The sequence below is a fragment of the Pleurodeles waltl genome, chromosome 3_1 (genome assembly GCF_031143425.1).
Source record: "Pleurodeles waltl isolate 20211129_DDA chromosome 3_1, aPleWal1.hap1.20221129, whole genome shotgun sequence".
Taxonomy (NCBI): domain Eukaryota; kingdom Metazoa; phylum Chordata; class Amphibia; order Caudata; family Salamandridae; genus Pleurodeles; species Pleurodeles waltl.
This window is the reverse complement of record NC_090440.1, coordinates 146,323,012-146,395,100: the sequence shown is the minus strand read 5'-3', so window position 1 is coordinate 146,395,100 and position 72,089 is coordinate 146,323,012.

Here is a 72,089-nt window from a genome sequence, read left to right as displayed (position 1 = left end):
TTCCCCATAATTCATTGTATAATCATATACATCATCACTTTCAAAAGCGGAATAGTCCTTCATTTCAGTTAGCATGGAATCAACTGCTTGGACATCCCAATCATCAGAAACAACATCAGGTGTAATTACATCAGTCATTGAAATGTTGAACACATATGGTATTTGAATAATTTCTGAAGGCCCGTATATATCGAATGGAACTTTGTCCCACACAATCCAATCAGTAATCGGTAACTCTGTAATATTTACAGGGGACAAATCTCTGCGGACCTTATGTGAAGAATGATGTGGTGTTAAAACTTCATCAACAGGCTCCACTGAGGAGTGATCAGGAATATAGTGACCATTTATAAGCAAAAAGAAAACAGTCACAAAACCAACCCATAAAAATAATGCAAAAAATGTCAAACAGAACCACAAGTAGTTCCATGGGTATTTCAAATAGCTCTTTTTAAGCCATTGATACAGCCTACTACTCTTTGAAACATTGTCAATCACAGTAGTGGATGAATCTGAAGAAAAATCATCAATGTCAATGAAATAGCCAGAGGTAGTCTCTGCAAACACAGGAGTCGGTATACTCTGAACCACTGCACGCGGAGGCTCTTGGTAGCCAACGTCGTCTGTCGTTAAAGTGTTCGTGTAAAATACAGCTAAATCTTGAAGCGGGGTGGTCGCTGAAGATGTGACTGGAACCAACAAGAGTTCATTTTCCGCCCTCCCCATGGTCGAGGAGGTGTCTGGAATAGCAGTTGACATTGTTGCATAGTCTGTAGTAGTGATGTTCATCCTATTATGTAGATGGATGTCCTGTTGTGTAGTGAGAGGGGATCGGGAACCACCCAAGGGACCTCCTGGTCTACTGTGAAGGATCGGCCACATGTTGTAATTTGATGTCATCAATGGAGATGAATCTGTTCGTCTTAGAACCAGACAGCGGTGGTAAGATGACAGTCCTGGTGCCTCGTATTCCCAAGACTGGTACAGGTGCTCTGTATGATGGACCGAACTCCTTCTTCACAACGATCTTTTCACAAACCAGAATCCAGCCAGTTGAAGTTTTCGTCACATCCCTTATTCCTAAGGTGGCAGCACTTGCAGATGATTTATCATCAAAAAATTGTTGAAGCTTCTGTAAAACAGTGAGACGTTCTTTTATGTCAAATGGTGTTTCTGCTGCCACCATACCAGGGGCATCAAGATCTGGGACATACATAGGTATCCCAAAGAGAACCTCATATGGAGAGCGTCCTCCCAAGGACCGTCTTGGCAGATTATTCAGTGCTCTCTGGCCCCCATATAGGTGGTGTAACCAACTGTGGCCTGAACCTAATACTCAAGCTGTTAAGGACTGCTTTAGATCACGATTCCGCCTCTACACGACCGAATTTCCCTCGGGATGGTATGGTGAGGAGTAATGGAGTTCAACACCCATCGTCCCCATGGTGTCCCAGAACGCCTTAGAGGCAAATGCAGGGCCCTGGTCCGAATGGAATGCTGCAACCGCATATGTACCGATAAAGATCAGCAAGTCTTTTATAACAGTCCAGGCATCAGCTGACCCCTGTGGCCATACCCACAGGAATCTAGAACAAGAATCTACAGCGACTAAAATGTATTTGTATGCACCATCAGGCTGTAAGGGACCACAATGGTCCAGGTACACACACTGTAGCGGCCTGTTGGACACTAAGAGGGATGTCTGCGGTGGGCGTTTGATATTAGAGCCCTTGATCTGCTGGCAAATGTCACAGCAAAGGACATACTGATTTGTTTGTCTGCATAGACCAGGCCACCAGAAGTGTTGCTGTAGGAGTGTTATCATGGCCTGTATACCAGCATGTGCAGAAGCAACACCCTCATGTGCTGCTTTAATTAGATCTAACCTCTGATCTTCATTGGGGATCACTCAATCTCCAACCCCAGGAATCATTGTGTAAGCAACATTCTGTGCACTGATATGGTAAGTATAGTTTGTAGGATACCCATTATCGGAAGGGGCTTGCCTGCAGCCGAAGCTTTAATGGCAATCAGTATTTCATTATCCAATCTCGTCCGAGAACGAGTCACTGCAGCCACAGAAGCCGTAGCTACTGATGCTTTGGCCGCTTCATCAGCCAATGTATTACCGGTAACGTGTACTCCTACACGTTGGTGTCCCAATGTATGGACTACATGGACACACGGTAGCTTATCCTTAAGATCAGCCACCCTCCCCCACAATGTCTTGTGTTTAATGGTGTTCCCTTTAGAATCTCTAAACCCGTTCAGTTTCCAATGATTGAGATATTCATTGTATGACTGGACGCAGTAATAAGAGTCACAGACTATCAAAGTCTGGCTTCCTGTCTCAGTATGTTCGAGCGCTAGAATAAGAGCTTTAAGCTCAGCCAACTGTGCCGTGCAGTCCCCTAAGGTCTGTGTGTAGGTATTGTGAGGGTGGAAAACTCCATCTTCCATCACTCTGCTCACGGCTGCGCAAGCTGCTGAGTATTGATGTTTGGTACCTACAGCCGGTTGTGCCGAACCATCAGTGTATATGACAGTATGATAGCTGTCAAGTGGCAAGATATTCAGAGGAGCGGGGTAGTCTTGTTCATACTGAAGAAATTCTTGTGTCTGAAGTTTGGGATCGAATATATAATCAACATCAGAGACGTTGCCCATTGAATCCAACGTGGATGTAATGATTTTGCGTTAGGAACGCTTGCTTTGGAGACAGCCTCTAAGGCCGGCACCGGGGAGACAACAATTATACTTTTCCCCCAGGCAAGTGGCCTCTCCTTTATGACGGCCATCTGAACTGCCGTTAGAATCTTTTCTGTAGTGCAAAACGTTGTTCAGCATTTGAGTATAAATGTGATTTATATGCTATGGGTACCGTGTCATCCTTAAAGGTGACATAAGTAAATCCAAGGGCACCAGCAATTATTCTGATGACCAAGTTTGTTTTATTGTCACGTGTGTGTAAGTGTTTAGCTTCAAGCATGTCCCGTTGCATGTCCCTAAGGATGTGCGTGTGTTCAATTGTACAGCGTCTGCTAGAAAAATTGGGCTGAACTAACTCATAAAGTGGCTTGATGCGTTCTGCATAATCTGGAATGTATGTTCTGCCAAAATTGAAGAAACCCAGTAATGACTGTAATTTCTTAAGTGTGTTTGGAGGCTGTAGTTGAGCACATTTCTCCAGAAAGTGCGGGGCCAGGCTCTTCCCCTCGTTTGATAGTTCATATCCCAGGAATAATACGCTAAAAAAGGCTATCTTGCTTTTCTTAAAATGTAATTTATAACCGAGGTCTCCAAACCCCAAAATTATCCGATCGACCCTCGCAAGATGAATGTCGAGAACGTCGTCTGTGAGATATATGTCATCCACATAGGACAATGCCTCGGAATCAATATCATGTAATATTGATGTTACACGGGCTGAAAACAGGCCTGGGCTATTTTTTTATAGCCTTGAGGTAAACGACAAAAGCGTTTCTGAGAGCCAAACGAAAATGCACTTAGGTCCCGACTTTCATGTGTTAAATTCTGGTAGAAGAATCCATTAGATATGTCTAATGTTGTTTTATATTTTTTACGCACTATATTGTTTATCAGTGCTGTGCTGTGTGAATTTTGTATAGCATATGTGCGTGTATGACTATTTAAGTGTCTATAATCAACCACTATTCTATATGAATGGTCTGGCTTTGCAACGGGGAATAACGGATTATTCATTGCAGATGTACAGGGCTCAATTACCCCCAGGTACTCAAGTTGTGATAGGATCTCCTTCACCGGAGCTTTCGCTTCATGTTTAACAGGGTATTGCGGCTGCGGTTGGGGTGTAGGCCTAACGTGAATAATATGAAAAGGAGACTCCTTGTCCCAACCTACATGATTGCGATATAGTGCAGGTGCCTGCGCTAAAGCCCATTCAGAAGCATAGGCTTCTTTATCTGCGTCTGGAACAAGATCGGAGAAAGAAGGCAAGATGACATCTTCCCCATGTGGGAGCTTGTGGACGTGTTCAGGTGGCCAATCTCTTTCGGCAAATAGGATATCACTAGTAAGTTCATCCCAAAATATCACGCTAATAGTGCGCTCCACGTCTCCCTCTATCTGAATTTTTAAATCATAAACCCTATCAGGGGGGAGAACGCGGCCATCCGCTGTTTCAACTGCGATGTAATCACTAGTTGCTGTCGTATCCAGATGATCTTTCAGACTCAGGTGACATATCGTGACTTCTGCCGCACTGTCTAACAGAGTCACTGCCCATGTCTTGTTCCTCAACAGCGTTCTCAATTTTACTGGCATTTTTAACTGTCAGAGCTGCCACCTTCCTTTTTTTAAACTGTGGCTTTTGCTGAGGAGTCTTTTCTTCTTTTTTAATGGCAGACTGTTGTGAGTCTTTCTTCTCTTTCACGTATTCCGGACGTCGATCTTGACAGCCCTCTCTCTCGCTACGTCTATCCGGTGCGTCCTGAAAGGAACGAGAGGGACGTGAATCAGTATATCTGTCTGGAGTTTTAATGTTCTCCCTATTTCTGAGATTATATCTCCTTTCGGAGTTCTCCGGGTGTGGAGAATCAGCTCTCTTATTCCTTCGTTCTTTGAAACCTTTTTGTTTGTCCCAGCGCTTCTTTGAGCCCTCTTGTGCCTGCTTTGTACCCTCCTTGTGGGCGGTACCTTGTATTTCCAATTTTTTATGTTTGGCTCCCAAACTATCCCGTCCAATACTAGTATAGATATCGGAAGTTATTTTCGGTAGCTGTCTCTTTTGTTCCTGGTGTGGAGTTTCCCGGAGATGCTGGCTAATTGCCAGTGCTACCGCTTCCCCTTAATATTACTGAGTATTATTGAGGATACGGCGTCAAAGTTACACATTAATTTCATCCCCAAATCCAGGGCTGGTGCAGCCCCATGCTCATTTTGTATTTGTTTTAACACTTCCGGCAAGTTGGCAAGTGTTGGGGTACCATGTGTGGTAGTATATATGGCAGCGAAGACCGTACCCCATGTGGCACAGTCATCTACCGAGGGAACCATCCCAAAAGGAAAGCACATAGTGAGCAATCTATGTTTTTCCTGTGGTCCCGTAGGGGGGAACACAGCTTCCAGCTGATTCGTTTTCTGGGCAATCCAGAATGGTATTTTTTCCCATTCCGTGGGCACTTTACCCATAATAGTAGGCACTGTTTGTGAATTAATCCCAGTAGCCAATTGATAACCACCAGCTACTGGCGGTGCTGGACGCGCTGGTGCTGTGTTTAATGTTCGCAGTACGAACTGGACTAATCGTCTATATAATGCCACTAATTCATTATATAAAACCCGTAAATCTGCTATCGGCATATTTTGTAAGTCTGGGTGAGGTGTGTATGTGGCAAACATAGGCCACGTAGGTCCATCATTACTTAAGGGACCTAACCTCACTCTTTGGAGTACATGTGGTAGGGCGCCTTCGAACCAGTTCTGATGCTCCTGGTATGTGAGCGATATTTCATGATACTGGTATGCTTGGTAGCGTAAAGGTAAGTTTGCAACTTCATATGTGTGAAATGTGTGCGTTCTTTGGTTAACCTCAGGAAAGGTGACCCAACAGTAAAATGTTTCTGTTTGGTATGCTTTATTAGCTTCTATTATCAGAGTAACATCCCCGCCCTCATCTGTAAGGCCATGCGTTAATAAATGTTGTGTTAGTGCATGTCTAGCATTTTCAGGAATGGCTATGGCATCAGGCATATTTGTTTAGAGAAATGGAACACCAGATAGGGGAAGTATTGTCCTTTTATGAGTTCGAGCTCGAAGAACCTACAGCTTAATCAGGTGTTACCTTTTCAGCTGAGGAGGATTCTCCCAAAGACCACGGACGTCTCCGTATAATGGTACTCAGGGTACCTGTTGTCTGTGAGACAGTGATAGTCAGGGTATCCGTAAATTAGTGCCTCAACACCATCGTTGGTGGCGCCATGTCGTAGTTTGGACTCTTGCTCTGAGGAAGACTGCTGGTTTAGGGATGACTGTACTTTTGTTTATAAGCGACTACGTCTTTCCTACAACAAGTCGCAACTGTTGTCCCAACCTTACCGGCTCACTAGCAGCACCTCACCAGAAACACAATAGTAAAAGGTGATTTATGGCAGCCGTTACACATGGACTCGAGAATAAGATATCTCAGGGAGTGTCGTGGTTAAACGGAGATTACCCTTTTCTCACAGATATATCATGTCTCATACAAACACAGGCAATGACACAGATGCAGTAGAGTTACAATAGTTTTTATTTAACATAACTGCAATTTGCGATAAGTTGCATGGGCTGAAATTATTAGGATAATGAATAATGCAAGAAACAGAATTGTGAAGACGAGAGTCATTATTACAAAGACCCTACCATCCTGCAATACGTAGAAAAGATATATGAGAAGTAATATGCCCTAATACCCTAATGTGAAAGGCCTAACCTCCTACCTAAAGGAGAGCTGGGTTTGTTAAACCTAATCTGCCAATGCCATGTCAATGAGAGGAGCCCCCAACCCTCGTTACGTCGGAATGAGGTCTCTAACTCAGACTCCGCAGGGATACGAAGACTGGGTCAGCGTCAAGAAGACTGCAGCATCGGTATCAGCGATGGTGGCGATGCCCTCTGGTCGGAATCCCTCTGATTATCTGTCTAAAGTGTGATGTATTTATACAGATCTACAAGGTCCCCTGACGTAGGTGTGTTCCTAAACAATAGATAACAGACATGCTTGGGACGGCAATTAATATCAACAATCCCTCGAAAGTATAGAGAGGGAAAATCCCTAAGTGTGAACACCTACTGTTTGTTTGTCTTTGGTGCTTGAGCTTGACGCCTTGGCACGGTGACACTGATAATGTTACCCATAACAAGTGGCCTAACTATAAACAAGGCAGCCATCTTAGAAGAAATAAATAATTAAATGGGCTAAAACAGAGCAAGCTAAGTAGGTTAAAAGTCACTAGGTGACGGGGGCACAAGTCTTCAAGCCAGAGGCTAAGCTAACTCCTGTTATCCCATTAAAACGAACTAGGATTCACTACACTGTAGAAGGTGGCAAAATTAGTGCTGAAAGCCCACTAGTAGCATTCAATTTACAGACCCTAGTCCTGGACCTTTGATATACCTCTGTTAAGTAATTGTTGTCCAGAGATTTTTATTTTTGATTTTAGTTTTTGGATTATTAGAGAAGTAGACTTTGCTAATCCAGACCAATTTTTTCTGGACAACATTTAAAAAAATGTTGAATGTGTTGCAGTGATGATGTAATATTTCAGGAACCATGAGACCTATATACCTCTTTTTGGTGTCCAAACATAGGTTTTAGGAGTCAAGTAGTCTTAAATAGACAGAATATAACTTCTCAGAACAACCCTACTGTCATTTTCTAGATTGGCTGCTCTATAATGATGTGTTTTAGCCATGGTAGTGGTAATTATTTTAATATTGTTTTTGTTTCAGGTTTTCTGTTGATTCAAATTCATTAGCATGAGCAAAGCAGGTGGTAGCAGAGGATCTGTACCTTTAGACACAGAGTTGCAAACTACAAAATCTGAGGTCACTCTCAACAAAGAAAAAAGTGTCATATGTCAAACTAACCTGAAAGAAAAGCTAACATCAACTGAGGCTGAACAGAAGAGAGTTCAAGATGCTGCAGAAATATGGCAAGACGATGTTCACAAAAGATTGAAACTGATGGGTGAAGAGGAACAAATATTTTATCATTGTAACAACAAATCCTACAAGTCGAATAGAATGGAAAAAAGCCTGGAGAAACAAGTGAATCACAAGAAGAATCAGAGTCATCTGAGAGACCAACAACAACCAAACCAATGCCCATCCACTTATAACATCGACTACCTCCAAGAACTGATCAGAAAGCAGAGGATCTTCAATGTGTTAGCTGTGGCTTAGCTAGAACAAGGGCCAAAGGGGTTGATGAACAAACAAAGTACAGAATATGTGAGTCTCAAAGGGCAAACGTTTTCATCTGCAGCTAGTTTCTTCCAAGATGAAGTTTTCAGCTGAGTAGCTGAACTAAAACAGCAAGGTGAATGTATTAACAGAAGATTTGTATGCTCACCCGAACTGCATTCATGCATACATTTGAAAATGTGAATGTAAAATGAGCTCCAAGCAGCAAAGTAACCACCATCCTTCAGTTAAGTTTGCACACTTTGAACAAGCAAATTAAGTTTTAAAGCCACTTGTGTGTTGGCAAAGGGTTCACACTCAGTGAGATCAGTGAAATAATGGTCAACATTGTTGAAACCGTATTGATCCATAACAATCAAATTAAGATTTTTCTGGTGAGAATGTACAATGACAGAATTCACTTTTGTCAGTCTAACAAAATTGTTCTCAGTTGATTTGACTCTTGAAGTTCTTGCTGCCAAAATAGGATCACTGGATGCAGTACAATCACCAGAAACCATTTTGAGAAACATCCGTAAATATTTAGATTTTAGACTGGATTACAACTTTTTTGATGCCCCTGAGCTCCACAAATCATGGGCATCAACAAGAATGCCTAATGTTGTCATATCATTGTTTAATATCATCAAAGCAAAATTATCACAACCTAAGCTTCTTGAATTTAGAACAGAAGCAGACAACATTGATGATGGTTTTAAAAATATAAGCGAAAAAGTGGAAGACAATCCCATGAACCGACAGGCTTCTATGCTGTGCAAATGTATTGTCTTTTCCATGGGACCCCCATGTAATCCCTGTTAAATTCGTACCTCCAGATTTACAAGTACCGTTAGTTTCCGTAACTCTCGGAGAAGAGTTACCAAGTACAACTCTGATGTATTCTGAATGGTATCTGTAGGGTAGACATGATAATTTCCGTAATCATAAACCGGTGATGTGAGAACTGTCCCGACTGCTTTGCTTTCAGCGCTATTTTACAGACGCTATTTGAGGAAATCCCTCTGGTTTATACTAACACCTATTCATCTGCAACACTATTTTATTATTTCCATGCGTTGAAGATAATGTTTTTATGAATTACATCATGGAAAAAATATGAAAACTCGCTACACATGATGACTGCCCACAAAATCTATGGCAAGTGCAAAGGTAGATAGCTAATCACTTCAATGAATAGTATTGGTGTATCAACAAGTTATTATGACATAATACAGATAATTAACTTGTTAGCAGCTCATGCTGTAAAATCTTGTGAATCTGGCAGCACACCATTTCCAAGTCACTTTATCAGGAAAGGATTTACAATTGCTGCTCTTGATGATTTTGATTTTGAAGACAGTTCTTCTTTGTCTGGAACACCCAGCACACATGATAAGGCAATGTGCCTTTTCAAGATTGTACCAATGAAGTAGCTGCGGTCAGCTGTAGGCATAAACAAAGGAAGCTGCAAAATTATAATCTAACTGTTTTGCGAATGTGTGCAAAATCACTACAAGCCATCAACATGCCCCAGTCTATGAGAAAGTTTCAAAATGGCTGAGGACATGGATATTCTTCTACCTGATGCTGTGGTCTGCAAAGGTGATTTAACTGAATTTATCATATTGCTCATTCAGTATACACAGCTCCAAACAATTTCCAAAATGTGCATGCTCAGCTTGAATACCAGCCTATCCTGCCAATTTTCTGTGATGAAGGTGTTTTCCATATTGTAGCTGACATTTAGATGAGCAATCCAGTAAAATTTGATGATCTTTATCCAATGATGGGCGTTTGCCACATAACAAAAGTTGTGTTGTGGTGTGCAGGAAGTTATCTCAGTAGATGTGGTACAGACGATGCACTCATTGAGGCTGAAATCTTTCAAAGCCAAAATGTCCTGTCAGTACTGAGTGAAACTCATCATGTTTTCTCATTACAAGGTATGCTCATCATATCTGAGGCTATAGAAAAATTGCGTTGGAATGCTCTCTGAAACAAGAATGATAAATTAGGTATAGTACACCTTACCTCATATGTGAACTTGGCACAGGGTGCACTTCATTCAAAAGACAATGCAAAGCCAAGAAACGTTCTGTAAACTCAGATCAAAATCAGAAAACCTTAAACCCAGGTTTGTAGAGTTTGTCAAAGAGTGTTAAGTAAAATCAGAACTTTGCAAGTACTGAGGAAATGTTTTACACATGATATCTCTAGTGAAAAACTTGGTACACACTGATCGGGAAGGTGATTGGGAGCTGCACATGAAGACAATGGAGTCACTGATTATTTTGCCTGAGATATGGGTCCTGGTACTTGAAATGAGTGAAGAAGCTGAAGGTGGAAAAAATATTCTTCTACAGAAATTCTTCTACAGAATATTCTTCATCCAAAAACATTTTGTGGTGAAGTCTCAATGCTGTTGATCCAGGTATGAAACTGGAACAGACCATCCAGAGATCACAGAAACGCTTCAAGGGAATTGTTGGTAAGACACGTAAAAGTGAATAAGTTGCTCAGTGACAGCTAGTTTACCTTGAAGTCCTTTCTATTCGTAATGTTTTCAGAGAGATGACAAATTCAAAATTAAGTGACCACTGTGAAACTGTTCCTCACCACGAACTTGTGCGAAAGAGACGGGAAAATTTTAATAACCATATTGACAGACTTCTTCATTTCATGCAGAACCAAGGAAACCCCTATGAAATGACTGAGCCTGTGCGACTACACAACTTTGTGACCAAACAATATGTAGATAAAGATATGAAGACATATCTAGTAGATGTCCTGGAACGTGGATCAAAACTATATGCTGAACTGAAGAAGGAGAGATTTGTATAGATAAAGAAAAAGCTGTTTGACATCATAATCACTAAAGCTAAACTTCCACGCTTTAATTGGCATAGTAAGAGTTTTGTCCAAACAGCCAATTCAAAATAGGTAAAAACAATAAAAAAACGTTCGCATACACATACAGAGATGGATGTAGCAGAAGAAAAGGGTGAATTTATGCGGGACATTCTGTTGCATGTTCTTCTAGCAACAAAATTGGTATTTGATGGAGATGCTGCAACCAAACCAGTGAAGTACAAACTTGTACAAGAGCTCAAAAAAACTTTCACTGGAAGAACCTCAATTCAATTTAAAAAAGTGTCCTCATAAAAAACTGCTGTTGTTGTTAACTGTATGTCACAGTTGCAAATGGTCAAGATTTCATCCATGCAAAACTTCAGAGAGGTCATTCAGACTGTTCTACTGATATCAAAGTCAGTTAGCACCTTTCAAGAACTGCACATTGTCTTTGACAGTTATCTTGAACTATCTGTTAAAGAATGTGAGAGAATCAGATGAATGTCTACAAGTGGAACAATTGACCTTGCCTACATCAAAACTTCGACACCTACACCTGTGCAACTTGATAAATTCTGGTGATCAACATCAAACAAGATGAACTTGGAGATGTTAACTGGCCAAAACATTGCTGATGCTTCAATTAACACTGAATTTCCAATTACTGCAAGTGGAATGATTGTCAATGAGGAGTTGGTGCCTGCAGAGATATATTGATAAGGCACAGGCTATATTGCTCAAGAACTTAACAACAAATTAGAGGAAACTAACCTTCGTGTCGTGCCACATGTTGAGTGGGCTGTTTGAAATGGTTCCAATCAAGTCATTGTACTGTCAAATGACCCAGATGTTATTAATGTGCTACTTAGGTTTGTTACTATGTTCATAAGTCAAGGATTGTCAGAGTTATGGATACATTATCTAACAGATGAGAAAAGACACTTAATCCCGCTTCTTATTCTGTACAAGATACTTGACCCAGAGATGCCCAGTGTTCTTATCAAGGCACATATTCTTACTGGTGATGACACTATGAGGAAAATTGGAACAAAGCTTGGAGCTTTATCTGCTGAGACAGAAGAAGAATGTGACTTTAAAGACACAGAAAAATACCTTGGGCATGTGTGGAAAATGAGTTCTGACTGTCACACATTTGACGATCTTCGGTACAGTGAGTTCAAGAGATCAATACTGCTAAGTGACCTTCCACTGATGTCATATTCTGTGTGTGGACACATTAAAAGAGTATTTGACTTGATCAGAAGATGTGTGAATGTTTTAGATCATGCGTATGTAGAGAAAGATCAGTGTGAATTCAGTTGGGAAGATATTGTTGGGGTGCTAAAACCTACAAAATTTCTAAAGCCTCTACCCACAGAACTTACACATACATTTACTTATAAATCCTGTGCTACTAAAAGATGTCCCTGTCAATATGGTCTTCTCAAATGTTCAACATTCTGCAAATGTACCACAAGCGATTGCTGAAACAAATAAATAAAGTGAAGTATGAAAATGTGTCTAATACAGGAGTGATAAACGTTTTTTTTCATATTCAGATCATAAATATTGTTTGGTGTATACATAAAAGGATTAAAAAACATTATTATTTGTTTACTTTTTGTATATGTCTTGTCTTCCTTTATTATAGTGGCCATTTTGGAACATGGTGGAAGGGTTGCTCTGAGGAGTTATTTTCTGTTTCAATAAGAGTACTTGACCCTTAAAACCTGTGTTTTGGCACCAAAATGGAGTATATAGGTCTCATGGTTCCTGAAATATTATATCATCACTGCAACACATCTGCCATTTTTAAAAGCGTCATCCAGAAAACTTTGGCCCGGATCAGCAATGTCTACCCAAGCTAAGTTACTTCTCTAATGATCCAAAAACATAAATAAACAAGCATTTTCAATGCAACGGGTCTCGCATTTGTTCGAGTTAGAGGTATTAGCGTTGTAAAGCAAAAAGAAATGCAGCACGATCGCGCTATGTAAAATGCAGCGCAATCACGCTGCATGTAAAATAAACAGATAAAGTAGTCCGGACTCCAGGCTGAAAACATTGAGCCTCGTATGTTTTTGGTACTTTAGCGGTGCTGTGTAGGTGGGCTAAACATCGGAAAAGGCATGACGTATGCATGCCTTTCACAAATTAAGGCAAGCGGATTTTAAAAGGCAAGCCCACAAACCAATGTAAGTGACTGAAGTGGCATGAGCGTGGTTTGAAGCCCAAAGGGAGATTACAGAATGGACGAAGCACTTTGTGCTCGCCCATAAAAAGCTGTTTGCTCGCAGTCAAAACATATCGGCAAACATGCAATTATCCATGTAACAGGGTCGGTCCCCAAGGCGGTAACAGAACCACCCCAAGGAGAGACCAACACAAAGCTTTTGCCAATGATAACAAAGGATTTTTGAAAGGCAAGCCCACGAATGAGTGAAAGTGAAGGCGTGGGTAAAAACCCACATAGATGTCAACACGTCAGAAAAGTAGCGTCGTCGTCGCTGCTGTGCTCGACCTAAAAAAAATGTAAGGAGACAACTCATCCAGTTAGACCCTATGAGACATAAATACTCTTGGAATGGACAAAGACAAGAATAGGGAGGAAAGCAAGCAAATAAGACGCAGACAAGTGAGATAGAAAAGAAAGACATCCTGTCACGAGAAAGGACCTGTTCCAAATTCTACTCTATGACTATGTTACATACTGGAAAACATATGTCTCCCTAGAGCCAAGTAACGCTGTCTTTAGCCAAGACCTAAAAAAAAGATGTAGACTGATGCTGGACACTGGTTATCACCAGAAAAGCCGGTGGGACCTACAGGGGAGGTTTAAAACCATAGAATGGAACCGGAGCAGCAAAATCAGAAATTACAGTAAGGAGAAAGAGAAGAGGACGTAGGGAACAAAGTTTCAGTTCATTATTAGCACTTACTTGATATCTAATTCTACTCTATAGAGTCAGTAGGCTGCATGCCCACAGACAGTGCAATTTTCCCAAGACCGTGCACCAAAGAATCATAATTATAAATAAATAAAGCTACTTGCTGATGGGCTGTGATAAGTGACTAGTAAAATGTATTATGGCCACACGTAGGCTAACCGTACTTATAAATTCAATAACACTGACATGGCCATTTTGACGTTCTTTGAGGAACATGCGGCACTTCTACGCAACAGTATGCAACCCCATCACACGCACATTGTGTACACCACAGAATGATTTCCGCAAGTACATAAACTTTCTGATCTATTATGCCAACGTCAAATGCGCTTACTAGCAAATTCGCATATTCAGTTAATCATGACCGATAAACCTAGTTGAAAAGGGACAGCGGTGAGCAGTCCAGTGAGTTCAAACGTCATCACACTACACAATCAGCTATTTATATCTCGCGAGGACATGCGATCTGTGAACACAGGCAGCTGCAGTGTTCACTAACAGGATAAATAAAAAATATTTTTTTAAATAAAACGTTTTCAAATGGGAGTGAGGCCCGATAGCATGTAGAGTTGCTGCTCTCCTCTGAGCCTCACTGTTTCACTCACCCCTGGCCTGCCTGCAGGGCACTGTCTTCCAATCCACCGCCACCACTGAAGCAGGGAGCAGAAAGTGACGGACTGCATAAGAGCACAGAATCGCAGGGTGAGGTGGAGATATCAGGGACTGGCGTGGTGAAAACGGGCCCTGGCTAATGGCACCGAAAGCAAGATGAAGCCCAGTGGGTGACCTGCCCACTCGTGAGAAGAGCGGTGGGTGAAGCCTTCAGTGTGGATACACAGCCCCCGATCCTGACCAATGGCTGATCTCAATGGAAGAAATACTGAACCTGGGGACCGAGTGGTAGAGTGCTGCTTGGGAGCGACTCGTGCTTGGGGCTGAAGCATGCAGGACATGCAGGACATGCAGGACGTTGTTTCCCTGGGGGGCAGCAGATGTGTTTAGCCCGGGCAAGCTGTGCTGCAATGGGACTGACACACATCGATGATAAAGGCAGAAAAACAAATAAAGTGACAAGATGGTGCTCTTTCACTCTCAGACAAAGAGTAAACACACTGCTGGGCAAACTGAAAGGAAGATGAAGGAGGGGGGGGGGGTGGGTATGGGGGGGTTTCAGGGTGATTGAAGTGCCAGACATATTTCCAAAAAAAACAAGGTCGATAGTATGCAAAGTGCTGGACTTCTGTCCAGCGAGATCGTGCTGCGAAAACAGAGAAAAAGTAGTCCACAAACCAGCAAGCCTCGCATGTTTTCTGTACTTGGTTACTGCACTCGAAGAGGGCTCACCACCGGAAAAGGCATGACGTATGCGTGCCTTCCACTAATCAAAAGAAGCGGATTCTAGCAGGCAAGCCAACTTGCCAATGAAACACACTGACGTGACGTCGACAGGGCTCCGAGCCCTTTTCTAATCCCTAAAGCGTCTCGCTAGCGATACGCATGCACGAGCGCATGCGACGCAGGCTCGACCCTAAAAATGAAACTGTCTGGATAACAATTTGTTTACAGACGTATATCAGACAGCCCGGGATTACCTTGGGCATATATACTGCAGTTTACTAAGGGCTTTCTGAGTAACCTTAAAGAGTATGTAAAGTAACTTGTATTATAACAATATTGCATATTCAATGTATAAAACAATGGACAATTGAGAGCCATGCATACTAATTATATGTATGTATATTTAGAGGAAAAAGTTATATGTTCACTATGTATATATCATTTGTAAAATAATTTACAATGTTATTTATGCTTACCTTTGCTATACTTGTAAACAGCCATGAAGAATTGCAGATTTGTAAAACAAGTGTTGGCTGTTTGAAAGATTTTTTAATGAAAAAAAGAAAGCATGACAAGATTCATCTGTGGGCATAATTACTCATACAACTAGTCACCGAACTGTACAGTCACTCATATAACCCTCACATACAAATGCAGACACATACACATCCACTCAGATGACATACATTACAAATACTATCACTGATCAGTAGCTCTGGAAGAGTACTCATTTACAAATGCAATACCTTAGTATGTATGTTTGTCTCACATAACCAGTTTTACACACTTACACAGACTGGATGTCATCAGAGATGTCACTGACCATGTTATGAGTGATGTAATATGTGACGTCATAAGCAGTGCATTGCAGTGGCATAAGTGATAGTTAGGGCTGGTAACTATAACTGCTGAATTTCTATGGTTTAGGTTGAGTAAATTCAGTACCTAACTATAAAATCCCTTTAACCTTTGTTTATTTCAGTGAAGTTCTACTTTTTTTTCAATTCTGTTTCCTACATATAAAGTTCCTGTAACCAGTGGTGGCTGTTGACCTTTAAAAGTGGTGCGGCGTAATCCTTGGTTCAGATTCCAATAAGCTTCTTCTTGAAGGGTTCTCTCATGCTTTCATGCATTAAGGGCCTCAATTATAAGGATTTGGCATAGGGCAGAACCCCAAATCATTTTGCTGCTGTGCCCTAGGCCAAATTGAAATGGCAGGAATGCACCACATCTATGAGATACGGTGCATTCCTGCCCTTTCAGCCATCTCCAGTGCACAATTTGGCGCCTAGCACCAATGCAGGCACCCCTGTTCAGTGTTGTTAGCAGGAATGTTTTTGTGCAGGAAGCGACACCTTTCCGCACAAAGCTAATCCAAGGAAACCTCATTCTTTGTGTGCTTCTATGTGTCCTCTTTCCATGTGTTCAGAATGCAGCACACATGGAAAGAGCTAAAAAGAAGGAGAAATAAAAACATTTTTCCTCCTTACGCCTGCTCTGGGGAGTTGTAAGGTTTTAGCACTGCCCCAGGTTTACATGACTTTGAAAATCTGGGGCAGTGTCAAAATCCATGGGTGTTGCATGGGAACCCCAACCTCAATGCCCATGAAATGCCTCCTTGACACAGAGAAAGGCAACCTAGCGCTTTGTACTGTCTTGCCTTACTCCATATTTGTGAGGCAATGCAAAACCATGCACTCTGGCTTTGCATTGCCTCATAGCTGTGAATGAGGGGACTGCGCCATCACAGCATCTAAAAAACCGATGCTCTGGTGCTGCAGGACTCTTAAAGCCCTGAGTTTACTCTCTCACTTTGACTCGCACAGTCTCACTCTGTCTCACTAATTCACGCAGGTTTACTCATTCTACTCTGAACCACTCTGTCTCACTCAGTCACACTCATTCTCACTCATTCTGAATTACTCAGTCTTACCTTGTCTCACACAGAGAAACACACAGTTACATTGTGATTCACATTAATTCTCACACATACTGGTCCTTAATGTCATTCATTCTTATTCGCTCTGACTGACACCTTCACACACATGAGCACAGTGCTTAATTGGCACATGTTAGAAATGGGGTATTTGGTTGACAGTCAGGTTACCCCCTGTCCAAGCAAGGACCATCACTCTAGTCAGGGCAATGGAGAAGCACACTTAGATAGCCCATGCTTGCCCCCTTGGTAGCTTGGCACAAGCAGTCAGGCTTATCTCAGAAGCAATGTGTAAAGTGTTTGTACCAACACACGCTCACACTTATACAGTGAAAATACTACAAAATGGACACCACACCAGTTTAGAAAAATAGGCAATATTTATCTAAATCAAACAATACCAAAACAATAAAAATCGAACATACACAAGTCAAGATATGAATTTTCAAAAGAATAAGAGTCTTACCCCATAGAAAACAATGGACATGTTGATTTTACACAAAGTACCTGGTTTGTGTCAAAAATAAAGCCGCACAGGCGAGCGTGAATCAGAAAAGTCAGTGATGCGTCGATTCCTTACTCGCAAGTGATGTAGTGTGTTGTATCTTCTCCAGTCGGGTAGGCGATGCGTCATTTTTCTCCCTCGCAAGAGAGCGATGCATTGATTTCCGGGCAGGGCACCTTGGATCCGCGTTGATTCATGATGACTTTGATGCCCAGAGACGATGCATGAGAAATCCGGTTGCACAGTGTTAGAAAATTGGGCTGCATCGGGTTTGCGTCATTATCAGCAGCCTCAAGCGGATGTTGTGTTGTTTCTCCAGCTACGATGTGTTGATCTCCCAGCTGCGATGCAGGTGGAGCATCGATATTATCCACGAAGGCAGCTGGTGTGTTGAAAATTTCCCCGCACGGCATTCTGTGAGTGGATTTCAGCTCTGGTTCTGCCAACTTCACCTTTCAAGGGCCCAGGGACTGGAGAGGGCACCACTTGGCAGGGCAGAAGTCTCGGCAGAGAGTCCAGGTGCTGGCAGAGGAAGTCGTTGATGGCCCTGAGACTTCAAAACAGGATGGAAGCTCAGTCCGAGTCTTTGGAGATTCTTCTCAAGCAGTCCAGTGTTTGTCCCCTTTCACAGGCAGAAGCAGCAACTGCAGGATAGCCCAACAAAGAACAGTCAGGGGCAGCACTTCTCCTCAGCTCCTCTCCTTGGCAGAGGTTTCTCTTGGTTCCAGAAGTGATCTAATGTGTAGATTTTTGGGTCCAATGCTTATACCCCTTTCTGCCTTCGAAGTAGGCAAATTTCAAAGGGGAGTCTCAGTTGTTTACAGGACCCTGCCTTGCCCAGGCCAGGCCCAAGCCACACACCAGGGGTTGGAGACTGCATTGTGTGAGGGCAGGCACAGACCATTTAGTTATAAGTGACCACTCCTCTCTTCACTCTAGCTCTTATGGCCCATCAAGATATGCAGGAGAAGCGTGGAGAAGTGTGGCTCAATGGTTAGAGCGGCAGACCCTGAAGCAGAGATCTGGCTCAAGACCAGGGTTCAAGTCCTGCTTCGGCAGGTCTTGGGCTCAATTCCCCTTGACCAGATAATTCTTGCCTTGGTGCCTAATCTAATTCATGGGTCCCACTCTGCAACTCCGGGCAATAGCTTGCTTAATCTCCACAACGGCCCCAACAGTGCTTAGATGCCTGGCTTCACCCTGGGGGTGCTCAGGAGTGGGTGCCTCACAGGGAAAAGCCAGGAGGGGTTCCATAGCGGTATGAGTACAGTGCCTTGAGACCCTAACGGGTGAGTAGTGCGCTATACAAGTGCTAATTTACAATTTACAGGCTACACCCCAGCTCCCTTTGTGTCTCTGTCTAGAGGAGGTTCACAAACAACCATGCTGTTAGTTTGACCCAGACAGGGAATCCGCAAACAGGTAGAGTCACAGAATGGTTAAAGCAAGAAAATGCCTACTTTCTAAAAGTGGCATTTTCAAACTAACAATCTAAAAACCAACTTCACTAACAGATGTATTTTTAAATTGTGAGTTTAGATACCCCAAACTCCATATTTCTATCTGCACTTTAAGGATATTTAAAGATAGCCCACATGCTAACCTAAGAAAGGGATAGGCCTTGCAACAGTGAAAACTGAATTTAGCAGTATTTCACTGTTAGCACATGTCCCACCTTTAACATACACTGCACCCTGCCCATGGGGCTACCCAGGGCCTACCTTAGGGGTGTCTTACATGGATAAAAAGAGAAGGTTTAGGCCTGGCAAGTGGGTACACTTGCCGAGTTGAATTGGCAGTGCAAAACTACACTCGAAGATACTCCAGTGGCAGGTCTGAGCCATGTTTACAGTGCTACTAATGTGGGTGGCACAACCAGCGCTGCAGGCCCAATAGTAGCATTTAATGTACAGGCCCTGGGCACCTCTAGTGCACTTTACTAGGGACTGACTAGTAAATCAAATATGCCAATCATGGAAAAGCCAATTACACATGTACTTTACACAGGAGCAGCCGCACTTTAGCACTGATCAGCAGTGGTAAAGTGCCCAAGGTACCAAAAGCAGCAAAAACAGAGTCCTGCACACAGTCAAAACATGGGGAGAGGGGTCAAAAAAGACAGGGGAGACCACACCAAGGATGCCAGGTCTAACAGCACAGGCACCATCATGCCCCTGTATCAACAATCAAACAATGTCACTAGTTTCCCCAGGGGGTTCGAATTTAGTTTTTATTGTACCAAGAGTCATTAATTCTTCACTCTAGGTACAATAAAAATGGCCCACGAAACAAGGAGGGTATAGTGTAGCTGTGGAGCCCATAAAGGAAAGCTGCCTTTAGCCCAGGGACACCCATCTATCAAACCAATCCATCCACCCAATCATCCATCCTTTCACTTATCCACCCCCTTCATCGTTCCATCCTTTTAATTATCCATCCATCCATCCTTTTGCTCATCTGTCCACCCTTTTGATCATCTATTCATACTTCTACTCCATCCATCCATCATCCTCCCTTTGGCTCATCCATCTAGCCACCCTTTCACTCAGCCCATCCATCCACCATTTGTCCATCCATCCACTCATCCATCCATCCACTCATACATCCCTCAGTTTACCCTTCCACTCAGCCATCCATCCTTTCACTAATTCATCCATTTATTCACCCTTTCACTCATACATACTTTCTTCCAGACATCCATCTACCTGCCCTTCACTCATCCATCTTTACATCCATCCTTTCGCTCATCCATGCATGTTTTCACTCCATCCATTCATCCACTCATCCATCCTTTTAAACATTGCCTCACCCATCCATCCTTTCACTCATTCTTGCATTTATCCATTCTTTCTCTTATCACCTATTCATTCATCCTTTCTCTTATCATCCATTGGTCCATACTTTCGCTTCTCCAAAGGGGATGGGTATATTGAGTCTGGAGGGACAGCACAGTTTTCCACAAATGTTTGTGTCCTCATACTGACCAACTGCACCCATCCTCTAACCATTTAGACTGTGGCAGGCTTACCCATGCACCAGTTGAGTGCACCAGTTGAGTCAAAATAGAAGCACAGGCTCAGATGATATTAATAGACTGTTGCTCCGATAGTGGTGCCCATAAATTCAAAGTGCCACCAAAAGAAATTTATTGCACCCAAATTTAAGTGAAAATACAACAACATGTGCTGTGAACTATGCGGCTTGACACATCGATCCCATGGTTTCCACCTATAAAAACATATAAAACATACTGCATATCAATTAAAATCAACTGTTATGTACATACCTCTAATATAGAGACTCAAAGAAGGAGCATAAATACAGACTGCTCATCCCAAATGTACACATAGTTCCTCACTTGAGTTTAAACCTCCAGGGTGAAAAGTATTGAAATCCAGGATGTATCTTGACCCCAAACCTCTCAATTTGTGTTCCCTGTCACCCCCTCGAATTTCTGGTCTTATTGCATCAATCTCCATGAACCTCAATGGATTCTCATTTTGAAAGTGTGACTCAAAGAAATGCCTAGCCACAGGGTATTGCTGTTTAATATTGCGTATGGCTCTTTTATGTTCCAAAATATGCTCCTTCATTTTGTGGATCATACTGCCCACATACCATTTGTCACATGGGCACATCAGACAGTGTACTCAATAGGTCATCACACAGTTAAAGTCCCCTTTGATTTTGAAAATGTGTTTATTTCCTGGAATCTTAATCTGAACTGTGGCTATTAACTCACTCCTTACATTGCATGCAGCAGAAGAAGCCCTAATACTAACTAATAGATTCCCTTTTGTTGGTAGTTATATTCCGGCACAAATTATCTTTAAGTGACCTACTCCTATGAACACACTCCTTACAATGCATGCAGCAGAAGAAGCCCTTGTACTGACTAATAGATTCCCTTTTGTTGGTAGTTATATTCCGGCACAAATTATCTTTAAGTGACCTACTCCTATAAAAGGTTATTCGTGGTGTATCTAGAACAAATTTATTGAGTGTGGCATCAGTTATGAGAATGGGCCAGTTCTTATTCAAGATCTTAGTCACTCCAAAAGCCTGACTAGAAAATGTTGTTACAGAACTTATCACTTTAATGTCTTTCATAGAGTCATCTTTCATTGAATATACTTAGTATGTTTTATGGTATTAACCTTGTTAATAGCCTGATTGATCACCTACGTGCTTTAGCCTCTAGCTTTAAATCTGTTTGTCATTGTCTGCACCTCACTATCATATGCCTCCTCCGTACTGAAGTTACAATTGGTGCGTAGTAGCTCACCATAAGGGATACTGTAGATCTGTTTAGATGGATGTGAGCTTGAGGCACTTAATAAGCTGTTCCCAGATGTGGGTTTCCCGTAAAGTTTTAGATTCAATATCCCATAATTTCCTTTTACTTCCACATGCAAAAAGACAACCTTATCCCTACTGACTTGCTCTGTCGGCTGGATGTTCAAAGAGTGATTGTTAAGTTCAGATACAATATTCCTAGCAGATATTCAATTCCCCTTCTAGTTCACAAGTATATCATCAATAAAACGAAGCCACAAGATCACATGTTCTTCAAATGCAGGTACCTGCGTGGACACCTGCTCCTCCTGTCAGAAGATCAGTTTACACTTCTTAACCAGTCAATATTTCCAGCACGCACAAGATGAAACTGTAGCTCCCAGGAAGTATTCACTGCCAACATTGCATGATATGAGGAAAGTGCTTTGATCAATGGAGAAAGAAGGATTTCAAGGGTCGAAAGGAAATATACACTTTAAAATAATGTAAACCATGTAAGCAAAAAAGGAAACCTAACAATTTAGCATTTGTCACTCAATTCGGTTTGAGAATAATGATAACTATAGAATTTTAAGAAAACACTAGCATTTGTTAGCAGAGGTTCCTGGGCTAAGTGATCATGTGTCCAATAAACATAAAGTGACTTATCGCAGGGGCAAGACCATAAGGAATTGGCTGTGCCCCAGCTACATTAACACTTTAAAAAAACTGACATGGTTATCCACAACAACCAGGGGGCTCTATACATGTCAGGAATGTAGCATGTGCACATTTGGTAGAGATAAGGTTAGGAATTTTTTTTACAATGTGGCTAAGACATATGCAATTCTACATCTTATAAACTGCAAGACAAAGGTGGTCATTACAACCTTGGCGGTCTTTTTACAAGACCGCCGAGGGACCGCCGTGCGGAAGACCGCCAGTGGTGGCGGTTTGCCGCTCGGCCTATTATGACCGTTGGCAGCTCTCTGTCCTTTTACGGACGGAGAGCCGCCAACAGCCATACTGGCGGGAGGTGGGGAAGTGGAGGTTGCTCCACCTCCACCGCCACGCCAACAGAACACCGCCCAGCGAATCACGTCCTGTGATTCGCCATGGCGGTGTTCTGTTGGCGGTGTGGTGTCCGCGGAGCTGCCCCCATGGCTCCCGTCCCCTCCCGGAGGATCGACGGAACAGGTAAGTCGATCGTCATTAGGGGAGGGGGGTGGGCGGTGTTGTGTGGGTGGATGGGGGTGTGCGTCTGTGTATGTAGAGGGGGTGTGTGAGTGCGTGTATGATTGCGGGGGTGTTGCGTGTTTTGGGAATGAGTGCGTGTATGTCTGTGGGTATGTCTGTATGGATGTGTGCGTGTATGTTTGTATGTGGGTGTGTGTGGATGTAGGCATGTATGTCGGTGTCTGTGCGTGTGTGTTGGTGGTGCCTGCGTGCGTGTCGTGTGTGTGTGAGTTTCTGTGATGTTGGGGGTCGGGGTGGGGAGGGGGGCCCTGCCACCTTTTGGGGGTGGCAAGGGTGGTGGGGGATGTAGGGGAGGGAGTCGGGGTGGGGGGTGGGGGAGACCCCTATCAGTGCCAGGGAAGGAATTCCCTGGCACTGATAGTGCTTACCTCCATGGATTTCATGGCGGTTCCAACCGCAGGAAATCCACAGCGGTAAGCCGGGTCAAAATACCGCCGGCGGTATAATGACGGTCGCCGGGCTGGAGACCCAGGTCTCCAGCCCAGCGGTCGTCTCCGCCCTGGGGGGCGGAACGGAGAACCGGCGCATGACAATGGCGGTAACCGCCATGGTCATAATACAAAAAAAAAGACCGCCAGCCTGTTGGCGGTTTTACCGCCGCTTCTCCGCCTTCCGCCAGGGTCATAATGACCCCCAAAATTTGTTATCTATATAATTGGCAGTGGCTGTAATGTAATATACAAGGGAAGCACAATTAGATCCCTAAAATTTAGAATACAGGAGCATGTCCGTGTCATCAAAAATAACGATACAAGATATCCTATGATGTTGCACATGATAGAACATCACATTAATGATGGTGAAATCTGGTTTCATGGGATTGATTATACACCACTGGACCCAAGAGAGGGTAACAGGGAATTGGCTTTGCGTCATAGGGAGGCTGCTTGGATTTGCCGTCTGCACATTGTTGAGATTGGCCATAATACTGATGAGGATTTTCATTATTTACATCCTGGTTATTGCTGGTCATAGGTTTCTGATGCAGCCTTCAGTACCCCAGGACATATGGGGTTAGTATGCATTATGATGTGAAGAACCATGTACCATGGGTAGGACTGTCTTCTTAGGCCGGTTCGAATTGTTAATACTTTATCATTGTAGGAGTATGTGCCAATTTATGGGCTGCTCGTGAAACCAAATCACAGTTGTGTTAGGGCTATGTGACTGCCCTTAGGGCTTCCTATTATATATAATTATACGGTCTGTTTAATTTTGAGAAGTCCAAATAAAGATGGTGGGCACACCAGACAAATGATTACATTTCTGAACTTCTTTGCTAACAGCTATTTAGGATTCTCATGTTATTGTATACAGCTTGACTCTTATTGTTGTTTGGCAGTTAGGACTGATTTTCGGCTGCTGTGATTTGCATTTTATTCCCTAGGCACCTAAAATATTTAGATAGCATTTCAGTCCAGTTGAAGATGATAAATGTTGTTGCTGTACTGTGGTCGTATCTGTAATCAGGTATGGAAGATATGTAGATGACTAAAGTTACTGGTGAATTGGACGTAACCATTGATATCCACATCAGCTTTCAAATTCAAGCAGGGTGAAATTGTAAACTGTGAATTGTTTCTGTACTGTGATTGTATTTCTAATCAGGTATGGAAGATACGTATATGATTGACGCTGTTGGTGAATTCGACGAACCGTTGATATCCATTTTAGCATTTGAATATAAGCAGGGTGCAATTGCCAACTGGGGGATGTATAGATGACTGAACGTGAAAAAATTGACATCTATACAGCATATCTGTTTATTCCAGAATAGTGGTTGTTGTGATTTATATTTTTTATCCTCTCCAGGATGAAGTATCATAAATATCTAGACGGTATTTCGATCTAGTTTAATATGGTGGATGTTGGTGCTAGGCCGTGGTCGCACCTTCGATCATGTATTCAAGATATATAGGGGGATAGATACCATTGGTGAATGAGGGAACCACTGACATATATATTAGCTTCTTAACACAAATATGGTGTAAGTGCAAGCTGTGGGGCATATAGATGATGGTGTGTGGGAAATCGACATCAATTTATTTGCCTTTTTCAGGATGGTGGGTGATGCTCACGTGCCACAGTTTTATGGCTAACTATATACGTACAGCAGTTATTTTGGGATGTATATATCGTGGATAAAAATACCCCGCATGGATATGATTTGAACAATATAACTGTGGTGGAAGGATAAACTGGGTAGTACATGAAGGACCATCTGAGGAAGAACAATATCTAGATGGTATATTTGTCCATTCAATGATTGCTGACATGGGCTGTGTGCCATAGCTGCACCATTGCAGACATGGATACAGCGTATACATTCAAGTTTATGCTAGGATAAATGAGGCTGATGATACTGGAATTTACCATCTGGTTACAAGTGGTGTTCGGTGTTTGTTTGGTGTAAGGGGATGTATGGTGAGGAACTGGTGTCCTTGGGAGTGTATTCTTTCTTTTATTTGGGGCAAGGGTACATGAATTTGATTGTTACTTTCTCCATGTTAAGATGGCCAGTACTTAACCACCAAGTGAGCGGGCCTTTGTGGTCTATGGGACTATGTCAACAGATGATACACAAGTGCATCGCAATGAGCATCAGAAAGGGAGTGGGTTTAAAATCCCAGGATTCCTCGTGTTGCGGTTGCTTTGCTTTTTCGTTTTCCCGCAAGTGGGAAAGAGTATGGATGGATGCAGATCCTGGCGCCAATTGTAGCACATCTCAGGCCAACCTTGATAAGTTTCATCGACCAATATATCGAAACATAGCAGTAGTATACCTCTGTGTTTTTTCAGACACTTGTATATATGAATTAGATATGTTTTTTGGTGTTTGATATGCTTTTTCACAGGGTGCATTGCTTGATTGGGGAAAACAGTGCACTTTCTTTTAAATAATATATGCCGGGTTCAACACAGGTGTTGGATTTCTTTAACACTGGTGGCAAATCTTCGCATGACTTACAAATCGTTAGTATATTATTGAATTGTATTGTAATAGTATTTATATAGCGCTTACTACCCCTGACGAGGCGTTGAAGCGCTTTTCGGTGAGTAGCACGCTACTCTGGAACCCAACAAGAATTAGTGATGGATTAGTATTGGGAAATATGAGTACAGTTTTAGTATTATTATGAGTTCATTTGAGCCGTGGATATGAGAGTTTGTTAGTTAGATTGACTGGAGTAATGGAGGGGTGGAGGAGGAAAGAAATCCAGAAGTGTTAATTGGGAGTATATCCCTCATTTGCTCAACCTAAAGGCTTGGGACGAGTAAAGGGGGATGGAGGAGGGAAGAGTCTGTGGAAGGGTTAGGGATATCATAGTAGCAAGGTGAGATAAATGAGGGAGAATTTAGTAGGGTTGTGTGGGAGGTCATGGTAGTAGAGTGAGGTTTGGTGAGTTAGATGTGGAAGCGGAGGGAAGAGCTTAGGCAGAGTTATTCAGCAGATGAAAGTAGTAGAAAGGATTTGGGATGAATCAGAGTGGGAATGGAGGATAGTTTGATAGAGACATGACATATGATGATGGGTAGATAAGTGTGATAAGATGAGAGCAGGGATTCATAGATATCTAGGATAACATCCCACCCAGGAGCTATGCAATGACCCACGAACATGCCAAGCACAAAACAACATATACACATACATACATACATGCATACATATATATACATACACACACACACATACAAACACACATGAATACACACACATATATGTACATACAATACATAATTACAACCATGGGTAAATATACTTAATCAAACAGGTTTAAAGAGTGTGTGTATTTTATTGTTATGACATAGTAGTGATACATATTTTCTAAAGAACTATACATAACTAGAAATCGACACATAATCAGAAAAAATATTTATCAACATAGGCAAATGCAGTCCATAGTTGTTTGAATATGGTGGTTATGAAGGAAAGAGCCAGCTCTTGAGTAGTTTTCTGAAGACAAGAAAGTTATCTGTGGCTCTTATAGTTGGGGTAATGAATTCCATAGTTTGGCCGCTTGAACGGAGAAGGATGTACCACCTATAGTCTTTTTCTTGTATGGTGGTGTTCTAAGGCGGGGTGCCAATCTTGAGCGGAGGTTTCTTTGTTGGATGTATTTGGTTATTTTGTTTCTGATAAAAAGCGGTCCTGTTCACTGTATAGCTTTGTGGGTGATACAAAGCAGTTTGAAAGTGCATCTTCTGAGAACGGGTAACCAGTGTAGTGCTCTCAAGGCAGGGGAGATGTGGCCTTGCGGCTTTACATGTAATAGTAGCCTGGCTGCGGAGTTCTGAATAGGTTGTAGTTTTTTCATAATAGATAGAGATGATCCATGGTAGAGGCCATTGGCATAATCCAGTTTGGATAGTACAAGCGAGATAGTAGCTTGCACCTTGTGTGGAAATCCGAGGTGGGGGAAGATGCGTCGTAAAGTCTTCAAGGTGATGAAGCTTGTTCGTGCTAATTTGTCCACTTGGGCATTCATAGTTAACTTGGAATCCATGGTGATTCCAAGGTTTTTAACTTCCTTGGATATTTGAGGAGGTGGTCAGAGATCGTCAGGCCAGACGCACAGAGGTCATAACTTTTCCAGTCACCACATATGAGTATTTCTGTTTTGGAGGTATTTAGTTTGAGATGGCTCCAGGTCATCCACTGATCAACGGCTCTGAGGCAACTGAAGATTTCTGAGTTTTCAATGTTTTTGGGGCATTCTAATTTAAGTAGTATTTGTGTGTCATCTGCATAGTTGTAGCATGTGAGATGGAAATCATTGATCAGTTCTGGTAAAGATATCATGTAGATGTTGAAAAGCAAAGGTGAGATGATTGATCCTTGGGGGACCCCTGCTTTTGTGAGGCAGGGTTCGGACGAGAAGGTGGGCGAGTGGATGATATTAGATCTTTTTTGAAGATAGAAAGTAATCCAGTCCAGAGCAATCCCTTGTATGCCGGCTTCGTGGAGTCTTTGAATTAGGGTGTCATGGTCAACCGTATCAAAGGCAGCTGAGAGGTCCAAGAGAAGTAGTGCAGCAACTCCATTGCGGTCGACTGTGTTTTTAAGATCATCCCAGATTGCTATAAATGCAGATTCAGTGCTTCTTCTTGGGCAGAATCCAGTTTGGGAGTCTGAAAGTATAGAATTGTTTCAATGAATTGTGACATCTGGGCGAATGCTGCTCTTTCTATCAATTTGCCCAGGAAAGGTCCATTTGTGATTGGTCTGTAGTTGTTGGGGTCTTGTGGGTCTAGCTTTGTTTTCTTTAATAAAGGTCAAATGTATGCCTTTTTCAGGTCTACAGGAAATGTCCCTGTAGTTAAAGAGTTGTTGATGATTCTTCTTTCAGGTGTGGTAGCAGAAGTAGATAGAAGAATGTTCTTGAAGATTTGTGTTGGGCAAGGGTCAGAAGGGCAACCGACAGGTCTGCTAGCTTTGATCAAATCCATAGATTCACCTTGGGATATTTGTTGGAAGGACTGTAGAGGTTGGGTTGGTTTATTCTTAGAGGGTATTTTAGGAAAGGGGTTGGTGCTGATGGTTTTCTTCTGTTTTAAATAGGAGTCCAATGGGTCTGCCTTGATTGTGTAGTGAGTTGCCAATTTGTTTGTGAAATCTTGAGTAGTGGGATGACTTCCTTCTATGCAAGTAGGTTTTCGAAATTCATTGAGAATTTTATAAAATTCCTTGGTTGTAGATTGAGCATTTTGAATTCTGTCTGAGTTGAACCTTTTTTTAGCTTTTTTGATTGATGATTTGTATATTCTGTTAAGTTTGTGTAGCTGCAGTTTGTCTTGACTGTTGTTTGTTTTGAGCCAAGTCCGCTGCAACTTTCTGATTTGTTGCTTTATCTTTTTAAGTTCTGTGTTTCTCCAAGGTGTTGGTTTTCTTTTGTCGTGTTTTGTTTTTCTGAGTGGTATTAGGATATCAAAAGCTTCCTGTAGCCACTCGTAAAATTTTGGCACAGAATTAATTGTATCTAGATCTGTGTTGGCTGTTAGTTGTGTTTCTAAGTCATCCAAATTGAGTTTGCTCCATGGTCAATAGGTGCATGTATGTAAGTAGTTGTGGGGTGTGTTGATTTGTGGAGTTGTATGTCGGAAAGTGATCAAATGGTGGTCTGACCAAGTGATTGGCGTGATGCAATGAATACTAACTAGTTCAGGCTTAGCAAAAGTGACATCTAGGATGTGTCCAGCGATTCTTGTGGGATTGTGTACAATCTGGTGTAGGTTCAATGCGACTAGGCCAGTGGTGATAGCTTTTGGATGGGGCATATTGGGTTTGTCAAACCAACTGTTTAGATCCCCAAGAATGCATAGGTTGGAGTATAGTGTAATAAGGTTTGAGAATGTGTCTAGAAAAGCTTCTGGGAATGTGGAGTTGTTAGGTGGAGGTCTGTAAAGGAGGAGAAAGTTACAGGAGGAATTTGGAGTAGGGTGGCATCTGGTAAGGAGGGCTTCACAACCTTGTATGGAGATGTTGTCTGTTTTACTGAGGTTCATTGCCTGTTTGAATATAATAGCTAGTCACCTCCTCTCTTGCCTATACGGTTTTGTGTGATGGTTTGATAGCCCGGAGGAATGGCTTTGTGCAACACTGGGGCCATGTCATCTCCCAACCAGGATTCAGTTATGAATAGTTAGTCAGGTTGTGTGTCTGTGAACAGGTCGCAGATGTGGTGCTTGTTTTTTGAGAGTGATCGAGCATTTATGTGCTGGCAGTTTAGAAAAGGTGTGTTAGTGGTAGTGTTGTTTTGTTTAGGAGAAGGGTAAGTAGTATAATATGAGCTTGAAGCAGGAGTGTTGGTAGTTGTGATAACTGTTTGAGGCTCACAATAGTCTTGCTTTTCAGTATAGTGTTACTCTTCCAGCAGGTTAAGAAGGCATTTTGTTGGGTATGTGTGTGTGGGTGGTGGACTTGGTGGCTGAGAGAGCCATGAAGAGTGTACTGTTTTTTGTAGGGTAGTCTTATTATGTAATAGACAAGGGGATGCAAGGTTGCTAAGAGTGGAGTGTTTTTTATTTTGTTTGCGTTTGTTTAGTGTGGATGGAGTATGGGTTAGGGGTGGTGGAGGAGCATGTGGATCATGATTTAAGGCTCTAAATTGTGCAATGGAGGAGGGGGGCGAGTGAATGAAAGTTGCTGGGTTGGGGAGCTTGTGGTAGGTGTTTGTGAAGAGTGAGATATTAGGGGTGAAGATAGGATGGAATTTATATTCTTTGTGTATTTCTGAGGGTGGGAGTGGGTATGACCATAAGTGTAATGTAAGTTTGTGTTGCTTTGATGTGCTGATGTGTGTGGTCTGTATTGTGTTTGTGGAATAGTGAGAGGGGATATTGGTGTAGTTGTTTTTGGTGAGGGATTTGTATGTGAGTTAGTGCTGGAGAGTGGAATTTGAGTGTTAGATGGGGTGTTGATGTGTTTTGGAGATGAATGTATGAGGTGTGTAAGAGGTGATGGATGTGTGTCAGGGGAGTTGGTGTTAGTTGTGATGACTGGAAGAGGTAATATGTGTGGTGGAGTGAAATGTGGGAATTGTATGGTTGTGTGTAATTGGTGAAGAGAGGGGAAGAGTGTAGATGGTGTGTTTGAAGGCTGGGTTTGGGCATTGTTATGATGACAGGTGGTCTATGTGGAGCAAACAGCGGATAGTGTTGTTGGTTAGTATGAGTAGAGTGTGTGTATCTGGAAGGCTGAGAGAAATGTATACTGTAGTTTTGTGTTGTGTGGGTAATGGCAGGTTGTGCTAGTGGGAGTGGACAGAGTAGTGTTTGCTGTGAGAATGAAGGTGTTTGACTGTTGTAGTTGTGGAGGATATGTGTATATGTGTTGTATAAAGGGTATTGTGTTGGGTGTTGGGACATTGCAATCTGTCTGTGGTCAGTTTGCGATGCATGAGTTGGATGTCTTTGCAGAATATGTGTTTGCATGTTGAGGGATGTGTAGGGGCTGAAATCATTCCTTGTCAATTGAGGATTGGGCAGCATTTCTGGCCCTAGTCCCTAGTCCCTACCTGTCCTGAACAGGCCTAAACAAGCAACTGCCCTTGTCCTCTCTGCCCTTAGCCTCGACGCCCGGGCTGAGACGCCCTGAGTCCTAAGCTTAAGAAGCCCTACTGGCCAATAAGAAGCTGGTCCTAACCCTAGCCAATCCAATTTATAGCCCTCATTCAAACAACTAATGGGAGACCCAGCCCTAATCACCAATCATAGCCCTATTTCTGACCACCAATTACAGTCCCAGCCCTAAAACCAGCAATCAATCAGAATCCCAGCCCTATCCACCAATCCCAGCCCTAGAACCAACAGCCAATCAGAATCCCAGCCCTATCCACCAATCACACCCCAGAACCAACAGCCAATCAGAATCTCATCCCTATCCACCAATCACAGCCCTAGAACCAACAGCCAATCAGAATCTCAGCCCTATCCACCAATCACAGCCCTAGAACCAACAGCCAATTAGAATCCCAGCCCTATCCACCAATCACAGCCCTAGAACCAACAGCCAATCAGAATCTCAGCCCTATACACCAATCATAACCCCAGCCCTGGAGCTAGCAACCAATAGAAAGACCATCTCCCAACAACCTATCACAACAACATATGCAACAATGAATAGGAACTTATATAAGGAGCAAGTTAAATGAAGTCCAGTCCCTGTGGGTGGGGAGGAGGCAGCTGCTGCTCTATTCAGAATCTCCTTGGATACAGACAGGCTGAACCCACACTTCCAAGCTAGCAGAGTCTACTTTCCAGGTAAGGGAGAGATTGTTTAAAAAACAAACACTGGAATACTGCTGGACGCACACTCTGAAATCAGGCTTTTTTAAAGGCAAAAAAACAGGGGGGCAGACAGTTTTTAAACACAATTTAAATCACAGAAACAGATTAAAACAGTCTCCTAAAAACACACTCTGCAAAATGTATGTAGCCTTTTTACTTAGAAGGAAAAGGGGGTGGGGGTGGAGGTTTATGTGCCACAAACTAGCAAGGTAATTCACACAGTCACGGCAAAAACGAATTAAAAAAAAACACCACTTTAAAAGTGGCCAGGCTGCCTGAAACACAGAGAGTCCACATTTAACCAGACACAGGTAGCTGAAATAAACACTTTTGAGCAAATAATACTATTTACCCAGAAAAATCTGGGGGCTCCTTACCTAGGTCTTTTTGCAATCCTTGCACACTGGGCTGTATTAAGACACAGGGAAGATGCTGAGGCTCACAAAATGGAGGTGGCTGTAGGAGTTCCTTGAGACAATTTATCAGTGCTTAATTTGTGCTTGATGTTTCCAGTGCGGAGCACCTGTACTTATTTTTGAGGACCAGAGCTTAGTTTTCTGCATCAGGCATTTACTGCGAGCAAAAGACACACATGGGAAAGGTGGAGGAAGAGAAAAATGCAGCCTTCAAAGGGAGAGAACAGAAAGCTGCAAGAGTGAGCTGAAGTGAGCTTCAACCCACAATGAAAGATTGACTTTGAGCTCTACACTTTCATCACAGCCTGCCAACGAGCAGATGAATCCATCAAAGACTTTGCAACCCAGCTGCACAATCTAGTCACCTACTGTGAATTTGACAAGTTTGACAACAAGGCAGCAGTACACCTGTGCATCATTGAACAATGCCATCCACCTGGGTTCTGTATGAAAATAGTGAAAGAAACTTACACATTGGACAAAATGCTGACCACGTCGTGGTCGGAAGCCAGGGCCACTTCACATGCCATCCAAATGGACACCGGAAGAATGGGGATGATGGAACAAGCTCAATGCATGGTGGGAGCTACAACAGACCTGTTAAGGTACCACTGCCACCAAAGGAGAAACACGGATGGAGATGCTGTAGCTGTGGCCTAGAATACCCGCATGTTGACGCCTGTTCAGCTATGGGACACAAATATCAGAAATGGAACAGCAACAATAATTTTGTTGAAAGTCTGCATGGGTGGACACATCAAGGTGGAGAGGGTCCGTGAGTCACCACGTATCAAGGACTTTGCCACTGTAAGTATCCCGCTTCACGAACTGACCAAACAAGGTAAATCACACCTCTGGACCGTGGAATGTGGAATATGACAAGGCATTCGAGGATATCCGGCAGGCTGTCACAGCTGTAGATCACCTCATTTATTTTGATGTGTCCCTATGCACGAAGTTCACAGTAGATACCAGCCCAGTAGGGTTATGAGCCATCCTCATGTAACATAAGCCCAGGAGAGACTCACCATGACAGATAGTTGCAAATGCAAATAGAAGCCTATTGAATGTAATAATGGTCTACTAGAAAGTCTAGTGGACGTGTGGGCATTTGAACACTACCACATGTTCAGCTACAGGAAACCTTTCACCATAGTGTCAGACCACCAGGCGCCGGACATGATTTATGGCAACCCCAATGCAAAAATACCACCATGCATAGAATGATGGGGGATACGCCTGATGGACTATGACACATAGGCGGTCATTCTGACCCTGGCGGTCAAAGACCGCCAGGGCGGAGGACCGCGGGAGCACCGCCGACAGGCCGGCGGTGCTCCAATGGGGATTCCGACCGCGGCGGTAAAGCCGCGGTCGGACCGGCAACACTGGCGGTCTCCCGCCAGTGTACCGCCGCCCCATTGAATCCTCCAAGGCGGCGCAGCTTGCTGCGCCGCCGAGGGGATTCCGACCCCCCCTACCGCCATCCAGATCCCGGCGGTCCGACCGCCGGGATCCGGATGGCGGTAGGGGGGGTCGCGGGGCCCCTGGGGGCCCCTGCAGTGCCCATGCCACTGGCATGGGCATTGCAGGGGCCCCCGTAAGAGGGCCCCTAAATGTATTTCACTGTCTGCTGCGCAGACAGTGAAATACGCGACGGGTGCAACTGCACCCGTCGCACAGCTTCCACTCCGCCGGCTCGATTCCGAGCCGGCTTCATCGTGGAAGCCTCTTTCCCGCTGGGCTGGCGGGCGGCCTGAAGGCGACCGCCCGCCAGCCCAGCGGGAAAGTCAGAATTACCGCCGCGGTCTTTCGACCGCGGAACAGTAACCTGACGGCGGGACTTTGGCGGGCGGCCTCCGCCGCCCGCCAAGGTCAGAATGAGGGCCATAGTGCGCAAGTCAAGGAAAGAACACAACCCTGCCGGCTACATGTCACGGCATCCCTTTCCTCGGGCACCAGAAACACCATCCATAGCCAAGGAGTTCCTCAATTTCAGACTCAGACAGAATACACCTGCCCTGATTACGATGAAGCAACTGGTGCAGGAGACCACAACGAATGCAACATTAGAAGCGGTCAAAACACTAATGCCACAGAGGTGGAGGCGTGTGACCACCAACAGTGCAGTAAGTGAAGGGGTCAAGAAAGAGGAAATACTAGCCTACAAGCAGGTGCAGGAGAAGCTGTCAGCAACGAAACAAGGCATATTGCTCAGTGGCAGCAGAATAATAGTACCGACTGCACTGCAACAGCAGACAATCATCCTTGCACATAAGTCCGATTGAAGCATGGTGGCAACAAAAAAAAATGCTGAGAGAGAAAGCATGGTTCCCGGGACTTGACAGTCTAGTGGAGGACATGATCATGAACTGCCATCCATGTCAGATAACAGGAAGACTACAAAAGTCAGAGCAACTGCGCATGTTTGATCTCCCTGAAGCGGTATGGACTACATTGGCTGCCGACTTCTCTAGGTCCACGGACACTGGCAACTACCTTCTGGATGCTATCGTCAAATGACTCCTGTTTCCACTTAGTGCGTCGTGTCATGAAAATGAGCCACCGTCACCCTACTGATTCTAGATGACATGTTTGCCGCCTGGGGTGCTCCTCTGACACTAAAGATTAAAAATGGACCCCCATTTTCAGGTAATGAGTTTCTCAAATTCATGGCATATCTGGGAGTACACAATCGGAAAATAACACTATTGTGGCCCCAAGCCAATGGCATGGTGCAAATGTTCCTGGGCACCAGAAAGAAGGCTATACCATGAGCAAAACTGACACAAATTGAAAAGGACAAAAACTTTGACTACCTGGGTGTTAGACTTGCTGACCATTTGACAGAATAGCCACAGCTGGAAAAAAGTAGGGTGATCCTACAACATACAACATAGGGCTGGAGTGAGTTGTTGTAAGGAAATTCAAAGCTACATCTAGTAGAACAATTTATTCAGTCCTTGATGGCACTCTTTACAGAGCGGAGGTGTTGGGCAGTGCAAATATCACTGCACCAGTCACAGAAGAAATAAATGTATGAGATCCATGTTTAATTTACCAACAAGCACTCTCCTCTTTCCAGTTTTCTTTGATATGGCGCTCAATAGGGTGGACTCAGTAGTTGATTTACGAGCTCTAAAAAATTGGGCATGTTAGCAACACCAGAGGTTGCTCACTAACGCAAACCTATTGGCTTAGACAAAGAAGTAGTTACTCCTTGGCTTAAATTGATTAAAAATCTTTGCACTTTGATTAATATGGAGGATTTATGGAATTTATCATCTTGATTGGATAAAATTATTCTTAGCAGAGTGGGCACATATACTGGGGACATCTGTCGTATAAGACATTGAACGACCTGAGGGATACGGGCCTAATTGCCAGTTTTTGCACCACAAATGTGCATCTTGCTTTGAACCCTATATGGATAGGATTACTCCCAGCTTTGTGAGAAATGTATGTATAAGATTTAGGATTGGGTCCCTCCCACTCAACACTTTAACTGCTAGATGGTCCAAGAATTCTTCCTTATCTGTTGTCTGCCCCTCTTGCCCTTTGTTATCAGACACAGAAGCAAACTTTTTATTTTTTCCACCTTCTAAGAGGACACCGAGGAAAAGGTGGCTAGTTCCCTCATGCAGACACTTAGGCAGACCTTGGAGAAACAGCGGATATTGAAATGTGACAATTTCGAGATAATTCTCTTCACCATCTCTAGGTACTTAAATTGGGCCTAAAAATGCTATATCAACTGGGGGCGTGGATTAACTAGGTCTATCCAGGAAAACCCTAGGGAGGCAGCCTCAAGGGTCGTTAGTTGTAACACTGGTTAATAATAGTCAGCATGAAAAATATTCAATGAATACCAAATCCACTATTTGTCATGTATGAACCTATGCTTATTAATGTTTGTTGTTTGCACTTATAATCAAGTATTATTCTGTTTTTAATAAAGATAAATTATTGTGTCACAGCTATTGCGCCTTGTTGTATAATATTTTTTTTTTTAATCACGCTCCCATTAGTGGTTTGCGGAGTAAACATTGTAAAAAAACCACAACTACATTAAAAGAGGAAGGCTCTGTTGTTCTGTTTAAGATCTACGCTGTTGGATCCCACGTGCACCAGCAGCTGTAAATATTGTCAGCAGGGCATCTCCTTTCATGCTATGACCAGGATGTGCTACCAGGAAGGAAGGAGTCGTGAAAGCAAGCCTCAAGGTCAAAGTAAACAATCCTTCAGACAGTGTCAGTCTAGCACGACTACGCATTCACAGAGGGCTACAAGACTAAATCGAAGCCCATGACAGACGCCTGCAGAAAGTCCAACAGCGGCACTCCATGAGATTGTGCAGACTGGACGTAAAGGTGTGAGACATTTTCCACATCCATACTGGTTGTGTGAGTTACCACTGCTTAACAACGTTCGTGGATAGCAGAAAGTATTGCACTGTAGTTTTGAATGCATTTGTGATGCCAAACTTTACTTGACATCTCACACTACATACATATCTCCATGTTTACTCATTTCTGATCAGGGGCGACTTTAGCGCTGGAGGCGCCGGTGCGACAATCATTTTTGGTGCCCCCCTACACTCATGACCTCATACTCGTATTCACCCCTTGCCACCAAGCAAAAGTGCACCTCATCTCCCCATAGCCACTCTCTCACATACATGTCATTTGTTTTAAGGCAGCGGTAAAGGCTGGCTTTACCAGAACACTGAGCTATCCACACAAAAATTTAGACCTGTTCTTTGCAGCAGTCACATTAACCTTCTGCACCACTTTATGGCGAGTCAAAACTGCCACTGGACAAAACTGAACAAATCTCCTCTCTCTAGCAGGAACATTCATCACAACAGTTATCTTGACATTTTTATTGTTGCATTAAAGCTGGTTGTACAAGGAACTCTACAGCAGGTGCAAGTTATTGCTAAACTCCCCTGAGGTCAGTGCCCCCTATTATTCAACCCCTCCCCCTGAACACCTTCCCCCAAAGTCAGTGCCCAGTGAGGCCGCACCGGTCGCAGTGCCCTAAACTGGCCTTTGTCAACTTTATTCTTTTTAAAACAATCCATCACCTTAAAATCTTGCTCTATTATTTAATATTTCCCGTGGTGGAGTGTACAGTTGATACACCACAATTTGTTTCCATTGAACCCATTTTCGTCATCTTGAAATTTATGGATTGGACTAGATAGGTCTAAGGGAAACAAATCAAGGGGAAATTCACCTTTTAAGATCAAAACCTGCTTTAAACAGACCAGGGGCGACTCGTCTTCATGGGCAAAAGGGACATTGCCCTGCCATCCTCGGGGGAGTGACAAGAACAGGGAAATAAACAGAGAGAAGTTAAAAATAAATCACTGCTCTGAGACAGTGTGCCAATCTCCTCAGTGAACTCTAGTGAACTTTGCAGATGTCCTACTGCATAAGTGCCAGCACCCTGAGGTTTTCTTCAAATTGCAGGCACAAGCCACAGCAGTGATATCACAGGAGAAGGAGTCCTGAGTTAGAAAGCTATGGATCCAGTTGCTTTTGGAGCGCATAAACAGTGGCCCTTGGAGGAAGTGACAAAGCTCCTTTCACTTCAATGGCTGGGGGTGGGGCAGGCCGATGAGAACAAGGAGGGAGTGGGTGGCAACAATTTGTTGATCCTCCCAGAGGGGACCGGCTGTAGGAGAGGTCAGGGGCTGCTCTCCTGGCAGTAACACACGTTCAATACTGTGTTTGGTTTCACTTTGAAAAATATATTATGAAACTGAGCATGACAGAGTGCTTCCCTTGTAGAGGCCCAAGAGAAGGAAGGAACCAGCTGCGACAACCATTGCGCTAGAGGACTAGGAGGTAAGTGTGCTGTTAAGCTTTTGCATCAGCTGCATCATCACCCACATACCCCACTCCCATCCCACTCCACTCCCTGGCTGAGAAGATGGGGGGTGTTCTTAATGGCCCTCTTCTGTCTGTAGCTCAGTAGATAAAGGCTCATAATGAACTTGAGAGGGTGAGTGAGTGAAAGGAAGGATGGATTAGTGGATGAATGGAAGGTTGATGGATGGACGGATGAGTGAAAGGATGGATGTAAGAGTGAAAGGGAGAGAGGGTGCGTGAGTGAAAGGGAGAGTGGATGGGAGGGTGGATAGATCAATCAATCATTGAATTTGTAGAGCGCTCTACGTACCCGTGAGGGTTTCAAGGCGCTGGGGGGGGGTGAGCTGATGTTACTGATCGAAGAGCCAGGTCTTTAGGAGTCTTCTGAAGGTGAGAAGGTCTTGGGTCTGTCGCAGGTTGGTAGAGAGCATGTTCCAGGTTTTGGCGGCGAGGTATGAGAAGGATCTGCCGCCGGAGGTTTTTCGTTGGATGCGGGGGACGACGGCGAGGGCGAGGTTTGCGGAGCGGAGCTGACGGGTGGGGGTGTAGAAGCTGAGTCTGTTGTTCAGGTAGGTTGGTCCGGTGTCGTGGAGTGCTTTGTGAGCATGGGTGAGAAGCTTGAAGGAGATCCTCTTGTCCACGGGGAGCCAGTGAAGGTTTCTCAGGTGGTGGGAGATGTGGCTGCGGCGGGGTGCGTCGAGGATCAGCCGGGCGGAGGCGTTTTGGATGTGTTGGAGGCGTAGTAGGTCTTTTGCTTGGATGCCTGTGTAGAGTGCGTTGCCGTAGTCTAGTCTGCTGCTGACAAGGGCCTGTGTCACTGTTCTTCTTGTTTCTATCGGGATCCACTTGAAGATCCTACGGAACATGCGGAGTGTGTTGTAGCAAGAGGAGGAGACTGCGTTGACCTGTTTAGACATGGTGAGGGAGGAGTCGAGGATGAAGCCCAGGTTGCGTGCGTGGTTGGTTGGTGTCGGTGGGGTTCCTAGTGTGGTAGGCGACCAGGAGTCGTCCCAGGCGGAGGGGTTGGGTCCTAGGATGAGGACCTCCGTCTTGTCTGAATTGAGTTTCAGACGGCTGTTTTTCATCCATTCGGCAATGGATTCCATTCCCTCGTGGAGGTTGGTTTTGGCAGTGCGCGGGTCTTTGGTGAGGGAGAGGATGAGAGAATGTTGAGGTTGTGTTGTTGGGCTACTTGTGCGAGGGGGGCCATGCAGATGTAGAACAGCGTCGGGCTGAGGGATGATCCTTGGGGGACGCACCAGATGATGTCGGTGGCTTCGGAGCGGAAGGGGGGGGAGGCGGACTCTCTGGGTTCTGCCAGAGAGGAATGAGATGATCCAGTCGAGGGCTTTTCCTTGGATTCTGATTTTGTGGAGGCGAGTTTTCAGGGTGCGGTGGCAGACTGTGTCGAAGGCAGCAGATAGGTCCAGGAGGATGAGGGCTGATGTTTCACCGTTGTCCATTTGACGTCTGATGTCGTCTGTGGCAGCGAGAAGGGCAGTCTCAGTGCTGTGGTTTCGTCTGAAGCCGGATTGGGAGGGAGCCAGGATGTTGTTGTCTTCGAGGTGGCTTGTTAGTTGTGTGTTGTCTATTTTTTCAATCACCTTCGCTGGGAAGGGGAGTAAGGAGATCGGTCGGAAGTTCTTGAGGTCGTTGGGGTCTGCTTTGGGCTTCTTGAGGAGGGCGCAGATTTCGGCGTGCTTCCAACTTTCCGGGAAAGTCGCTGTTTCGAAGGAGATGTTGATGACCTTCCGAAGTTGTGGGGCGATGGTGGAGTCGGCTTTGTTGTATACGTGGTGGGGGCAGGGGTCTGACGGAGATCCTGAGTGGATGGAGTTCATGACCTTGCGTGTCTCTGTGTCATTGACGTTGGTCCAGGAGGTCAGGTGGTTAGCACAGGTGGAGCTTTCAGGAGTGGGAGCTGGCGTGGGAGTGGCGTTGAAGCTGTCGTGGTTGTCGGTGATCTTTCGGTGGAAGAAAGTGGACAGTGCGTTGCAGAGTTCTTGGGATGGAGGGATGTCGTTGACGTTGACGCTGGGGTTGGAGAGTTCTTTTACGATGCTGAAGAGCTCTTTGCTGTCATGTGCGTTGTTGTCCAGGCGGTCTTTGAAGTGGGATCGTTTGGCTTGTCTGATGAGCTGGTGATGTCTGCGGGTGGCGTCCTTGTGGGCTGTGAGGCTCTCAGGTGTGTGTTTGAGGAGCCATTCCTTTTTTAGTTTTCAACAGTCGCGCTTGGAGTTTAGTCAGTGAACCAGGCGGCTTTTCTTCTGACTTGGTTGTTGGTGGGTTTCTTGAGTGGCACGAGGATGTTGGCGCAATCGTTGATCCACAGAGTGAGGTTGAGGGCGGCGCCGTCTGGGTCGGTGGGGTCGGAGGGCTGGTTCTGGGTGAGGGTGTTTGTAAGCTGGTCTTCCGTAACTTTGCTCCAGCATCGGTGGGGTGGATGTTGGGTGCGATGGTGCTCGATATGTTTCTTGTAGGTGAAGTGGATGCAGTGGTGGTCGGTCCAGTGGAGTACGGTGGTGTCGTTGAAGGTGACGTGGGCGCTTGAGAAGAAGATGGGATCAAGCGTGTGGCCGGCGATGTGGGTTGGTGTGTTTACGAGTTGTCTGAGGCCATGGTTTGTGAGATTGTCGATCAGAGTAGTGGAGTTGGTGTTGTTGTTGTTCTCCAGGTGGAAATGTAGGTCTCCGAGGAGGATGTAATCCGTTGAGGTGAGGGCGTGGGTGTTGGTGAGGTCGGCGATGGATTCGCTGAAGGGTGCTCATGGTCCGGGAGGTCTGTAGATGAGCATTCCTCTGAGAGTGGTGTTGGGGTCGGTGTGGTTGCGGAAGTGTAGGTGTTCAGCGGTTTTGAGGGTGTCGTCAGTGTGAGTGTAGACCTTGAGGGTGGATTTGTGGGTGATGACTATTTCTCCTCCGATTCCGTTGGTGCGGTCCCTTCGGATGATCTTGTAGCCGTCCGGGATGGCTATTGCGATGTCGGATGCAGAGGAGTCGTTCCACCAGGTCTCTGTCAGGAAGGCTACGTCTGGGGCGGTGGAGTCGAGCAGGTCCTAGAGCTCGATGGCGTACTTGCGTGCGGAACGGGTGTTGAGGAATATGCAGTGCAGGTGATTTGTTCCGGTCTTTGTAGGTTTCGTTGTTCTGTCGCAGGTGAAACTGCAGCTGTGGCATGAAAAGCGTCCGTGGGTGTTCCTTGGTGAGGACTGGAAGCATGCTGTGATGCGGCCGGGATTGAGGGCGTTGAGTTGGTCGGGCATGTAGCGGCGTCTGGCGAAGCAGGGGTCTCGCGGACCAGGGGGGGTGGCGCTGGGCACGGTCCAGGCGCGGACGGACGCAGACGGGCTTGCCTCTGGTGCGCCTCTGGCGCGCCAGCGGCGCGCGCAGTGACCGCCATTAAGAAGAGAGGGGGGAGGGAGGAGCAGCTGGGAGGCGGGAGGGAGCGGCGAATTGGGGCGTGAGGGGGGCGGGGCCGCAGGGATGCAGCGGTGGGGAAAGTGGCTCAAGGAGAGCCGACAAGGGGACGGGGGCAGCACACAAGGGGCTAAAAAAGCGGCAGAAGTAACAGAAGGAAACTGCAATAAAGAGCGGCACAGAAAATTCGAAGGCACATAAAACGAGTCACAAATAGACGAGAGGCACAATAATTCAAGGCACAGAACACGAGTCACAGATGAACGAAAGGCACAATAATTCCAGGCACAGAACACGAGTCACAAATAGACGAGAGGCACAATAATTCGAGGCACATAGATAGATAGATTGGTGTAAGGGTGACTGGATAGCGGAGTGAAAGGATGGATTGATGGATGATGAGAGAAAAGATGGATGGAAGAATGAGTGAAAGGAGAATGGGTGAGTGGAGGTGTAAAAGGATGGATCAGCCAATGGGAGGATAATGTATGGATGTATGGATGGAGTGGAAGGATAGATGGATGCAAGGGGGTGGATAAGTGAAAGGAAAGATGATTGAGTGGATGGATTGGTTTGATGGATGGGTGTCCTGGACCAGTTGCAGCTTTGCTTTATGGGCTCCATAGCTACACTACACCCTCCTTGCTTTGTGGTCCATTTTTATTGTACCAAAAGTGAATAACAATTCAGTCTTGGTACAACAAAAATACAGTTCAGACCGCTTTGAGTCCAGCAACATACAAACTGAGGCAGCTAGTGGCATGGTTTGGTTGCCGACACGTGCATGAGGGTGCCTATTCCATTCCTGCACTGTGAGCATGTCTGTGTGGCCATGGATGTGAGTTAAAGTAAGAGTCAGTGAAGGAGTGAGTCAAAGTGAGTTTGAATGAGTGACATTAAGGACGAGTATGTGTGAGAATGAATGTGAGTGAGGGAAAAAGACAGTGTAACTGATTGTTACTGTGTGTAAGACACAGTAAGTCTGAATTATTCAGAATGAGTGAGAATGAGTGGGACTGAGTGAGATGAAGTAGATCAGAATAGAATGAGTGAGACTGCATGAATTAGTGAGACAGAGTGAGACTGAGTGAGTCAAAGTGAGACAGTAAACCTACGGGGTTATTTACTAGAGGCTCGCACCACTGGAGCATAATTTTTTAAGACGCTTTGGTGGCGCAGTCCTCTCAATTATAGCTATGAGGTGACACAAAGCCACCCTGTGTGGCTTTGCATAGCCTGATAGATATGGGGTAAGGCATGGCAGCGCAAAGCGCTTTGTTGCCTTACTCTGTGTCAAGGCGATGTTCCATGGGGGTTGTGGTGGGTGTTCGCTCGTAACACCCATGGATTTTGATGCTACCCCAGATTTACAAAGTCATGTAAACCTGGGGCAGCGCCAAAACCGTATAACTCCCCAGAGCAGGCGTAACAAGGAGAAATGTTTTATTTCTCCTCGTTTTTACTTCTTTTCATGTATGCTGCATTCTGCAGCACACATAGAATGAGGAAAACGTCTCTATTGATTGTTTTTACGCAGGAAGGTGTCTCTTTCAGCACAAAAAAAATCCTACCAACAAACCAGAACAAGAGTGCCTGCATTGGCAATAAGCACCAAATTGTGCATCTGCGCTTGCTGAAAGGACAGGAATGCACTGTATCTCATAGATGCGGTGCATTCCTGCCCTTTGTATTTCGCATGGGGAGTGTAGCAAAAAGACTTGCGGCGCTGCCCTACGCCAAATCTTTGTAAATTAGGGCCTTAGCATAAGAAAGTGTGAGACAACCTTTCAAGAAGAAACTCATTGGATTTTGAACCAAGGCTTTCGTCCAACCACTTTTAAAGGTCACCAGCCACCACTGAATCAGACTCTCCCCCTCGCTGCCTCTCAGGTCTCCCTGCTGCTGCCAGTGCCTGCTCCCACCTGCTTACATTCTCAGCAATTGTCAGTTTGTCTTGCATGCATATTCTGTCTTTTGTCTTCCGCCCAGTTATTGTCTATCTGTGTAGCCTGAGTGTACATTCAATCTATCCATTTGTTATCCTGCCTTGTCCAGTTATTGCCCTGTTTATCTGGGTATCATATCTGATTATCTGTTTGTCATACCTCTTTACCTATTTAGTTTATCTGTTTATCCTATCTGTTATCTGTTTAATGTGCCCAGTTTAACCTTTCTGCTTCGTTCCGCTTAGCAGCCTGCTTCCTGTCATTTCTCCCGCCTCCCACTTTCCACCAGCCAGCATCCCACCCTCCCCCAGGACCTACTTAATGGAGGCAGCAGGTCTGCTGTGCAGCAGCCTCATTGCCAGTGTGCCAAAGGTAAACCTGTCTATGCCTGTCCTCGCCAGGACCGTGCCTCGTACCAGGAATTCTGGCTCTCTGCCCTCCTATCAATATTTCACTGCTGTGTTCTGGGCCTTCAACCCCAGATGCTGCAACAACTGTTGCATCTCAGTCTCTGCAAGGACCCTTCACCTGCTGCCACTGTTGCTTCACGTGCAGCTTAGGACCTAATACACAGAAACCCATGCCAACCACAAACACTTCTGAACTGGTCCAGTGCCTCCTGCTCATCGTCCGGTCCCTCTGCAAACACAACACTGAAATCTGGGACATCATCACCCACTAACTCCTGACGTGATGTTCATCACCAAGACCTAGCTCAAAACCAGATATCACCACCGCAACACCTGACAGCTACAAGATGATACACCAGGACTGCACCCACAAACATGGAGGAGGCATAGCCATCATCCACAAGTAAATCCTCTACTGCATCGTCACTGAAGACATCAGCACACCTATCATGGAAAGCCTCAGCTTCCACCTCCAGACCAATGGCAGGACAACCATCAATGGCACCCTTTGCCTATAGCCTCCCTGGACTGTGCACCGTTCTCTGCAACTCCATATCTAAATTTATTGCTCTTCCTAGCTATTGACTCTGAACACTACATCTTCCTGGGTTACTTCCACTTCTACCTTAACAATCTGAATAACGCCAACACCGCAAACCTACTCGAATGCATGAGAAACATTGGACTCTCCCACTAGTCACCAACCTCACACAGAATGCAAGACATACACTTTGGCCCAGTCTTCACAGCCAGAAATACAGCCATGTCACCCAACTCACCTGGACTGACCACACCATAATATCACACGGCCTGCTGAGCACCACCACAATACCCCCGCCTCCTCCTACCACAACTGGAAGAGTGTGACTGAGACCCAAAAGACAGATGCCCTTAGCAACACCAAGCCCGCTGAAGCAACAGACTTGGAACAGAATTTCTCCCCCTGGCTCACCAACTGTGCCAACAAGAGTTTCCCCATAAAGCCAACTAACAACTCGAAAGACTATGGCACACCAGCAGAGACCCTACAGACCAAATTGCCTTCAAGTCGGCCCTCAACAAGTACCACCAACACCTCAAAGACATGAAAAGGGACGCCCTGACAAACCACATCAAAGCAAGTGCTAACCACACCACAGAACTCTTCAACAGTGTCAGAGTTCTCCTGCCCTACATCCACCAAGAACACTATCCACCTTTCCCAGGAACTCTGCAACACCTTGGTGGACTAATTACACAACAAAATGTCCACCATCTACAGAAACTTTGAACCACAACCCACCCATCTTGAAAACCTTTTAACACCTATTGATACCACGGACAGCACCTAGCTCACCGTCTGGACTCCACTCACAACATGGAACACTACAGCCATCATGACCTCCACCCACTCCAGAGCATCTCGGACCCCTGCCACCACCACTTCTTCAACCTTGGAAACAATGAAATCAGCAGAGAACTCTCCACCATTTCCAAAGCATCCATCATCATGGTCGACTTTCCTGATGTATGTGTCAGGATCAAGGCTGCGCGCTGTCCAGGGTCCACTCGAAGGTCCGCTGCGCGGATTTGCGGCACATTATGCACACCACTGGTCATCCCTGCGTGTTCCAAGAATGGCCAGCAGCGTCACCCACATAGCTGCAAGTTCAGGCCATTGGTGGTCAAGATGCACTTATCAGTGATATCCTATGAAAGGACTACATTTCCCATGTTTTTAGAGGCAGCGGCCATCTTGGGGTGTGGCAGGCCTATAAAGCCCAGCCACACCCAAGCGCGTTGCTCACTATTTTGAAGACTTTGATGCAGTCAGACCTCAAGGGACCTTCCTCTGGAGCAAAGCAGAATTTCTTCAAAAGGCAGCTTGGCAGAAACTTGAAGGTTCCAGTTATTCCCTTTGGGAATTCAGACACGAGCAGGTCGTACTCGTGGGCGGTAAGGTCGTGAAGAGCCCAAGTCAGAAGGGAGTTGTTCTTCCCTAACTTTCAGCATTCCCCTAGACTAACTAGCATGGCGTTTTGAAGTGCTTCAGTTCACGGCGGCAAATGCGCTCAGTTAAGCGCTTCAGTTCATGGCAGCAAACACGCTCAGTTAAGCGCTTCAGTTCATGGCAGCAAACGTGCTCAGTAAAGCGATTCAGTCCACGGCAGCAAATGCGCTCACTAAAGCGGTTCAGTCCACGGCAGCAAACGGGATCAGTTAAGCGCTTCAGTTCACGGCAGCAAACGAGCTCAGTAAAGTTCTTCAGTCCACTGCAGCAAACACGCTCCGTAAAGCACTTCAGTTCACGGCAGCAAACGCGTTCAGTAAAGCGCTTCAGTCCACAGCAGCAAACGTGCTCAGTAAAGCGCTTCAGCCAACAGCAGCAAACACACTCATTAAAGCGTTTCAGTTCACCGCAGCAAAACGCGCTCAGTTAAGAGCTTCAGTTCACGGAAGCAAAGCGCTCCAGTAAAAGCGCTTTTCATGTACAGGAAAACCTTTATTGAACTAGGGTTTCAAAGATAAAGAAATCACAGTTTCATTGTTTAGGATGCATGCTATGCGAGATACATATTAAGGTGTTTTACATGATTTGAGAAGACCTCTTTAAGGGCCAGATGTAGCAACAAAGCAAATTGCGACTTGCAATTTGCGAGTCCGTGCGACTCGCAAATTGCAAGTCGCAATTTGCTATGCAGAAAGGTGTATCAGACATCTTCTGCAACTCGCAATGGGGTCGCAAAGACCCACCTCATTAATATTAATGAGGTGGGTCGCAGTTTGCGACCCCATTGCGAGTATGGGCACTCACGGGGATGGTGGCCTGCTGGAGTCAGCAGACCACCATGTGCGTGACTGCTTTTTAATAAAGCAGTTTTTTCTTTTCCATCTGCAGCCCGTTTTCCTTAAAGGAAAACGAGCTGCACTTGGAAAAAAAAACCGAAACCTTTAGTTTCAGTTTTTTTCAGGGCAGGCAGTGGTCCATTGGACCACTGCCTGCTCTGAATTATTTATTTTTTTCCAGTCACAAAGGGGAAGGGGTCCCATGGGGACCCCTTCCCATTTGCGACTGGGTTACCATCCACTTCAAGTGGATGGTAACTGCGATTTCATTTGCGACCGCTTTCGCGGTCGCAAATGAAATTGAATGGCATTGCGAGTCGCAAATAGGAAGGGAACACCCCTTCCTATTTGCGAGTCGGAAATGCATTTTGCGAGTCGGATCCGACTCGCAAAATGCATTTCTGCATAGCAGAGGGGCTTTTGCGCCTCGCAAACGGCATTTTTCGCCGTTTGCGACTCACAAACCCTTTGCTACATCTGTCCATAAGTGTTTAATGAGTCATCTAAACATGGATCTAATGTTTAGAGTTTTATCAATGCATAAGTGGTTCTATGATTGATATTTCAGAGAGTGTCCATGGTCTAAAGCTCTGGTCTTCTTGGGACTCTGAGGTCTCAGTTCATTCTTGTGTTGTGATTTACAGAAGGGGCTATTGCCCAATCACAAAGAGTTTCAATCTGGTATTATGGAGATGCGTGTACGCAAAGGCTCTAATGGTGAATTGGATTGTCATTAATGGGTATATGCATGCTTGTTCTATTCTCTTCCGTTACAGATCTCTCTCCCAGCTGTTCCCTACCCTAACTCCCTTCCCCCCGCCTGGCTTCATTGTAACTCTGTGCTATTAAAGCTTTCTGAGTCGATGACGCCGGGAGGTGGGCCTTCTTGTTCGGCAGCGTGCAGATCCCGCGGAAAAGACACTGTGACAGTATGGAAACACCCAGAGGTCAGACCCCTCTGCAAGAAACCCTCCCCCAAATCTAGGCAACTGAAGAAATACTGTCCCATCTCGCTGCACCAGTTCCCTTCCAAAGTCCTTAAGAAGGCCATCAACCACTAGCTCACCAAACAACTTGTAAAAACAATCTTCTAGATGCCTTTCAAGCACAGCACTGAAACCAACCGGTTCTCTGCCTCCGATGACATTAGAATCTTCCTCAACCCTGATCGACCTGGACCTCTCTGCTGCCTTCAATACCATATCCTACCACACCCTTATGAAGCCGCTCTGCCACATTAGCATCCAGGGAGATGCTCCCAAATGGATCGCTTCCTTCCTCACAAGGTGCACCCAGAGAATCTGCCTCCCCTCATGGGAGCCCAATGGCATAATCTGCGGCATCCTCCAGGGCTCATCCCTGAGCCCCACCCTGTTCAGCAATTATTCGACACCCCTGGTAGACATTGGCAGATCCCACTGTCTCAACATCCTATCCTATGCAGATGACATCCAGCTCATCCTTTAGCTCACAAAAGACCACTTCACAACTGGAACCAACTTCCACAACACCATGACGATTCGATGAGAGCCAACTGTCTGAAGCTCAACACAGAGAAGACAGAAGTGCTGATCTTCGGGAATAACACCTCCCCTTGGGACAACACCTGGTGACTCACCTAGTTCTGACCTACACCCACAGACAACACACAAAACCTCAGCATCATCGTAGACAGCAAACTCACCATGAAACACCAAATCAATGCAGTCTCCGCCATCTGCTTCAATACCCTCTGCCTGCTGTGAAAAATATTCAGCTGGATCCCGGTCAACATCAGGAAAACTGTCACCCAGGCCCTCATCACCAGCTGGCTGGACTACAGAAACTTCTTCTATACAGGAATCACCACCCAACCTCTCAAGAGACTCCAGACCATACATCCTCAACCTCCACAAACGTACTCACATCCTCCCCCACCTCAGGAGCCTCCACTGGCTCCCCGATCTGAAGAGATGCCAGTTCAAGATGCTGACTCATGCCTACAAGGCCCTCCACAACCTGGGACTAGCATGCATCAACCACCCACTCAGCTTCCACCAACCCTTCAGCTTCCACCAACCCTGCCCACCTCACATACTCCCCACATCCGCCAAAGCCACAGTGGAGGCCATTCCTGATCCTTAGTGCAGGGATAACCTCAGGGGTGGTTAGTGGCACGCTACAAGTTCTGTTTGATTAATTGATTGAGCCAGTAGCTATATGATTGGTTCATAACTGTTATACACAAAACTTAATGACCTTGTTTTGTCAGATTAGATTAGATTAGAGTAGATTAGAGTAGTTTAGATGATTTATGATATGTAGCATTCACCCCGGTACCAACACTCTACCTGATTAAACAGAAGAAACTTGACTGAATTAAAACTAGCGCAAAACAGCCATGTCTTTAAGCCTTCCTAAATTTATGTAACTGTGCCATCTGGCTGAGATGTAAGGGAAGATAAAAAAAATTTCTGGCTGCAAGTACTAATAAAGTGAATTCACCAATAGTTTTGAGTTGAAATTTGGTACCTGACAGAAGAAACGTATCCTTTGAAATCAGTAGGCATAAAGGCTAGTCTGAACTGAAGTGAGAGCTAAGAGGAGAGCAGGTAGGACAAAAAGTGATTTATGTATGAGGTAAATAGTTTTAAATAGAATGTGACCTTTTACTGGAAGCTGAAGTAGTGAGGTTAAAGCTGGAGAAATTTGATCATTTAAGTTGAAAATTAGTATCAGTCTAGCTGTATAGTTGGGATGAGTTGTAGATTATGGATCAAATATATAGAGATGGAATTACAATGCTGAAATGAATGCACCTTGTGAGAAAAGATAAACAAATTCTAGATGCGTTCCAAGGTACAGAGCTCACAGTAACAGGTCTTTACCACGGAATTAACCTGGTCAATTCAATTTATTTATTTATGTTTAGGAACTCTAAACGAGGTCCACATAATAAAACAAAGTTAAAATGTACATACATTAAGAAAAGGCATACCTAAAAAATCATATGAGCCAGAAACTCCCCCATCAACCCCTCTATACCATAAAGTGCAATATACTGCAATTCATCAGAGCAAGATCCACCCAAAATATACCATCCCATAATACAAAACTATCCAAGATGCATATAATTAAAAGGTATCTAAAATATACACGTAACATTGAACAACTGCCCGAGGTATACAAATACAATAAAAGTGCAGTTTGGTCAGTTAATCTCACACAATTGAGGCTACCTTGAACCTCAGATCATAACACCTTGCTCCCATATCTTTCTCTGTCCACCCATAAAGTGCCATTGTGCATATCCTTAAAATAAGTGTAAAAAACATTTAAAAAAGTTAAAAACTGCATGACAAAACTGTTTATTTGGTTGGACGTACAAGGCTTGGAAAAACTGAGGTACCGACATCAGAGAAAGCTGAAAACAGATGGCTCTTAGACATTTACGCCGACAGGGGGCAAAGGAAGGTCAGACAAATAGAACATGCTTTAAGTCTTGAGTTTCAGAAGAACAAAAATTGCACTCTTTAGTTGAGCCATACCATTTTGCCAACAACACATTCAAAGGAAGCAAGCCCAAATGCAAAAGCAACCAAAAACGCCTCACCCCATGTGGCAAGTTCCATATTACATAAGGTTGTGCTTAATTTGCTACTAAACATTTTGGTAAATTTGAGAGCGATCTTTGTGCACAACTCTCTAAGTCCAATCGATAACTTAAAGACCATGTTGCCTGTTTTAAGCTGCTTTTCAATTGCGGGAAAGGAATAGCCAAGCCCTGATTGAACTCAACCTCGAGCATTTCTATGGCCTACGTAAGATTCTTAGAGAAGGTATACTTAAAGGCATTAGTTTCCCCAAATATTTCTTTTTGCAGTATTATTTCTTTCTTTCTTTATTATTTCAGAGTATTATCCTCAGCCTCAATAAGGGAAACAGTCCAACGTATGACCCCGGTTAGTCCGTGGGCAAACACACTTCTTAGGCCCAATTCCATCCTTAGGGCAACTACCGTCACAGCTGTATTTACAGATAAGAGCTTACTGAGGATCTTAACCTGCTCTACTAAGGATAGAGCTTTTCAATTTCTCCCCCGATAAATTCTTTACAGTGTTTGATAGGGTTGGTTTAGAGACCATCAAAGAAGGCCAGAAAGGGAGGTCTGGCAGGGCACCACACCTCAGTCTTGTCTCACTTCAATTTGAAGTCATCGACACTCATCCATTGCTTAAGTAAGGAAGGTAGCAAGGCAGCCATGTAATGACATAGCAGCAGCATTAACATCCCAGCAATCTTCACCAATATTACAGTACAACTGATGAAAGAAAACCAAGTCAAAGCCACTCAAGTGGATGACGTAAGCCAACAGGACCATATACAAATTAAATAATGAAAGTAAAATAACAGATGCCTGTGGAACTCCACAATCTGGGGTCTGAATGTAGATGTAAATCGGGGGCTGACACCTGACATGCTCTCTCACGGAGAAAGTTGGAAAGCCAGATGAGCACAGTGCCATTGATCCCAATTCCTAAAACCCATTGAGAAGAATGTAATGGTTAACCACGTCAAAGGCTGGAAAAAGATCTAACCGGATTAATGCAGCAGGCAAATTACAGTCAGCACAGTGGCACAACCCTTCCAGGGCTGACACCACAGTGCTAAAACCTAGGCAGAAGTGTGCTTACAAGGGATGAAGAACAGAGTTTATAGTAACAAAGTCCTAAATGGCTAAAATAGGGCCTGCTCTAACAGTATGGGCAAGTATGGAAGCTGAACTATGGGCCAATTCTTAGCCAGAATTTAAAATCCAGAGAAAGTTTTTTCAAAATAGGGGTGACAAATGCATATTTAAAACAACTAGATACCAATGTACGCCATAATATGTGCCAGCACAACAATGTACTTGCTTTGCTATTGTCAATTTCACCCTACAAGACCTCCCCATCAACTCCTGCACACTTTATCAGATGGGTGGATTTATGGCCTTGTGACTAGGCCCAGATTCCTTTTTTTCAAAGAATGTACTCACTTGTCTTATTGCACGTCAAGACAACGTATAAAAAGACGCTCAAAACTCTGTAGCTTTGAGAGACATTCATTATACACCATCTCTGTACTGTATTCTTCTGGCTGTTGTGTTTAAATAAACAAATGGTTCCTGCTTTGCCAAATGCCTCTCATATTTCATTTATGTAATGTAAATCTGCATTCAAACAACATTTTGGTGAGCTAGATTCGAGAGACTGGTCCTCCAAGCCTAGACTGCAGCCAAAGGAAGGGGACCCTACCCCCATAGATTCACTTCTGCCAACAAAGAGAGGTGAACAAATGCCACAATCGATTGAAAGTTCTGCTGAACCCGCAGGGTGAAGGTCCATCCTGAAGTTGCCATCAGTGGATAAGAAACTACATCTGATCATTAGTCCCAGCATTTGGCATATGGCAAACTAGGGCTCTGCTTGGACTGCTGGACGAGACTCAGGTGGTATGCCTGTTCCTGGGTATGATATAGGGCTCCACTTGGGCCACTCGGTGAAACACAGATGGTATGCATGATCCTGGGTACAATATAGAGTTCTTCTTGGACTGCTGGGTGAGACACAGACAGATGGTGTTTATGACCCTGGGTGTGATATAGGGTTCAGCTTGGACTGCTGGGCAAGACAGCTGGTAAACTTGATCTCTGAGTGTGACACAGGGCTGAGGCATCAAAGCTTGGATGGCTGGGTGTGACAGATCATAGTTATAGACTCTGGATGAGATATAGATCCAACAGCTCAATCTTATTTTTTAGTCTAAAGGGGTTTCTCAGTACTACCGATCTCTTATACCACCCACCGCATGGATTCACTTCTGCCAACAAAGAGAGGTGAACAAACGCCACCATTGATTGAAAGTTCTGCTACACCCACAGGGTGAAGGTCCATCCTGGAGCTGCCATCAGTGGATAAGAGACTACATCTGATCATTAGTCCCAGCGTTTGACATATGGCACTCTAGGGCTCTGCTTGGACTGCTGGGCGAGACAAGATGGTATGGCTGACCCTGGGTATGATATAGGGCTCCACTTGGACCACTAGGCAAGACATAGATGGTACACATGACCCTGGGTGCAATACAGGGTTCTGCTTGGACTGCTGGGTGAGACACACATGGTGCTCATGACGCTGGGTGTGATATAGGGTTCACCTTTGACTGCTGGGTGAGACACAGATGGTACACTTGATCCCTGAGTGTGACATGGGGCCGAGGCCTCAAAGCTTGGACTGCTGGGGATGACAGATGGTAGTTATAGGCTCAGGGTGTGATATAGAGCCAACACCTCAATCCTATTTTTTAGTCTACAGGGATTTCTCAGGACTACTGATCTCTTAAACACTGGTGGTGTCTGAAAGAAGAAAGAGGTGCTATGCGCTTGGACCACTGAGCATGGCACGGATGGTATGCTAAGCCCCTGGGAGTGAAACGTGTGCAATTCGGATGTTAAGGAAAATTTGCACCTTGGAAATGGGGCGTAGCTTGTGCTTGGCCAAGGAGGGCCAGTGGTTGTTGAGTTGGTTCTTCTTCTCTGTGTAAATTGCTGCCATCTTTGTCCCCGAGCCAATATTGAAAGGTTATCGGCTTCACTTTGTCCTGTGTACTGCACAGAGCCTCCCCACGGCATAGGGCAGTATGTGCTAAGCACGGGCATAGGGTTTTTTTTGGACAAAGTTGGACAAAGTCATCATTTTGTCAATATTTTTCTTCTCTTTTCTCTTAATTCGCACAGTGGTTTCCTCTGTTCTCTCTTCATTCCCATTGTGCTTTTCAATTGTTGCATTTTTTGGTGCTGATAAACTGTTGCAACTATATTCCATGTTGGAATGCCATGCCTTATTAAGTGTTTTATGTGCATATAAGGAAGTCACTATGGGGGTCATTCTGACCCTGGCGGTAATTACCGCCATGGCGGAGGTTGGCGGTAGCACCGCCAACAGGCTGGCGGTGCTCCGCCGGGCATTCTGACTGCGGCGGTACAGCCGCGGCCAGAAGCGGAAAGCCGGCGGTGTACCGCCGACTTTCCGCTGCCCATGGGAATCCGCCATGGGGATTCTGACAGCCCATACCGCCATCCTGTTCCTGGCGGTTAACCCGCATTGAACAGGATGGCGGTATGGGGTGTCGTGGGGCACCTGGGGGCCCCTGCAGTGCCCATGCCAATGGCATGGGCACTGCAGGGGCCCCCGTAAGAGGGCCCCACAAAGAATTTCAGTGTCTGCTTTGCAGACACTGAAATTCGCGACGGGTGCAACTGCACCCGTCGCACCTTCCCACTCCGCCGGCTCCATTCTGAGCCGGCTTCCTCGTGGGAAGGGTGTTTCCCGCTGGGCTGGCGGGCGGACTTTCGGTGGTCGCCCGCCAGCCCAGTGGGAAAGCCAGAATGACCGCCGCGGTCTTTTGACCGCGGAGCGGTCTTTCGGCGGGAACCGCTTGGCGGGCGGCGTCCGCCGTCCGCCGCGGTCAGAATCACCCCCTATATTTCTCTCATGAAGATTTCTTCTAAGTCTGCTCATTTGCAGCTAAACCTGTTTACAATGTTTAAGTTAACCATTGCACTGTTTTATAGGTTGAGATTCTTCATATGCATTGTTTTATATATTGTGAAAGCCTATTTGATGCATCTCTGTCTAAAATTGAGCTTATAGCTAGTAGTTATTGCTTGCATAATCTTGTGTACATATTTCCCCCTGACTAGAATAGAATTTAGGACCAGTTAAAACTCAAAGAAGTTAGAACTATTGCAGTCCCCTAAGAAGGTTCCCAGCTCATCACAGAGTCATCACTAAGCCACATGCTAACTAGATTCCCCACGCAGGCTAAAAAGCTAGATAAATACTACTGTGTATGGCACACACACTAAGGCACTCACATCCCCTGGCCAGAGGGTGGAACTTTCGACACCAATACAATGGAACATACACGGACACACATTCAGACAAAATTTGTAGAGAGTAAAAAAGGCTAAAAGAGTAGCACTGTTAGAACCAATTTCCATCTTTGAGAAGGCCCGATCTGCAACCACCCAGAACCCACAAGCAAGGTCACCAAACCTCACCCTCTATATATAACTATGGAGGTGTTTTCCCTGATGCCTGCCATTCCAGCTGTTCCTGCCTGTGGTTACACCAATCCACTGGTTATGGGGCCTGGATGAATCTCCGCCGGGCAGCAATCTTGGGATGGAGGGGCACCAGCCCCACCTCAGGTTGGGGCTGGGGTTCGCCCAAGCTCAATCCCCATCTGCCACGCTCAAACCCCAGCAACGCAGAGAGCAAACATTCCAAGCCGTCTGATGGAGCGCTCTCAGTTGATTGCGAGGTTCATAGCAGTCCTGTTTAGAGACACTGCCAGTGGTGGGGAAGAAAAAGTTCTCAGCCTTCTAGGGTCTGATGTCAGGGAGGAAGCCACAGGGTACACTTCCTCAAAAATATGCCCAGGCAGTAGAACAGATGACAGAAAGTCAGCTTAAGGGTAAGTTACCACCAAGGAGAAGTGCACGCAGCACCGAGCAAAGGAGGCAATCCAGATGGGAGTTAGAATAAAAGAGTGGGTTTAGAGAGAGAGTGAGAGTGAGCTCTGAGCTGGGAAGCACACAGTAGGATCAGGCACTGCACCCTCCTCTGGAGGAGAGTGGAGCTAGGCCCCAGAGTGGAGGCCCCTATTAGAAGTTCAAACCCACCAGACTGTCTGCGTTGGAACAGGGCGACCAAGCATTAAGACATAAAAGCAGTCTAGTCCAAACCAAGCTAAGGCATGGGAGAAGCAAAATGCCACCTTTACGCAAACACGAGGAGAGCAGCAACAAAAACATCTGCTGCTCCCTCCAGACTCACTGGTCAGATAGAAGGAGCCCTAGAGAGATAGTTTCCAGAGACGAAGGCAAGGTCTTTGTGCAACCATTTTCCCACCTGCTGGCCTGGTGAACTGAAAGGGAAGGCCAGTATGATAAACCCTGGCCGAAGAAGGGATCCTTTGAACCAGAGAACATGGCCGTTGTGAAGACTGCATCCTGCATGGAGCTGGATATCGCAAATGGAACTTTCCCTACATTTAGGAATGCCTCAGAAGATGGGAGCACTACATTAAAAGAAAACCTTTGGCGCAAACTATGCCTATTGTTATAGAAGGGCACATAAGGGACCATCTATGTGCCATGGGTGCAGATGGTCAAAGAAAGTCTCAGGACCAAACTACCCCCATTGATGGACAGGGCAGGAAAATAGATCTCATGTTTTGAGAAAATCACTGCGTTAATAAACCTTGTAGTAGGTGATGTCAAGAGTCTGCTCAGCAGCATCATTGGGAGCAGACCAATATGCCCGCATCCCAGCTGCCACACTGACTAACACTGATCATGATGGGCCACATTCAATTCATTCAGACACCGGATATGGAGGGCCGTGAGGGAACTGTACCCCGCCTGCCCAGAAGTAAGAGGATTGATGGTGGACAGTATGAAGTGTGGGGAAACCTGACTGACTTTCCAGACAGAATGAGGGAATGTTGGGTCAAGGAGACAGGAAAGCCATGGACCGACATGGGCCCCCAGGGTGCATTCTTCTACAACATACTCAAGAAGAAGCACCAAAAATGTAGAGTGGACTGGACAGGGTCGTAGGATTAGACACCAGACCTTGGCGAACAATTCAGGCCCAAATAGTACATTATTATAGAAAGAAACAGGAAAAGGACAGGGAAAAGCAGGAACAAACCCAGAGAGATGTCACGAAGCTGGTCCAACTTAAATTGAAAAAGACTTCCCTTGAGGAGAACACATTGGCACAAGTTTGCAAATGACACTGGTCTTGAAGGGAGCTCTGCCTCAGAAGGCCACAGGATTTTCACCCAGTCCTAATGGCATAGGCCAGGGAGGTTGGCAACCTCCAGAACTCCTAGAGTGCTATTATTGCCACATAATGTAACACATGGCCGACCAATGCCACTAAAAGGCATACCATGAACAGAGAGGGATAAGCCTAGTCCAGTCCCCACAGAATACCTATATGTAAAATGAAAGCCCAGGGTAACGCAAATTAATCCCCCATTCAGCAGACAGGGAACCCACCCAGGGCCACAACAATGAGGGGTTAATGTCTTGGAAGGCAATACCTTTGCACAATCACAAAGCACAAGCATGCAGTAAGTCAAACTCCCAATGAGTTTACATTCACCTTATACCCACTCCAAAACTCATTTCAACAATAAAAGTCAATAACACAACATCAGGAGAGAACTTGCATCTTTACTTGCATTGGTAAACAATGCATGGCTGCTGTACATTTTGGCGATTGGTAATCTACACTAGAATCTGCCATTTGGGTGCTTGCAGGGGCCTAGGCCCTACTCTACTGTTGGTCCCGCAGGGCAGGGTTGGCTGGCAATGTCCCGGGGGAGGGCAGTCTTCAACAACTGGTCCCCAGCTAATGGAGGTCCTCTTTAAGTTCCAAAATGATGCAATCTTCCAGTGTTGGGAGGCAGGTTTCCTGCACACTTGGGATAATAATGTCCCACAAAATTCCGAAGTCTACTCACAAGTTCGACAAATTCCATAGTGCATACACAAAGTCTGCAAGGAAATCCAATCAGCAAAAGAAGCCCAAAAAAGTATCCCAAAACTAAGGAGCATATTTATGAGCCCCTAGTGCCATCGGGCGTGACTTTTCATGATGCTCCGGTGGCTCTATGCCCTGCGCTGTATTTACACATTTTGTGGCTTAACGCCACCTGGTAAATACTACCCCTTCACACGCAGCCCTTTATGTGGAAAGGGGCGTGCAATGGGTGTTGCTGTGGGTGTGCCACAGCAACACCAATTGCATTTTGATTTTCTGTCAGATTTATGAGTTTTCATAAACCTGAGGTAGCACCAAAATCTAATGCCACCCCACGGGTGGCATTAGCAAGGCACAACGAGGAGGAATACTTTTATTCTTCCTCTTTTTTTTCTATGTATGCTGAATTCTGCAGCATGCATAGAATGAGCAAAACAGCAGACACGATTGTTTATGTGTAGGAGGGTGTCCTTTCCTTGTTGGAAAGTGGGTCATTAGTTGTGTGGCCTGCACAAGTAATGGATCCATACACGACCACCACTGGGAACCAAACACCCCATTGTAGCACTTGACTCTCATAGGGTAGCGTTGCTGACCAGTCCAAGGCTTACACAAGGGAGGTGATGTGGGCTAGTAATCCTCATTCGCAGGCCTACAAGCATGGCACTCAATAAATGATTGTCCAGTGTGTGCTTTTTCTTTTGATAAAGTGAAAGTACATTTATTACACACACACACTACTCAATACTATGTAACAATTTACAAATATACACAAATGGATGGAAGTACTCTTGGATGACATTGTGTAATCTCTCATGCCTCCCCTAGGAGAAATATAATTCAATCACCCACATGCCAAAGCAGTCCCTGGTATCCCAATGCAACATTTGTCTGTAATATAGAGTGAACCCACCAAAGCATGACAATGAGCATACATAATTACTGTACAAAGAGTGGGTATCAATCTTATTACACAACTCAGCTTTATTAGAAACACCTAGAGACATGCTTTAAAACTTTAAACCATAAAATTTACTTTTGGATTACTTTTAGATTATTTTTGGATTGCATTGGTGTAACCTCATTCATTTGATTATTTAGGTGTAATACCTACTTACACCCCTACAGGGTGCAATCACACAAGGTAAGAACAAAAGTTCTAACATGCTGGTAATTTACATTTGCTTGTAACCCTTGGGGGGTTATATTTCCTTTGTTCCACCTAACCTAGGGTGGTGGACATAAAATTGGCGTTGGGGAGATGCTGCGCCATTCCTGCAGCTCCCCCTGACAATGGGTACTTGGTTTGTGGTGACCCCATCTTCCTGGGGCCACCACGAGCTGAACAAGGTGTCCTGGAGACCCTAGGCCCGTGAAGCCTTAGGGGTCATAAACATATTTAATGAGTGGCTCTCTCGCTGTGCCGGGAGAGCTGCTTTGCATTTCCTTTTTGTAGTGTACTCGTTTTGCAGCCTCGCACCACGTTTCTTGGGGAGAGGGCAGCGCGGAGAGCCCACCCACAGCTGTCCTCATCAGTGGGAGGTGCCCAGTCCCACCTGGACACTCCTGTCAGCTCCCCGTACTGCCAGCACCTCCAGATGCTGCCACTGGAGCCAGCCTCATCTTTGGTGTCGGCCCACTCCTGCGGGTGGACATATGCTGCTAGACGGCTGACAGGCCGCCTGGGGGGAGTGCGATGGCACTTCCCCCTCTTCTGCTACTCCTTCGGGCCCTGGGATGGGGTCCCTGAGCGTAATTCTTGGGCGGCGCACACCAGGATTCCTCCCCGCTCAGCCCTTACATGGGTGCACACGCCTGTGCACACATGATCCCGTGTAGCCCGCCTGGGGCCTCCTACTCTTGCTGTACCACAACAGCCCTTCTTTAGCAAGGCGGCACCGGGGGGGTCACATGCGCAGTCCATATAACCATGAACTTACTATGGGCAAGACCCTGACTAGGAGGCTCCCTCACAGTAAAAGGTGAAAAACCAGGTGGTCAAAAAAATCTAAAAAAATCAGGGCAGACCAGATGGTCAGAACCATCTTCTCACATTTCTACACATAAACAATCATTTCAAACTGACACTTTGGCACTTCTGTGTGTGATGCATCATGCAGCACACACAGAAGTGCCAATTCGCATTAGTGATTGTTTAAGTGCAGGAAGAGACACCTTCCCACACATAAACAATCAAACCCCTCAATGCAGACATCCTTGCTCGATGGTACAAGGATACCTGCAAGGGCGCTGGCAGCTAAATTTAGCACCAGCACAGGCGACAACATAGGGGTACACCATGTTCAATTAAATACGGCGCATCCCTGCATTGTGAAAATGACAGAGCACGGCGATGCCAATTTTGTCATTTTCCTTTAAATATGGACCTAAATTTCTGTAGGAGGCTGGCCTGGCTTATAGTGGGTACCTAGTGGTACTTACACCTTGTGCCAGGTCCAGTTATCCCTTATTAGTAGATTAGAAGTGTTCTAGCAACTTAGGCTGATAGAGGTAGCTATAGCAGAGCAGCTTAGGATGAACTAGGAGACATGCAAAGCTCCTACTATACCACTTGTATCACTTAGCACTATGGTGGTCATTACAACCCTGGCGGACGGTGTTAAAGCGGCGGTAAGACCAGCAACAGGCCGGCGGACAAAAAAAGAGAATTATGACCCTGGCGGGAGACGCCAACAAAGACAGCCACTTTAACACACCGCCCGCCACAGCGGTACAGACAAGAAGCGCGGCGGTCACCACCAACAGGCAGGCGGAACACAATGTACCGCCCTTGGTATCACAACCCACCAATCCGCCACCTTTTCTGGGGCGGATTCACCGTGGATAAAAACACGGCGGAAACAGCTTTGGCAATGGGAAAACGCTCACCTGAACACATCCCACGAGGAACGAGGACTCCATGGACCCGGAACTCCAAATACTCCCTGCCCTTGTGTTTCTGCTCCTCTACGACCATCATCTACGTAGGCGCCGAAGACAACGGTGAGTACTGCACCTACGACATGGGGGAGGGGGGAGGCAAAAGTTAGGGGGACACCCACCAAACACCCCCACCCCCAACCTCGCATTATACAACATACACACCAATGCATTCACAAAAATCACAGTAACAAGCTACAATCCCCCCGGAAGAATGAAAAGACAAAGCGAAAATCGGTCAAACATTGTAATGTGGCAATATACATGTCATACAAAAATATACAGATATATATGAAAATCAGTCATAATTATATACAGTACGAGAAGTAGTGCAGATATGTATACAACAATGTCCGTGCACCAACATTCCAAAAATGCATGGGCGAGGCCCACAAAGGATACCTGACCACAATGGGAGAGAACACTGCTGGGGCATCAGATAGAAATACTACAGGCACCTCAGGGGGAAGGGAAGGGGGGGCACCTCAGCCAGATGACTGCAAAGCCAGATCCACGACGGGGCTCCATGCCTATTTATGTATCCTGGGAGTGCAAAGCCACAGTCTCTCAAGTCTCTACAGTGGGTGGCTTGCCCACTGTGCCATCCTGGGGAGTGCAAAGCCACAGTCTCTCAAGTCTCTATAGTGGGTGGGTTGCCCACTCTTCCATCCTGGGGAGTGCAAAGCCACAGTCTCTCAAGTAGATGCAGGTCTCCACTGGTACTGGGGGGGACTGGTGCCCAGAGTGCTTCATCCTGTGCAGGACAGACAGAGTGGATGCAGGTCTCCACTGGTTCTGGAGGGGGACTGGTGCCCAGACTGGATGAGTCTCCCCGTGAAAGTTCCTGTCCTGTCACTGTCCCAGCTGCACATGGGATAAGGATGCCTCATGTGGCGGTCTATTCATTCCTACCCGGTGCTTGCCCTGTTCAGCGGTGCTTCGACATGGCGGTTCAGGACTGTTCAGCCGTGCCAAGGTAATAGAGAAGACCGTCAACAAACAGCTGACCACCTTCCTGGAAAACAACAACCTGCTCGACCCTTCACAAACCGGATTCCGAACCAACCACAGCACGGAAACCGCCCTCATCTCAGTCACAGACGACATCAGAACCCTGATGGACAACGGTGAAACAGTCGCCCTCATCCTCCTCGACCTCTCGGCGGCCTTCGACACCATCTGTCACCGCACCCTAATCACCCGCCTCCGCTCCACCGGGATCCAAGGCCAGGCCCTGGACTGGATCGCCTCCTTCCTCTCAAACCGTTCCCAAAGAGTTTACCTCCCACCGTTTCGCTCAGACCCCACCGACATCATCTGCGGCGTACCTCAAGGCTCATCGCTCAGCCCGACACTCTTCAATGTCTACATGAGCCCCCTCGCCGACATCGTACGCAAGCACGACATCATCATCACCTCCTACGCCGACGACACCCAACTTATACTCGCCCTCACCAAGGACCCCACCAGCGCCAAGACCAACCTACAAGAGGGTATGAAGGATGTCGCAGATTGGATGAGGCTCAGCCGCCTAAAGCTGAACTCTGACAAAACGGAAGTCCTCATACTCGGCAACACCCCGTCCGCCTGGGACGACTCCTGGTGGCCCACGGCCCTCGGCACCGCACCGACCCCCACAGACCACGCCCGCAACCTCAGCTTCATCTTGGACCCCCTTCTCACCATGACCAAGCAAGTCAACGCCGTGTCCTCCGCCTGCTTCCTCACCCTCCGCATGCTCCGCAAGATCTTCCGCTGGATCCCCGCCGACACTAGAAAAACTGTGACCCACGCCCTCGTCACGAGCCGCCTGGACTACGGCAACACCCTCTACGCTGGGACCACCACCAAACTCCAAAATCGCCTGCAACACATTCAAAACGCCTCGGCCCACCTCATCCTCGACGTACCCCGCAACAGCCACATCTCCGCACACCTGAGACACCTGCATTGGCTCCCAGTCAGCAAAAGGATCACCTTTCGACTTCTCACCCACGCACACAAAGCCCTCCACAACAAGGGACTGGAATACCTCAACCAGCGCCTCAGCTTCTATGTCCCCACCCGCCTCCTCCGTTCCTCTGGCCTCGCGCTCGCTGCCGTCCCTCGCATCCGCTGCTCCACGGCGGGTGGGAGGTCTTTCTCCTTCCTGGCAGCCAAGACCTGGAACTCCCTCCCCACCAGCCACAGGACCACCCAGGACCACTCCGCATTCCGGAGACTCCTAAAAACCTGGCTTTTCGAGCAGCAGTAACCCCCCCCTTTCCCCTAGCGCCTTGAGACCCACACGGGTGAGTAGCGCGCTTTATAAATGTTAATGATTTGATTTGATTTGATTTGCCATGGCGGTCTTTGCCCTGTTCAGCGGTGCTTTGCCATGGCGGTTTTTGCCCTGTTCAGCGTTGCTTCGACATGGCGGTTCAGGACTGTTCAGCGGTGCTTTGCCATGGCGGTCTTTGCCCTGTTCAGCGGTGCTTTGCCATGGCGGTCTTTGCCCTGTTCAGCGGTGCTTCAACATGGCGGTTCAGGACTGTTCAGCGGTGCTTTGCCATGGCAGTCTTTGCCCTGTTCAGCGGTGCTTTGCCATAACGGTCTTTGCCCTGTTCAGCGTGCTTCGACATGGCGGTTCAGGACTGTTCAGCGGTGCTTTGCCATGGCGGTCTTTGCCCTGTTCAGCGGTGCTTCGACATGGCGGTTCAGGACTGTTCAGCGGCGCTTTGCCATGGCGGTTCTGGTACGGACATTGGTGTGTGACATGACGTTCCCTACACTGGGTATTGGTGTGTGGCATGACGTTCCCTACACTGGGCATTGGTGTGTGGCATGACGTTCCATCATAGCCCACCTGGGCTGTGGCAGCCGGGGACCTCCTGGGCTGTGACTCCGGCGGTGGTCTCCTGACCAGTGACGATACTTGTGCCCTCCTGGGCTGTGACTCCGGCGGTGGTCTCTGGACCAGTGACGATACTTGGGCCCTCCTGGGCAATGACTCTGGCAGTGGTCTCCTGACCAGTGACGATACTTGAGCCCTCCTGAGCAATGACTCTGGCGGTGGGCTCCTGACCAGTGACGATACTTGTGCCCTCATGGGCTGTGACTTCGGCGGTGGTCTCCTGACCAGTGACGATACTTGTGCCCTCCTGGGCAATGACTCTGGCGGTGGTCTCCTGACCAGTGACGATACTTGTGCCCTCCTGGGCTGTGACTCCGGCGGTGGTCTCTGGACCAGTGACGATACTTGGGCCCTCCTGGGCAATGACTCTGGCGGTGGTCTCCTGACCAGTGACGATACTTGTGCCCTCCTGGGCTGTGACTCCGGCGTTGGTCTCCTGACCAGTGACGATACTTGTGCCCTAATGGGCAATGACTCTGGCGGTGGTCTCCTGACCAGTGACAATACTTGTGCCCTCCTGGGCAATGACTCTGGTGGTGGTCTCCTGACCAGTGACGATACTTGTGCCCTCCTGGGCTGTGACTCCGGCAGTGGTCTCTGGACCAGTGACGATACTTGGGCCCTCCTGGGCAATGACTCTGGCGGTTTGTCTCTGGGCCAGTGACGACGGTGCTGGCGGTTGTGTCTCGACCGCGGAAATGATGGCGCACTTCTCCGCCGTGACACTCACAACATGCTGGGCAGACTTCCTCTGGCCGTTCCCCACCTTTGGTGGAGTCACAGCTGACTCTCCAATCCCCTTGGAACCCATGTGAGTTGTTTTCCCACCAGGAGTCTTCACACGGTCCCGTCGTCCACTCTCCAATTTTAGAGCCTTTACATGGGGTGGGCTGCCAGTGCCTTGGCTCCGGGTCATACTGCCTGCCCTGGTGGCCGGTGCACTCACAAACCTTGAACAGGCACCACTGGTATTGGAGGCTTTTTGGCTGAGGCGCTACGACAGGACTGATGAATTGGAGGGGGGGTGGGGGCAAAAAGGTCAACTTTACAGAGGGACAGTTTCTGACGAACACTGGGATGGGTAGTTGGAGGGGGCCTGGGAGTGGAGGAAGAGGAGGTGGTTGTCGGAGGTGTCACTTTAGGTGTTTTGGGTGCAGGTGCAGGTACTGGAGGCTGTTGTGAGGTGGATGGATGTTGGGTTAGTGATTGCCTGCGTTTGTGTACTTTGGGAGGGGGCGTCACAGACACACTGGGAGAGGACACAGGGGACGTGTAAATGGGAGTGGAGGTGGTGAGTGCAGGTGAGCAGCTTGTGGTGCTGGGTCTCCTTGTGCGATTCATGGTGCCTGTAGATGTGGTGCATGCAGGTGTGTGTGTAGACGAGACTGGGAGGGAGGAGGGAGAAGAGGAGGAGGGGGACACAGTGGAGGCAGTGGATGTTGCTGTGTCTGTACGTGGGTGAGGCTTGTGTGAGTGCCTGTGGGTTGTGTAGTGCCTATGTTTGCTTGAGCTACCTGTGTGTGCTGACTTGTGTGCATGCTGGTCTGTAGGTGTGCTTGGGATAGGCTGGGGTACAGGAGATTGGGTCTGGGTGGAGGAGGTTGGAGGGGGGAGGCTAGACACAGGGACAATGGCTACCATCAGTGCTGAGGCCAGAGATTGCAGGGTTCGCTGAAGGACAGCCTGACCAGAATGAATGCCCTCCAGGAATGCATTACCGTGTTGCAACTCTCGTTCTACACCCTGGATGGCATTCACAATGGTAGACTGTCCAACAGTGTGTGACCTGAGGAGGTCAATGGCCTCCTCACTGAAGGCAGCAGGAGTGACTGGGGCAGGGCCTGAGGTGCCTGGGGCGAAGGTGATGCCCACCCTCCTGGGTGAGCGGGCACGGGGCGAACGCTGAGGTGCTGCTGGGAGGGCGGTGCTGGTAGGGGAGGTGGAGGCTGTACCTGTAGAAGTGGGGCGCACAGATGGTGCCGCCACCACAAGGGAGCCCCCATCGGCGGACGAGTCTGTGTCGCTGCTTGGTGATCCGGTGGCCGACGTGAAGCTCCCCTCGCCCTCCGTCCCACTGGTGCATTCAGAGTCCGTGGTGTGGTCCTCCATGGCCATGTGGGATGCAGCTCCCTCGTGCTCCGGTGCTAATGTACCTCCGCCTGATGATGCTGATGTACAAAAGGACAGGGAGAGCAGAAAAAGGGGGGGAAACAGAAGAAAGAGAGTTTTAGTGCATGGCATACCGCTACCGTTGGCGGACAAGACAGACACAGCAGCCCCCTGCATTACGCCGTGCTCCTGCCGTCTGCACATGCAATTCCTGGGATATGGCCTACATTGCAATGGTGGACATCTGCGCACATGGATGCCACAGGGGCAACTATACCTCGACTTGGCACTCTGCTGAGGTGGGGTAGAGTGCCACATGGCCTACATTACGGAGGGGCCTTGACTACCGAACTCGCCCTGGCCTATGGACACCCACAGCCCACCTCCCCCACCCAGACACCTCCACTGTGCGCAAAGTCCGCAGAATGAGAGTGTACTCACCCCCTTGTGTCTGCTCAAGCGCCCATCCAACTCCGGGTAGGCCACCGCCAGGATCCGGAACATCAGGGGGGTCATGGTGCGACGGGCACCCCTCCCACGTTGGGAGGCCATCCCCAGCTGAGCCTCCGCCGTCTTCTTGCTGCAGTGGCGAATGTCCTCCCATCTCTTACGGCAGTGGGTGCCCCGTCTCTGGTGGGCCCCAGGGTCCGGACCTCCTTGGCGATGGCACGCCAAATGTCCCTCTTCTGGTGGGCGCTGACCTACATGACATGCACAAGGAAAGAGGAACAGTCATTAACAACTGCACCGTTATTGTGAGTGGCACCCTCCCTACTTTGGCCATGTGGCCCATTCATTCCCATGCATTAATGTACTATGAACTCTGCCCCCTTCCCTCTTCCAACCAGCCCTCTCCACCCAGGCCTAGCCCATAACACGTGCTCCCTGTGTACTAACCTGTTGGTCTGGAGGATCGTAGAGTAGCGTGTACTGGGGGAGGACCCCGTCTACCAGTTTCTCCAACTCCTGTGCAGTGAAGGCAGGGGCCCTTTCCCCAGATGCAGCAGCCATCGTCGCTTCCAGACCGAGGTCACAGCAGCACTTGCAGTGTAGGTCCTCTCCTGTCGAAGGTCAGGTATCTAGTGATTGAACAGTTAGAAAATGGCGGTGACGTCCGCGGCGCATCATCACCGCCGGCGCACCTGTTCATTGGCTCCTGGGACCCATAGGGTCCAATGTTAACCAATGCAGCATTGCGCCGCTGTCTACGACTGCCTACTGCGACGGTGTGCAATGCCAGCGCTGTTACCCTACAATCCCATTGTCCCAGTTTAGAGGTCAGGCAGCCGCCATTTCAGGGGCCCACATGGCTTAATTTACCTCTGCGTCACACATAGCTAGGCCTACACTCAACACACATACAGGAAGGGTTTTGTGAGTGGTGTAGTCTTGTGTGTAACTGTGGGTACATACCTGGAGGAATAATGACTGATTCTTCGCTGTTGTCCTTCGTAGGCACCGTCAGCTGGGACAGTTGAGAAGATGGCGGAATCCTCCGGTGTACCGACCGCTGGTGGACCTGTTGACAATGGAAGAGCGACATGTCATCGTCACCTACCGGTTTGACCGTGCCACAATCCAGGAACTATGTACCCAGTAGGAGCCAGACCTGATGTCACCAATCCGCCATCCGACTGGAATCCCCCCTGACGTGCAGGTGCTGTCAGTGCTCCATTTCCTTGCAAGTGGGTCTTTTCAGACAACAGTGGCCTTGGCATCAGGGATGTCCCAGCCTACAGTATGTTTTCCAACGTGTTGTCCAGAGTGCTGTCTGCCCTGCTGAAACACGTACGGAGATACATCATTTTCCCTGAGGTGGCAGATTTGCCTACAGTGAAAGGTGACTTCTGTGCCCTTGGACATATCCCCAATGTCATAGGTGCCATTGATGGGACCCATGTAGCTCTGGTCCCCCCCACACGAGTGAACAGGTGTATAGGAACAGGAAGAGTTATCATTCAATGAATGTCCAGATGGTATGTTTGGCAGACCAGTACATCTCGCAGGTAAATGCTATTTTCCCTGGCTCTGTGCATGACACCTACATCCTGCGAAATAGCAGCATCCCTGATATGATGGGTCAACTCCAGAGGCACCGTGTATGGCTATTGGGGGACTCTGGTTACCCCAACCTTTCCTGGCTATTGACCCCAGTGAGGAATCCCAGGACCAGGGCAGAGGAACGCTACAATGAGGCCCATGGGCAGACTAGGAGGGTGATCGAATGCACCTTCGGCCTCCTGAAGGCCAGGTTCAGGTGCCTCCATATGACAGGTGGATCCCTATTCTACTCACCGAAGAAGGTGTGCGAGATCATCATCGCCTGCTCCATGCTCCATAATTTGGCTTTGCGACGCCAGGTGCCTTTTCTGCAGGAGGATGATCCAGATGACGGTGTTGTTGCAGCTGTGGAGCCTGTGGACAGTGATGAGGAGGAAGCTGAGGAAGAAGACAACGACAACAGGGAGTCAGTCATACAGCAATATTTCCAGTGACACACAGGTGAGAACATTTTCATGTTTAACATTACATTAACTTTCACACATCTACCTCTATCCGGTTTGTCGATTTCAAACACTATTTGGTAACTGAGTTGTACCTTTCCATTACGGTTTCACAGGTGTGGTTACCAACGTGTCATCTGCTTGCATCCTTCAAGGACTTGTGATGTGTGACATAGGTATGTTAGCCTTACAATGGGAAACGCATTATGACACTGTCATTGATAATACATAATTAGTAAATCACAGACTGACTCCAGATTGTTTTGTGTTTCAAGGGTGTTTATTGAAGTGCTCAGAAATGTGAGGGGGTTGTAAAAAGAGGATGGGTGACGGCGTAAGAATGTCCATGGCAGAGTCCAGTCTATTAGTCTCACAGATGCACTGCCCATCTGGGCATAGGAAGTGGAGCTGGGGCAGTTTAAGTATGAACAGGGTAACAAGGTGGTACAGTGGGAGGACAAACAGGGTGGTCTCATTTCCTGGCGGGGGTCTTGCCATCTTGCTCTGTCCTGTTCCTGGATCTCAGGGACCGCTTGCGTGGTGGTTGTCTGTCTGCAGGGGGTGGGGTGCTGGTGTGTTGGTCCTGTGGCGGGGCGTCCTGTCCACTAGCGCCGGTGGAGGTGGTGGGCAGTTCATCGTCCTGACTAGTGTCAGGGGCCCCTTGGAGTGCCACGGTGTCCCTCATGGTGTTCTGTATGTCCTTCAGCACCCCTACGATGGTGCCCAAGGCGGAGCTGATGGTCCTGAGCTCCTCCCTGAACCCCAAATACTGTTCCTCCTGCAGGCGCAGGGTCTCCTGAAACTTGGCCAGGACCGTCGCCATCGTCTCCTGGGAGTGGTGGTAGGCTCCCATGATGGAGGAGAGGGCCTCGTGGAGAGTGGGTTCCCTTGGCCTGTCCGCCCCCTGTCGCACAGCAGCCCTCCCAGTTCCCCTGTGTTCCTGTGCCTCCGTCCCCTGGACCGCGTGTCCACTACCACTGCCCCCAGGTCCCTGTTGTTGTTGGTGTGGTGGGTTATCCTGGGTTCCCTGTAGTGGTGGACACACCGCTGATTGACCTGTCCTGGGTAGGGAGGTTTGGGCCCGCTGGGTGGGTGCTGTGCTGGTGTTACCAGAGGGTGGAAGGTCAGTGTTGGGCTGTGCCTGTGCAAGGGGAACCGACTGTCCCGAGGCCCACAATGGTCCGGGCTGGTCATCAGCATCCAGTAGGGCAGAGCTGCTATTGTCACTGTGGGCCTCTTCTGGGGGTGGAGTGGTGTTGTCTGAACCCTCTGGTGTGGTGACGGTCCTTCGGGTTCCTGCAGGGGCATAAGAGCATGATTATTGCATGTGTGTGTGATGGTGTGCAATGGGTGGGTGTCTGTGTACCCCAGTGCAAGCATTCCTGTGTGGGGGCTTGTGTGATGATGGTTAGGGGGTTGTTCTGGGTATGTGCAGTGAGCATGCTTTAGTGCTGGTTGTCCATGCTTAGTTGTGTCATGCAGGGCTCCCCTGTGTCCCATCTTCCACCAACTCCTCTGAGGCCCTCTGGATGCATGATGGTCAAGACTTGCTCCTCCCATGTTGTTAGTTGTGGGGGAGGAGGTGGGGGTCCGCCGCCAGTCCGCTGCACCGCGATGTTGTGCCTGGAGACTGTTGAACGCACCTTCCCCCGTAGGTCGTTCCACCTCTTCCTGATGTCCTCCCTATTTCTTGGGTGCTGTCCCACGGCGTTGACCCTGTCCACTATTCTGCGCCATAGCTCCATCTTCCTGGCTATTGATGTGTGCTGTACCAGTGAGCCAAATAGCTGTGGCTCTACCCGGATGATTTCCTCCACCATGACCCTGAGCTCCTCCTCGGAGAAGCGGGGGTGTCTTTGGTGTGACATGGGGTGGTGTGTGTGATGTGTGGGGTGGTGTATGTGGTGATGAGTGTGGTGATGTGTAGTGGTGTGTGGTGTTTGGTGCGTGGATGTTGTGTGGGTGATGGTGTTGTGTGCCTCTGTGTGATGGGGTTGTCTATTCTGTGCTCTCTCTCTGGCCTTCGTTCATGATTTTTCGGACGTAGGGGTTTGCGGGTGATGTGGGTGTGTGTTTTATATAGTATTGGGTGTGTGGAAGTGGTGTGTGTATGTGTATTAGGTGTGTGTATTTTGAATTGTCCAATGTGGCGGTGTTTTGGAGATTTGTGTGTATTTTGAGTGCAGCGGTGTGTACCGCCAATGGAATACCGCGGTTGAAAGACCGCCGCGTGGATTCGTGGGTCGTAATAGCATGGGCGTGTTTCTGTTGGCGTGGAGGTGGAGGTTTTGTTTTCGCCAGTTTATCACTGACCTTTGGTGTGGCGGAGTTGTGTGGGTGTCTGAATTTCGGCGGTTTCCGAGCTGTGTGTCATAATAGCTGTGGCGGAATTCCGCGGCGGTGTATTGGCGGTCTTCTGCACGGCGGTAAGCGCCTTTTATCGCCAATGTTGTAATTACCCCCTATATCATAAGAAACACAATACTCAGAGTTACTAAAAATAAAGGTACTTTATTTTAGTGACAATATGCCAAAAGTATCTCAGAGGATATACTCCCTTAGGAGGTAAGTAAAATACACAAAATATACACACAAGGCAAAATCAGGTAAGTAGAAAAGTAGTGCAAACACTGTAGAACACAATAGAATTCAATAGGAGACAATAGGCCGAGTGGCAACACAAACCATATACTCCAAAAGTGGACTGTGAACCACAAATGGACCCCAGGCCTAGTGTAGTGTGTAGAGGGTCACTGGGAGTGTAAGAAAACACTAAGGGGTTCCAAGATACCCCACCCCAAGACCCTGAAAAGTAGGAGTAAAGTTACCCTACTACCCCAGAAAGACAGTAAAGTCGAGATAGGGGATTCTGCAAAGACAACAACTGATTGTGAAGCGCGGAAGATGGATTCCTGGACCTGAGGACCTGCAAAGGAAGGGGACCAGGCCCAAGAGTCACGAAAGTCTCCAGGGGGGCAGGAGCCCACTAAACCCCGGATGAAGGTGCAAAAGGCCTGCCTCCGGGTGGAAGAAGCCAAAGATTCTGCAACAACGGAAGATGCCAGGAACTTCTCCTTTGGTCAGAAGATGTCCCACTGTGTGCTGGAGGATGCAGAGTTGTTTCCACGTAGAAAGACCACAAACGAGCCTTGCTAGCTGCAAGAGTCACGGTTGAGGATTTTGGGTGCTGCCAGGGCCCAGGAAGGACCAGGAGGTCGCCCCTTGGAGGAGGAGACAGAGGGGGAGCTCAGCAATAGAGAGAGCCCATGCAGAAGCAGGCAGCTCCTGCAGAAACACCTGAACAGATGTTCAGAAGATCTGAGCATTGCAGTTGTATCAGCACAACAAAAGAGTGTCCCACGAAGTCGGAGTCCAACTCAGCGACAGAGTGCTGGGGCCCTGTGCTGTGCACGAAGGAAGTCTTGCAAAAGTGTACAGGAGCCCTAGCAGCTGCAGTTCACGCAGTACACAGGATTACTGTCTGGCGTGGGGAGGCAAGGACTTACCTCCACCAAATTTGGACAGAAGGGTCACTTGACTGTCGGGGACACTTGTATCCAGCTCCTGTGTTCCAGGGACCATGCTCATCAAGATGAGAGGGGACCCAGAGGACCAGTGATGCAGAGGTTTGGTGCCTGCGCTATCAGGGGGAAAGATTCCATCGACCCACAAGAGATTTCTTCTTGGCTTCCAGTTCATGGTGAAGGCAGACAGCCCTCAGAGCATGCACCACCGGGTAACAGTCGAGAAAGCCAGCAGGATTAGGCGCTACAATGTTGCTGGTAGTTTTCTTGCTACTTTGTTGAGGTTTTGCAGGCATCCTGGAGCAGTCAGCGGTCGATCCTTGGCAGAAGAGGGAAGTGCAGAGGAACTCTGGTGAGCTCTTGCATTCGTTATCTGGTGAGAAACCCACAGGAGAGACCCTAAATAGACCTCAGAGGAGGATTGGCTACCTAACCAGGTAAGAGCCCATCAGGAGGGGTCTCTGACGTCACCAGCTGGCACTGGCCACTCAGAGGTCTCCATTGTGCCCTCACACCTCTGCATTCAAGATGGCAGAGGTCGGGACACACTGGTGGTGCTCTGGGCACCACCCCTGGGGTGATGATGGACAGGGGAGTGGTCCCTCCCCTTTCCTTTGTCCAGTTTCATGCCAGAGCAGGGTCTGGGGGCTCCCGGAACCGGTGTAGACTGGCTTATGTGCCATTCAAAGCATTTCCAGAGGCTGGGGGAGGCTACTCCTCCCCAACCCTTAACACCTATTTCCAAAGGGAGTGTGTGTAACACCCTCTCTCAGAAGAAATTCTTTGTTCTGCCTTCCTGGGACTGGGCTGCCCAGACCTCAGGAGGG